The sequence below is a fragment of the Pinus tabuliformis genome, chromosome J (genome assembly GCF_031772625.1).
Source record: "Pinus tabuliformis cultivar Carrire ecotype Pingquan chromosome J, CPIR1, whole genome shotgun sequence".
NCBI lineage: Eukaryota > Viridiplantae > Streptophyta > Pinopsida > Pinales > Pinaceae > Pinus > Pinus tabuliformis.
In genome coordinates, this window is record NC_142295.1 from 726,553,538 (window position 1) to 726,625,626 (window position 72,089).

A 72,089-nucleotide genomic window follows, 5' to 3' on the forward strand; every position below is an offset into this window, starting at 1 on the left:
AAATTTTGAGAATCTAAGCATTTTATAAGAAGACTCTGCCAAAAGGAGACGATGCATACAGTTAGGGGGAGCCTATAATTCTTGATCATTATCGCTGAAGCTATTAGTGAATGGGTCCTTATGAAATCCTTGCTGAACTATATTAACAGTCATTCTTTGATGAAGATCATGTCTTAGGAGCACTCCGTTGAAGCATATGATCCTATAACCATTCTTTGGACAACAATATGGATTGGAGCACAAAAGCTTGGACTTGGACACTTGGTGTATGGCCATTTGCAATCTAAATGAAAGCATTAAAGTAGAGAATCCTTAAGGATTGTTGAAGCCATGATAAAGCAGTTCAGAGACATGAAGAGGGAATAATGTGCAAATTGATGATAAAACATCAATCCTTTTATCTTGAGTAAAAAGAAGAAGAGCACTATGACAGGGGGAGTCACAGACCTGTGAAGATCTACCATTCAGGAAGAACAGAAGAAGTTTGATAGGGGGAGTCCCAGAGCACTCCTTTGCCATTGATGTCAAAGGGGGAGAGAAAAAGAATATTTCCATCAATAACAAAGGGGGAGATTGTTGACCTAGGTTGTCATTGATGTCAATATGGTAATATTCTGGATACTAGAGGATGACATGAAGCCAAAGGGATGCAGAGCAGTTTCATGAAGAGAAAGGAGCAAGGCCATTAGGATAGCCAAGCCATAAGCAAAGAGGAGTTACCTAAGGAGGCAGATCAAAGCATATCATAGGATATTAGAGCAAGAGAGGCATTCATATGTGCAAGGAGGTCTTTGAAAGACACTGCCAAGCCAGAGGAGCCACATTGGAGCAAGAGGAGCTACAAGAGGAGCCACACATATATATATGATATATATGCCATATATATGCCAAAGAAGAGGAGCCATCGAGGAGCAATGGATGCATTTAACAGCAAACAGAGCATGAGAGGAAGCAAATTATGCAATCAGGAGCTATCGGAGGCAAAACCCATCTATATATGCATTAACAGCTACCAGAGCAACAATCCAAAGGAAGACCGATCAAAGGAGCATAGAGGAAGAGCGGAGGACACAACGATAGAGAAAACAGAGCCATGGGACGCAGCAAACACAGCTGTCGAAGCCACAGAGGAAGCAGACACAACTATCGAGAGCTATCGGGAGCCATATATCCATAGATAACACTATCGGGAGCTATTGGAGGAGAAAATGTGGCATTAACACTATCGGCAGCCAAAGCATATGTATATCTTCCAAATACACTATCTGAAGCGGTAAGCGGTAATGTTCGCACCGCCCTTGGGAGTCAAGTGGTATTCATACACGGGCTTGCGATTCCATTAGAACCGTGACACATGGCGGCAGGGAACAGTTGAAAACCACTTTATCATGAGTTAACGCACGGGCGGTTCGCGAGATCAGGAGGAGCGAACGTCGTCGAATCGCATGATGAATGATCGGACGGCAGGGTTAACTTCACGTGTTTTTTGACTGATTGCGATAATGTACGCGGACCCGATGTTGCATTATGTTATGGTTGAATGCAATATCGCATGCACCCTATCGGGACTCTCACATTGCAATACCCAAAGGGTTGTCCTCCTGCTATGCGCCAATAGCGATGACGCATACGGACCCGATGTGGAATTGTGTTATGGTTGAATGCATTATTGCATCTGCCCATCGCAATGCTACATAGAGGGTTGTCTGACCAGAAGCGTCGATTGCGATAAAGCATGTGGACCTGATTAAACATTATAACATGGCTTAATATAATATCGCGTCCAGTGGTGGATCGACCGTCGGCCATCAGCGATGTCATGAGCCCGATGTATAAAGGACCCCCAGAAGTCTTGAACGCTGATTGCGATTTCACTGCGGAGTCGACATAGGTATAGATACGGGTGAAATGATCCTTGAAGTCCGCACTTTAGCACTTTCACCTGTTTTTGCTCATATTTCCTGTGTAATTGATATTTGTCCTATGCAGGGTTTGGAGGCAGAAATGCAATACAATAACACTCCCGATAGTTCAAGAGGCTGAAATAATGTCGATGGCGATTGCGATCAGGACGTGGCTGTCTGTTAAATGAAGCGGTCCTTGTGTATGCCTGCTATCATGAGAAAACAGGAGCACTGTTACAATTTTCTGAATATGTGTCCTCTGCGTATGACTTGGACCTGGCCATTGATTCAACGTGTCCTGTGAGCATGAGTAGACAAAGGAAATCGAAAGATGGGAAGTTGAAGAAGCAAGCGAGCACAGAGGAAATAACAGTGAACGTTGAGGAAGCCTAAGAGGCGACGTAAGAGGAAACGAATGGACAAATGCATGGGAATGCATAAAACAGTAAAAACAGAGGATTGTGGAGGCGGTTGGTGTTGCGAAGAACCAGAATATGAGGTAGTCGAAGCAGCAGAGGTGGTTAAGCATTGTATGAAGTTGCTGGTGAACGCTGGTGAACGTTGCTGCAATTGTTAAACATTGTTGAAGCAGTTGGAGAAAACAACTGAACAGAAAGAGGGCCGCAGGGCTAACAGGACAACAGACAGTCGAAGGGGAGAAGTAGCTAGTAGAGAACATAAGCTTGAACAAGAAGTTGTTCTTTATGCAGAGCTTAGTGCAGCTAACAGTAGACTGACTAGAGCTGTGTGAAGACATTATCAGAGAGAATGAAGGCTATTGGAGACTATGCGTGGGCAGTGTGCAGAGTTGTAAAGACTCATTCATAAGAAGACTGATTGTCATTGATACTGTAGTTTGGAGAGTACAGTGAAGCTATAAATAGACAGAACTCAGCAGAGAAGAGTTTTGAGAGCAGAAAAGTACTATCAAATGAATCTTGACAAGTAAGAAGGATTAGAGTCCTTGGGGCTGGTGCCTCAGAAGCAAGAAGGATAGGAGTCCTTGGGGCTGGTGCCTCAAAAGCAAGAAGGATAGGAGTCCTTGAGGCTGGTGCCTCAGAAGTGAGTAGGATTGGAGTCCTTGGGGTTGATGCCTCAGAAGTAGGAAGGATTGAAGTCCTTGGGAGTTTATGCTCCTAAGTCCAAGATTGGTGTCTTGGCGAAATAGAGTTGGTGCTCTAGAGGTTGGAGCCTCACCAAAGTCCAAGTTGGAGCTTGGAAACTGATTGTAACCATATATATATTGTATCTATTTTACCGCACAATTTATATTAATAAAAGCATTTATTCTTGTTGTTCATCTTGTGATCTAAATATATATTTTTTAATTGGTAAAACAATAGTGGGAAAAAGAAATACTGATGCACCCCCCCCCCTCAGTATTTCCAACAAAGGATTGTCTCAATATGAAAATCAACCATGTTAAACCATGTTGGCATTGTCAACCTTAGTCAATTATGGTTATCAATCATATTCTACTAATAATCATATTATTAAATAATTAATATCATTAGTTATCAATCATATTGTTATCAACCATATTCAATTATAGTCAACCATTGTTGACCAAAGTTATTCATTTAATATTTGATTTATAATATTTGAGGTTCTAATATTAATGCACATTTACCAATGTAGTCTCTCATATTTTTCAGATTCTAATATATTTGGTAAATGTGGTTTCTTAATATGAAAATCAACCATGGTTAACCATATTTATTTTAGGGTTTATAATATTTATCGTAGGGTTTATATTGGTTGGGTTCATAATCTCTTGGGGTTTTAGTATTAATATTGTGGGTTTATTATTCCCAAGGGAATAATAATAAAAACCTCTTGGGTTTATTAATCTAAGGGTTCAACAATGGTTGAGCATGGTCTAATGTCGCATTGTGACAAAGATTGTCTCAATATGAAAATCAACCATGGTCAACCACGTTTATTTAAGGGTTTATACTATTTATCTTAGGGTTTATATACCTTGGTTTCATATTATTCCCTTGGGTTTATATTATTCCCTTGGGTTTAATATTATTTCTTTGGATTTATAATCCCTTGGGTTTTTAGTATTAATCCCTTGTGTTTATTATTCCCTTGGGCGTATAATATCAATCATGTTCAACCATGGTCAACCATGGCCAATCATGGTCAACGATGGTCAATGTTGGTCAACCATGGTCAACCATGTTTTATAAATTCAATCACGGTCAACCATATTCCAACATCACATTGTGACAAATATTTTCTCAATATAAAAATCAACCATTCAGTTAATATGGTTCAACGTTGCATTATGATAAAGATTGTCTCGATATGAAAATCAATCATGGTCAACCATCACCCTACGTTGCATTGTGAGAAGGATTGTATCAATATGAATATCTACCATGGTCAACCATGTTTATTTTAGGGTTTATAATATTTATCTTAAGGTTTCTATACATTGGGTTTATAATATTCATCCCTTGGGTCAACCATGGTTCAACGTCACTCTGTGACAAAGATTGTCTCAATATGAAAATTAATCATGGTCAACCATGGTCACCTATGATCCAACATTGCATTGTGACATGGATTGTCTCAATATGAAAAGAAAACATGGCCAACCATGTTTATTTTAGGGTTTATATACCTTGGGTTTAATATTATTCCCTTAGGGTTTCACTATTAATCCCTCATGGTCAATCATGGTCAACAATGGTCAATGTTGGTCAACCATGTTTTATAAATTTAATCATGGTCAACCATATTCCAACGTCACATTGTGACAAAGATCGTCTCAATATGAAAATCAACCATTGGGTTAATATGGTTTGATGTCGCATAATGATAAAGATTGTCTTGATATGAAAATCAATCATGGTCAAGCATGGTCAACTATCATCCTACGCCGCATTATGACAATGATTGTCTTAATATTAAAATCAACCATAGTCAACCATGTTCATTTAGGGTTTATAATATTTATCTTAGGTTTTATATACATTGGGTTTATAATATTCACCCATTTTGTAATATTCATCCATTGGGTCAACCATGGTCTAGCATCATTTTGTGACAAAGATTGTCTCAATATGAAAATCAATCATGGTCAACCATGGTCACGTATCCTAGATTGTATTATCACAAGGATTGTCTCAATATGAAAAGAAACCATAGTCAACCATGTTTATTTTAGGGTTTATAATATTTATATTAGGGTTATATACCTTGGGTTCATAATATTAATCCCTTGTGTTTAACATTATTCCCTTGGGTTAGTCCCTTTGGGTGTTAGCACTAATCCCTTGGGTTTATTCACCGATAGTCAATGATGGTCAGCTATCATCAACCATGGTCAACCATGGTCATTGACAGTCAACCATGGCCAATGATGATGGTTTACCATAGTCAAGGATGGTCAATCATGGTCTACCATAGTCAACAATGGTCAACCATAGTCAACAATGGTCAACATTTGTCAACGATGGTCAACCATGGAAACCATGTTTAAGCATGGTCAACGATGGTACAACATCACATTGTTACAAAGATTGTGTCAAAATGAAAATAAACCATGGTGAACCATGTTTATTTTAGGGTTTATAATATTTATCTTTGGGCTTATATAACTTGGGTTTATAATATGAATCCCTTGGATTTAATATTATTCCCTTGGGTTTATAATCCTTTGGGTTTTTAATATTAATCCCTTGGGTTTATTATTCCTTTTGGTTTATTGATCCCTTAGGCTTATTACTTTAAGGGTTCATATTCCTAAAATATAATATTATTAATAGGGTTTATATTATAATTATTGGTATAATATAATTTTTGTTATAATATAATAAATTTATTATTATATTAAGATATCATTATAATATAATATAATATAATTATTAATATAATATAGTATAATATAATATATATAATTATAATATATATAATTATTAATATAATATAGTATAATATAATATATATAATTATAATATAATATAATATATTAATCAGTGGGTTTATAATATTAATGGTAATGTTTGATATTAATCTCTTGGGTTTATAATACTGATCCCTTGGTCTTATATTATAGAAGCCAAATTTTTTTAATATTAATACCTTGGGTTTATAATATTATTCCCTTAGATTTATTAATCCCTTATATTTATAAAAATAATATTATATTTTAATTTAATTTAATATATAAAATTAATATTATAAATATGTTGCAATTATACATATAATAGACATAAAAGAAATTTAATAATTATTTACCATAACATAATGACGAGAGATAAATAAGTATTATTATTATTATTATTATTATATTATATAATAACATAATATTATATTAATATATAATATAATAATTGTAAATAAGTAAATATATAGTAATATGGTTTTTATTATTTATGTAGTTATTAATAATGAGAAATCATACACCTAATAATTATATATCAACCGCATTAGTAAATGTGGTTGTAGACGTGCTTTATATACGCCTATCAACGTATATCAACCACATTGGTAAATATAGTTGTGCTAGTATTATAATATTTGGTTATAACCCACTTGTTATATAACACTGGTTAGTTGGTAACTCACTTGTCATACATTAACGGCGAACGGTGTTGTCTAATGAAACAAGATATTTCTAGTTGGGAGTTTGAGAAATCTCGGCAAATTTTCAAGAAATTTGACTCCTTCCAATCCACATTGACTCTTCTAATGTGAGTGTTTGAATGGTTTATTGGTGAGAGTGTTAGAAGTGTTTTTTAATCATATTTCTTATCGGAGTGTTTGAATCAGTATTTTTTTTTTTGATGGTGGAAATTGATTTATCATCTCCAAAATTCAGTGTTGAAATTTAATCTAGATTTCCAAAATTTTCCATAAATTTTGTTGTGATACCCACTTCCATTTTTTACTTTTTCCAAATTTATTTATGCTTATACCCCTATAAATTTATTTATTGTTAGCCTCACTCTCTTAAAAATCAATAATAAATCCAATTATTAAATTAAATAAATAAAATCATGAGAATTCCTCAAACTAAGGAGCCTAGTTTGGATGAGAGATTCTCTCCAACTAGCCCTCCTAAATTAGTGTGTAAGTTGAGAAATTGTCTCAACGAAGTGAGTCTAAGATAGATGCACTATCTTAAGACCACTTACTCATGTATTTAAATGTATTATTAAATTTTTTGAATAATGTGAATTACATGAGCATGAGAGACACATGATGGCTCTTTGCCTTTTCCGCTGGTTTAATTTTTGTGTGTTAATTTGTTGTGCATATGGCTATATGGATTTGTGATTCTTCTTCATGTGGTATCATAGTTGTACCTTGTTGAGGAATTGATTGTGCATTCAAACATTATGTACTCTTTTTCTGTGGAGCAGTTTGACTGTCTTGTGCGTTGAGCCACAGAATTGTGGAAAGATCCGAGCCACTTGACGAATGTGTGATGCCAGATGCTAAGTCGGCCTTTTGAGGGAGATCGTGGATTATTTTGGAGCCGCGTGAGGGTAGCCAGGCATGCCTCTGGATCTGCGGAGTCACAACATCCTTTTGGAGTGTGGATACGTGAACTGGTGGACGCGGTTGCACAACAGTTTTGGCTGGCGTTCCAGGCCTGGTAAGTGAAATAGTCATATCATTTGATAATGGATGGAAGAAGACACACTTTTCTTTTTGAAACCATGGTCCAGAAGCAGTGCAACTGACCGTGCAGACTCGTTGAACAAGGCAAAGGGTGTTACACATCCCAAAGAGCTAGAATACGTTGTGCGGCATGTTTTCCTATTTCCATATTGCCATGGACTCGGCAAGCACCAAATAATGTCTGCCATATCACAACATTTGGTTTGAATGACATTCTTTCGATGAAATTCTCTGCGTCCTCAAGGTTCCCAGCACGACCATATCAGGCCTGCGTGGCTACATGCATAAAGCACACAAATGAAGCATGGTCAGTTGCCTCTGATCCACTAGATGACGTCTCAGATAACAATGTATAATGATTAAGGTAACCAGTTCGGGACAATCAGCTCTATAATCTTCCGCTCGCTCATCGTCATTTTTCTAAATCTCAAACCCTCGACCTCGCACCCTCCGCAGCATCCGAGCTCCTCTTTTGCCATGGCCACCTGTCTCTGTCATCGTTTACAAATGGGCACTGATCAAGGTTCAAGTACTCCAAGCTCTTGAAATTTGACAGTACTTTCATATCATTAACCCCCTCGCACTTCACCAAGCTTAAGTGTTGAAGGGCAGTCGCGCTGTTCCAAAGATCCAATGGCTGCTTTGCAGCAGTGCCTGGCACTGCCACGCACTCATCTGTTTGATTTTCTATAGCAAGTTCAGCATCTTCAAGATTCATGTCATATACTGATTAAAATAATTTATGCTCTTCAAAATCAGGGCTGGACAATAATTCTCATGAGTAACCTTCATCAAGTCTGGTTCATCAATGGCACAATCAGATGGTTGCTTCGACTGTTCTACTGGGTCTCGCAATTTTTCATCAATTAACCTTTGTTGTGTACTACATATTAAATTGAGTGTTCACCTTGTTCCTGTGGGGCTTTTGAGAATGGCGACGCCGCCCTTGTCCATAGCATCCTAGAGCGTGTTCATGAAATTTAATTGAATGGTATTGTATAAGCACAAAGAAGCCAGTGTAAGCCAGCTTGAGCCAGCCAGCATGGAGGAAACACTGATATGCATGGAGTATTTGGTGTGATACTGCCACTGTTTACTTGGAGTGAACACCATAAAACACTTTGTCAATAAATCTCATGAAGATAAATAAGAAAACTGGAGGACGTGTTTCAAAGAGAAGAAGGTACTATTCACGTGAAGAGAGTTTTAACGATGGTGGAGAACTCTTTGTCAATGCCAAATTCAAGGTTTGACTTCTCACGAGTGAATGGTGAGAATTTACTTTATTCATTAAACTTAAAAGTTTAGTTTGGAATTAAACATGAATTCACCTTTTATAAAGTGATATCATAAAAGGATGATAAATTCATTTTTAAGTGGGATGATAAAGTAGAGTTTTTATGTAGCTTTTGGAGAGATAAGGTTATGAAAGATTTTTTTTATGTAATGGAGTCATAAGTGCTTTTGTGAAGTGATAAGTGAATATTTTTATTTCTAGAAGGTTGAGTCAGTTTTTTTAAGACAATTTACCTTCAAGAAGTTCTCAAAGTTTGTGTTTGAGAAATTTCATTCACGATGTTGTGAAAGTGAAGACTGATGTACTCCCATACTTCAATTGGTGGTGATTGTGTCCTAGATCCGCCCGAAATTGAATAAGGGGATCTTAGGTACACCGTGTGTAATGTATGCATGTGCATGACTTGTGTTAAGATTATCAAAACACTCTCTTTGTATTATGCTTAAACAAAATGACTACATGCACATAAGAAAGTTTACATATACAAGTCATCAATCAAGCTCCTGAAATCAAAGCTCCCATAATCAATTAAGTTCATAAGCACAAAGCGTCACATCATCGACTTGATAAAAGTAATATTCTGCAACAACATTTCACAACAACTAATTCATGCCATCAAGTTAAGGACGCTACAAAATCAAGCATTTCAAGCCAAGACCACATCAACATCATCAACACTTTTTGTATCACTTGCAGATAAACATTTTTTAACTGAATTGTCCAGGTGCATTTTTAGTTGTAACCGATACCCTCATTTGATTTGTTACAATGCATACATTAAGTCAAGTCAGTTGTCATTTGAAGCATTTATCATTTGGGTGCATTTTCGACAGTGCTCGACACCCATCATTTTTTTTTAGCACATTCAGTGCATCACTAAGTGCAGTAATCACACAAGAGTTCAAGACAACAAGTATTTCAAGCAAGTACAATCAAGCAAGCGAGCGTGACAGCAAGCAAGTGTGAGTTCAAACAATCAATTGTTAAAACAAGTTCAAGCGAGCATGCAACAATCATTCAAACATCAAGCGAGCGAGTTCTAAAAATCCAACTAGTATTAAAAGAAAGCGAGCTTGAGTTCCAACAAGTTCACATGTCAACAAGAATTCAGTTGTTAAAGATCCTTAACAATTTGATCCTCTCTACTAATGAAGGTATGGTACAAATCAACAAAACAACTCTTGCCGATATTCAAGTGCACCTTCAACATGCACATGAAATGATCGAGTTTCTTCAACTGGAGCCGCAACTTCAAAGAGATGAGTTGCAATAGAAGATTGATGTTTCCAAGTCTTTCATCCGTACAGATGCAGATAAAGATGTTGATTCCAAGTCAATGATCTAACCTACTTCAAGTGTCGAAGTGGTCCGTGATCCAGTGCAAATTTCTTTCAAACCAATCATCAAGCCATGGGAAGAACTTCAAAATAACAAAAATCAACGAGGATTAGGATATGACAAAGATGAAAACAACTTGCATATCCCCGATTATTCTAAGTCGATCAAGTTCATTAGTGCAAGATTTCTTGATCAAATACAATCAACAAGCCATGAGAAAGTTGCGGACAAACAGACATGTACGCAAACTGAAGTTGCAGTCAAACCAAAATGCCTTCATTATCAAAGAACCGATCATCTGCAAGATTAGTGTTTTGATCTCCATCCTTGTCACCGTTGTGGCAAGAAGAATCATTCGTCAGAGAATTGCTGCAAACAAGACCACCCTGCCAGATTAAAGATCAATTATTCATGGATTGATCCTTGGGAATGGTCATCCACAGCCAGAAGATTGTCCAAGTTTTACAATCGGATTCACTCACACATATTGCAGCGAACAGTCAAATGAAGACGGTACTCTTGTGCAGTGGAAGGGGTAGTACACCAGTGAAATACTCCTCCACCTACAGGGGGGAGTTCAGATATATTTTGGAGAAGATTGCCTCTCCTTTTAGCTGACAAAGGGTGGAAAATGTCAGACTGAAAGTCTCGACAACATCAGCGAAGCAGCCAGTGGGCATCTCCATCAGCCAGTGGGCGATCATCAACAGCAAATACGCCAGTGGGCATTCATCAAATTGTGTCAGTGGACGCCAGATGTTGTTTTCAAGCAAAGGACAATTGGATCCTTTTGTGGCTTGGCACATGATAGAGTTGTCAAGCAACATTTAGAGATGAAGCAATTATGCAGCTGACTCATGGTCTCTTCATATTGTAGTTTCTTCAACATCTAGCTTTCACAGTTTTTCAGGCAAATGTTTTTTGAGGATCAACTTAAGAAATTGGAAGATGGTTCCTTTTTCGTTTTGGATTCATCATTGAGGGGGGGAATGTTAGCCTCACTCTCTTAAAAATCAATAATAAATCCAATTATTAAATTAAATAAATAAAATCATGAGAATTCCTCAAACTAAGGAGTCTAGTTTGGATGAGAGATTCTCTCCAACTAGCTCTCAAAATTAGTGTGTAAGTTGAGAAATTGTCTCAACCAAGTGAGTCTAAGATAGACGCACTATCTTAAGACCACTTACTCATGTATTTAAATGTATTATTAAATTTTTTGAATAACGTGAATTACATGAGCATGAGAGACCACATGATGGCTCTCTGCCTTTTCCACCAGTGTAATTTTTGTGTGTTAATTTGATGTGCATATGGTTATATGGCTTTGTGATTCTTCTTCATTTATGCTTATACCCCTATAATTGGATATTGGAAACTCTCTTTTAACTTTTTCCAATTTTATGTGTTTACCCCATAATTGGTTAGTTACCCAACAAAATCCACTTGGTACATAATTTGTTAATTATCCAATTCAATAACCCACTTAATCCCAACCCGATAATTGGATATTGGAAACTCTCTTTTAACTTTTTCCAATTTTATGTATTTACCCCATAACGGTTAGTTATCCAACAAAATCCACTTGGTACGTAATTTGTTAATTATCCAATTCAAGAACCCACTTAATCCAAACCCTATAATTAGTTATTGGAAACCCAATTTGTCCAATTTTATTTATTTACTCCATAATTGGTTAGTTATCCAATACAACTAGTTAGGCCGATAGGCCTTTCCTATGCATCAACTTTTCGTCAACACTTTTACTCTGATCCATTAGATCAGATGAAACACTTTCAACCGTTGATCTGAACCAGAAAACAAAACAATGGAAAATCAAGAAAGCACGGAAAGTCAAGAAAGCACAAAAGCTCAAAAAAGATTCTATGCAAAAAAAATCAAGAAAGCACGAAAAAATCATAAAAATCAAAGATCGAAAGAAAAAAGCTCAGAAAAGCAAAGATTTTTGAGGATTTTTATTTTTATTTTTATTTTTTAAATGCAATGTATTATTGATTTATTTTTATAATTTAATTGAAATATAAATTTTAAATTTTAAATTTAAAAATTAGTTTAGATTTATTTTTAGTTGTAAGTTTATTATGTGTTAAGAGGGACTTTTTTTTTGAGGTATTGATTTTTTAAGTGTGAAAAGAGATTTGATTTTTTTGGCATTTGGTAGATGTAGAGTTAAAATGAATTTAGATTAGTTTAAATATTAACCTTTAAATAACTCACATTAGAGAAAAATACCATGGGAAAAAACCATAGATTAAAAATATAATAAGGAAAAACCATGGGTTGGAAAATTTTATATTTTAATTTTAATTTGACTAAGTCAAAATGTTAAACATTGTAACATCTCTCTAAAATAACTAAATTCAATTTAAGTCCATGCTAGCTCCCATCATTTTCCTGCTCAAAAGATAGGCGTTCTCAACACCTTATCTACTTCGGCGGTCATTGCAAGTTTATGACGAAAATCACCTTGAAGATGAGAAAACTGACCTCCTGGAAGTTTTTAATAAGAATGGTTATAGTAGGTCTCAAGGTCTTAAGGCTTTTCAAAATGCTGAAAAGGGTCTTAAGAGTAAGATTGACCCCAAGGATTGGTCTTCCAGTGTTCATCTTCCCTTTATTCTAGGGACCACGGATAAAATCGCTAGGATCTTGAGGAAGCATAAGATTCATTCTTCTTTTAGACCTCTTAACACTATATGAAGTTCTCTTCATTTTGTTAAGGACCCGATTAACCCCCAGGATTAGAAGGGTGTTTATATCATTCCCTATTCTTGTCGAGCTCCTTATATTGGTGAGACCGGTCGATCCATTAACCAAAGGATTTGTGAACATGTTGCGACATCAGGCATGGAAGGTCTCGCTCCTCCGCTTTGGTAGAGCATGCAGAAAAAACCAATCATCACATCTCCATTGAAGAGGCTAAGGTCATTGCAAGGATTGACCATTTTCATTATCGTAAATTTAGAGAGGCCTTAGAAATTGAAAAAAAGACTTGTTAATTTAAATAGAGATGACGACTGGAGTATCAACAGATGCTAGATTCCTGCACTTTCTTCCTAAAAAATTATTTTTATTTATTTATAGATTAATTAATTAATTTTTTTTGTTAATCCCCATATTTATTAGTTTATGACTCTCTTAAATTATTCTTGGTAATATGAATAGGATTAAACCTTAATATTAATATAATATTATATATAATAATATTCATTAATAAGATTATATAGGGTTATGGATCCTTTCTCACCTGAGGGGGGATGTGAAAAAGAGAGCGAGGAGGGTTCCGTCGGCAGGAGGACTCGAACCAGGGCAACCTAGGTCATCGGCCTAGGGTGCTGCAGACTAGACCTCATTTTGGATGACGAAGACTAGGAGGTATGGGGTGGGTCAACAAGTTTTCTGTGGAGATGGTCCATACAATGGCCATGTAGGCTATGGGTTGGATCCAGGGTGCTCAATCTGCAAGGATCCCAAGAAATATGTTTACTGGGACAAATTTCATCCAATTGAGAGGGTACAGTGGATGATTGCAGAGGAGGTTTTGGCCAGGGATTCTTCCTTCGTTTCTCCCATGAATCTCAGAGGCTTGATCCAGTACACAAACCCCACCCCTTCCCCCTTTGATCCTTTGTTTACGTAATATATTATACCCTAAATTATTCATTAATCGAGCATGTCCAAAGGTATGAATCAACAATCCAACCGTATATATTTGTGATGCTTACTGGTGCAAATTTTCATTTTTCCACAAATGCATAATTGCGAATAGATTTACCTTAAATTATTCAACATCCAAAGATATCAATCAACAATCCAGCTGTATAGGTATATGTGTGACGTTTACTGGTGCAAATTTTACTTTTTCACAAAAGCAGAATCGTTGTCAGGGTTTACCGAGAAGAGTTGTGGCAGTGTAGGCGACTAGGCTGATTGAACCAATATCTCTTCTAAAAAAATTCAACAATTCCAATTTAATAATCCTATCGGCCTCTCTTTGTACCTTTTGGGACAATTGCTAGTATAACCACATTAAAAATATTAATGTGGTTGATATAGCCAAAGACTTTATTTGTATCTACCATTAATAAATATATAACAAAAAATATTATTACAACAAAAATATTATTATTAACTTTGATTTTACTTAGCCCTTAAACATCTTAAGCCTTGATAAAAACAAAAGTATTAAATAGTTTTTATATTCTAAAATATAAGGCAGTTTTTCTAAAATTAGGTATGCTTTGAAAATTCCTAAAAAATTATAAGCTTTATGACATCAACTTTTTAAAAAATTTCTATCCTTTACGACCAAACAAAATATAAGGTAGTTTTTCTAAAATTAAGTATGCTTTGAAAATCCCTAAAAAATTGTAGAAATTTCTGACATTAAATTTATTTAAATTTATTAAAAGTTAATGCAACCTAACTCTCTTATACACCAGAGAAAGCATTCAAACAAAGTATATGTTGAACATATTCCCTTGAGAATCAATCTAAACAGTGAATTAAAAATTTTAAAAAATCAACAAATCCTCATAAATCCCAATATATATTGTACAGATAAAATAGTAAGAAAGAAAGGATGTTGGTTAGAAAGAAAGGCTATTAGGTAAGCCCTAACCAACTCATTCCTACAATATTCAAGCCTATAGCATTAGACCTACTCAAAGTCCTTCCACTAAAAAACGACTTTGACTTCATCCAGCTTAAGGTTCAAATCCTCATTTATCATAAGTTAAAATAAAAAATCCTTCCACCACTTATCCAAAGTCAACAAATCCCCATCCACAAATAAAAACGAATCCTTCCACCACTTATCCAAAGTCAACAAATCCCCATCCACAAATAAAAACGACTTTGGCTTCATCCAGCTTAAGGTTTAAACCCTCAAGGTTCAAATCCTCATTTAGGATAAATTAAAATAAAAAATCCTTCCAGCCTCATTTAGGATAAATTAAAATAAAAAATCCTTCCAGCCTCATTTAGGATAAATTAAAATAAAAAATCCTTCCAGCTTAAGGTTAAGGTTCAAATCCTCAAGGTTCAAATCCTCATTTAGGATAAGTTAAAATAAAAAATCCTTCCACCACTTATCCAAGTCAACAAATCCCCATCCGCAAATAAATAAAATCCCCTCCACAAATAAATAAAATCAACAAATCCCCATCCACAAATAAATAAAATCCCCGGCCTAAAAGCAACATATCCAAATCAAATCCAATCCCTTTTAAGCCAAAAATCCCTAACCAAATAGCAATATCCAAATCCAATCCCTTTTAAGCCAAATACAAAAACTCACTTAGACCAATTCTCATAATTGATTAGCTATCCAATATGAACATTTTATCGATATTTGTTATCCAATACATTTTATCGATGTTTGTTTTCCGGTACGAGACCCACTTAGTCCATAATTGGTTAGCTATCCAATAAAAAAAACCCACTTAGTCCAATTTTATTATGCTTTCCCCATAATTGGTTTTATTTATGCTTACCCCATAATTGGTTAGTTAATTGATTAGTTATCCAATATAGAGACCCACTATGTCCAATTTTATTAGTTATCCGATATAGAAACCCACCAAGTCCAATTTTATATTTTCCCCATACCCACCAAGTCCAATTTTATATTTTCCCCATAATTGGTTTTATTTATGCTTACCCCATAATTGGTTAGTTAATTGATTGGTTAGTTATCCATTATAGAGGCCCACTAAGTCCAATTTTATTAGTTATGCGATATGGAAACCCACTAAGTCCAATTTCATTTAGTCCAATCTGGAAACCCACTTAGTCCAATTTTTAGTTCGATAAACCCATTTAGTTCAATTTCAGTTCACTTAGTCCACCCACGGAACCCACTTAATACAGAAACCCACTTAGTTCACTTACTCCTTTATCCAACAACGGAAAGAAACCCACTTAGTTTCATTTATGCTTACTTTTTTTTTAGTTTAATTTAATATTTTTGCTTACCATGATTTTATTTATGCTTACTTTGTTATAAGTTAAAGAATAAATTCCTTTTTTTATGCTTACTTTGTTTTACTTTTTTTAGTTCAATTTAGTATTTATGCTTACTTTGTTATAAATTAAAGAATAAATTCTTTTTTATTTATGCTTACTCTGTTTTAAGTTAAAAAATTTGTTGTATGCTTACTCTGTTTTAAGTTAAAAAGTTTGTTGTATATGCTTACTTTGTTATAAGTTAAAGAATAAATTATTTTAAGTTAAATTCTTTATTTATGCGTTACGGTTATAAGGAAAATTTCGCTTCATAATTCTTTATTTATGCTTTACCTTGTCATAATTCTAAGTGTCACAAGGAAAGAAAGAAAGAATTATGAAAAAATGATGAAGTTCTTCATTCTTTATTTAGGCTTTACCTTTGTAATAAGGTAACTTTCACTTCAAATACTTTTATATATCTATAGCTTAGATGAACACTAACACTCAACTTACAAATACCTTCTCTCTTTTAGTTTACAATACAAAATCACTTCCCAACGCCCGTATTTGACGTGAAAGCGCTGGTGGTGTTTGGCTGAGCTGGCACTTCGTTTGCCGACATGGAAGGATGAGAGTCGACAACCACGTCCGCAGTTGCTGCTACAACCGGCGAATCGGAGGACTGCGGAGGAAGAGGAAGAGGAGGATCATGGTAATCCGAATTTGTAGAGTTGCTCAACCCTCCCGCCGTGGGGACATGGATCGGTGGAGATTCGATAGGGTGGAGGACTTCAGTAGCAGTCGCACAAGTGGAATCCGCTCCGGCAGGCAGCGGCGGTGGAATCTGCGCCGCCGCAGGTAGCGGCGGTGGTGGAATCTGCGCCGCCGCAGGCAGCTGTGCGTAGCGATTTCCGCCCTGTCCTTGGTAGTAGATCTGCGCCACCTGTGAACGAGCGACGGAGCGTTCCTTCTCGGCCTCCTGGTGGGCCATTTGGCGGATGGCCGCTTGTTTGGCCGAGGCCTCCGCCTTGCGCAGGTCGGTCTTTTCATCGACCCGCTTGCGCGCGTCCGCATCCATTGGATGGGTGATCTTTTCCGCGAGGCCTTGGACGGAGGCGGCAGCGCGGTCTACTTTCTCCTTGGCACCGGAAGTTATGGTGACCGCGTCTTCCTGGGCGTTCGCCCTCGACTCTCTCGCGGCTGCCTCCATCGTTGCCTCTGACGCCATGCTCTGACGCTTCAAGATCTCTCTTCCAAGAATCCGTTCAAACCTTTGTTTTTCCGAGAATGCGTTCAGAACTTCGCAGCAGCAGTGAACGATGAAGCAGATCAATTGGCTGCATCATATTTCATGAATTTTATAGTACGGCACGGCGTATACGTGTCTGTCTAAGGAATACTTTTCTTCATATGTTTACACGTTGTGGGAAACGTGTCAAGAGCATAACCGTAGTAAGCATCATAGAAAGATAGAACCGACACGTCATCACAAAATGACAAGAAGGGTACCAAATGTGTATGTAACACTTACGAAGTCCAATTTTACATCAAACGTGTATCTTACACTTTCTATTAAAATATCACTATCCCTGTCAAAATGTAAAGTCGAATCTGACAACGAGATGGGTTTGGATTTCGGTGCGTTTACTTTTTAGTCCCTGTCCTAAGGCAGCAGGGATTATAGGAATCGATTTTGCTAATGAATATTCAGTCCCGGTTATATTTAAATGACTAAATCTAAAGCTTCAAATTATTAATCTAAAGTTTTGGTAATTACTAAATCTAAAGCTTCAAATTATTAATCTAAAGCTTTAAATGACTAAATCTAAAGCTTTAAATGACTAAATCTAAAGCTTCAAATTATAGGAATCGATTTTGCTAATGAATATTCTGTATTTTTTTTTTAATGCAGTTTATTAAATACTCTCAACGTTTTTGTGAGCAAATGAAAAGATTTGAGGTTTTATTTGGCGTCTTCCCAAGGGTAAGGATGAAAATTTAGTGTTAAAATGCATATTATGAAAGAAATTTTTGCTTAATGAAATAATGTTAGTATAATATCAAATGTTTGTATATAATATCAAATGTTTGTTGCGTATTTGTGGGAATGTGCATGTGGCTCTCAATCCAACAGATTACATGCAGCTGTTTAATGAATGCGATGTGTTGATCATGCTAGTTGCCTAGTGAATGTGATGCCTTGATCGGGAAGATGTGTAACTCACAAATAGTTCTGCAAGTGATTTTGTTGTCTAAACCAGGACCAGAGGCCCTCAGCCCATCGGTACTCGGTATTGGAAGAACAATTGCTATGTTTTGATTGGTTTTGGGTGGTTCGTTGATTTTCCTTAATTTTGCGTTGCAGGCTGATTTTGTTACTACAAGTGATTTTTTTATTTTTCTCCCAAAAACGGGACCAAATGCGCTTGGTCCTCTAGCCCTGGAAGAACAATACTAAACACTCCTTATCTCACTCTTCGCTTGGTTGCTTGCTCACATGTATGGCTCTATGTAACCATTTTTTCCCGAGCCCTCAAGCAGGAGCTTTTTAGTGGCTATGAGGAAATAATCAAAAGCTCATAGTAAATTCCACTTTAGATGGGAGCTAGCTTTGCTTTCCAAACCCAGGTGTAGGTTTCTAAGATATTTGAACTCTCCAATGGGGCATCTCTTAGTTGGGTGTTGGAAAGGCAAAGGAGACAAAGCATAAATTCACACACAAATCCACAAGTTGCTGCCCTTCTATTGATCACACAAAACATGATGCCTATAATGAACCCGATGAAGGGCATTTATCCTTTTCCAATTAGCAACTTGCCTAAACTATCCTGACATGCATCCACATGCAACCACACACTAAAAGTCGTCTATCACTTCACTTGACTTGACTCAACACTCAAACAGTCAATCACTCAATTAACTGACTCTCTATGTTTAACCAACTTCTCATGCAGAATTAATTATCTTATTTTAACATTGGGTCCTTCAACGTTTCTACAGTATTGATGAGCTCATGTATCAGGGTCTGTTGTTGGAGAGCAAGGGCTTAGGTATCAGGCATTGTTGCTAGAAATTCTTGAACTACAACATTATTGTGGTTCTAATGGATTTGCCTCTACAAGAATTATGATGGTGTGTGTCTCAGAACATTAATTATGTACAAAATTTCTGTTTTTTTAAAGTTTGCAAATTTTATTTGAATGGTTAATCTATGGGAAAAGCCTTCCCCTCAGGTCCCTGAATGGTCGCGGGCAGAAACAAGTATTTAGTGTGCACTCCTGATTGGTTTCTTCAAAACTTCATGGATTCTGAATCCAATTCTCTGCACTCCATGAGCATGCCTCATCTCGTTTTGCAGTTTCACAGTTCACAGTTTCAAGGGTGACCACTAACAATGGAGCCATTGCAGATTCATCGAACCCATAGCTAAAGAGTATTGAAATTCCCAACGAGATGAGCAAAAAACTGGCAGCGTCACCAAGTTTACAGAGAGTCGTTCTAAATTAAATTGTTTAGAACTGGGATGTTATTACTTTTACATTGATTTTGGCATTCATTTTTATTTTTATACATCTCTGTGTTGGAGATGTCTTAGGAACATTTCTCTCCTTACTTAACCCAGTGTCACCGGACAACATATTGTCACAAAAGAAATCGAATGAAAGAGTGCAACATGTCATTTCCTTCCTAGTTGGGGCACAAGATGAGAGACAAATCGATGGTGGCAATGGGAGATGTATGTGACTCACTATAACATCTATCTTTATTATTAAATTGTCTTCTAGGATTTTAGGCAGTGTGGGATGAGAGGCATATGTACATGCAATTACTATTCTATCTTATATATAAGATGGATATCTATACACACATCCATCCAAATCCCATGCCCCATACTTATGTGTTGTCATATTCATCTTCATACTTACGTTTCTTTCAAAGAATTCCATTTTCAACAACTAGAGTTTATGGGATTCAATCTCGTCCCTACACTATGGGGATGACTTCCCGAAAAAAGAGAAAAAAACAATGTTTTCCTCCCCAGATTTCTCAAGAAAGGCTGAAAATAGAGGTCTAGTTCACAAAATTTCAAGGAAAAATTAAATATTCCTTTACAACGACCCATGAACTCCTATTGAGCTATCTCATATGTGTCCTCATAATAATTGTTGCATTCTGATTAAATTGCATGTAGCTTATTGTATTTATTTTTATTATGTTTTAAGTCTCAACACAGTTCAGGTTGGACTTTTAGGAACCTTATAACCATAATTTTGCTAAGGTATCATCCGGCCAAAAATCAATGGAATGTTGTTTTCCAGGTTGTAAGTTGAATAAGTCTAATAATGCTCAACCCTATGGTTGAGGCCCTCTGTTGATTGTGTTAATGGTTTGTCTAGCTTCTTTGTTAGGTGGTTTAGGTTTTTCATTCGGTTCACATTCCTCTATCTGTTTTGCATCCATTGTTTATCCATCAACATGGTGGAAGATCCACGTGTAGAAGCGCAATGACCAAATCTTTGGCGCAACCTTCTGCTTGTCGTAGCTCTTCTACCATACCAGACAAGGGGTGATTAGAAGAAATGGTTATAAATAAGTAGAATTCTAACATGTTTGATCATGGAAATCATGAATCAAAACACAAGTATTCTTCATCATGAATTTGGATATGGTGCATCATATATAATATCGCTTATCAGTTACCTTTATGAAACAAAGAGGGGGTCAACTAATTATTATACGAAATATTCATGCAGGTTTTTAAAAGGGAGTGTAAACAGGTACGTAAACAAGATCCTTACAATGTGTTATATTAATTAGAACAACGAGGAGAAATATGAATAATAATCACTTACACGTAATGACATAAATGACATATAATATATCACCGAAAGGTTGGCCCTTGTTATTCAATGAATTCTGGAAACAACCTCATTTTGAACAAGTCCTTTTGGATGTTCTACTAATCTTCCCATCTCCCAGATCATAACAAGTGAAAGGATGTTCTGTTAAGCTTCCCATCTCTCAGGTCCTAACAACTGAAAGGAATCGCATCTATTAACAATCTAAGCCTAATTCCTTATGCAAATCCAAGAGGGTACAAGCCCAAATGCCAAATCCAAAAGGGAAAAAAGATAAATTCTAGCAAATTAAGCAAATGAAACCAAATAAAATTACACCAATCTTTGTGTCATGGAAAATCAAAACCAACTCATTCCTCTTGTGAGAACCTACAACCATACCAACACTTGTTCCCTAGACAACATCCCAATTTCAAATATTTTAGGAACTCACATCATCCTGTTGGAAAGGAAAAGAAGCTAAAACACAAATTCACCCAAAACACACGAGTTGCAGCTCTTCTATTGATCACACAAAACTTGATACTTACAATGAACCCGATGAAGGGTATTTAACCGTTTTGACAAGTGATTCGCCTAAAATATCTTGACATGCAACCACACACTAAAAGTCATCTACCACTTAACTCGACTTGAATCAACCCTCAACGCTCAGTTAACTGACTCTCTAATTTTAGCCAACTCCTCATGCGAGAGTAATTAGCTTATTTTAACGCTTCCCTTTAATTACGACCACTAAACTAAAACATGACTCATGACAACTGAAACATGCATGCTGGTCTATGTCTCAGCTAAGCTTACAACACCCAAGTTTCTTCTGTGAAACTCAAACACCTCTTGTGCTAATGACTTAGTAAATATATAAGCTAATTGATCACTAGATTTACAAGGCTTCAAGTGAACTTATCCATTGCTCACAATTTCTCTAATAAAGTGATATCTAGTATCAATATGCTTTCTCTTTTGATGAAACACACTATTCTTGGACAGTGCAATCGTTGAGGTGTTAACATAGTATATTGTTGTTGATCCTTGTTGTTTTTGCTTGAGTTCATCAAATACTCTTCTTAACCAGACTGCTTGACACGCTGTTGATGTTGCTGCTACATATTCTGCTTATGCTGACGAAAGTGTCACAATGGGTTGCTTCTTAGATGCCCATGAAATCGCACTTGAATTAAGGTGGAACACAAAACCAAAAGTGTTCTTCCTATCATCCAAACTTCCTGCAAAATCACTATCTATGTATCCAATCAAATCCTTTTTTATGTGCCCACAATATCTAGTTCCTGATATGTATCTCTGAATTTTTTTTCCTGCACTCCAATGCGTGTCCTTTGGAGTCTCCATAAATCTAGAAATCAAACTCACTCCTTGCATGATATCCGGTCTTGCAGCTATGAGATACATGAGGTTGCCAGCTAATCTTTTGAATAGAGTTGGATTGACATCTGATCCTACATCATCCTTGCTTAACTTTGTACCTGTTGCAACTGGTGTAGGGACAAGTTTGCAATTTTCCATCTTGAATAGTTTCAACAAATCTTTGGCATATTTATTTTAAAAAATAAAAATTCCTTTTTCAGATTGCTCAACTTCTATGTCAAGAAAATATTTCATGAGACCAATATCTGTCATCTCAAATTATTTCATCATGGCTGCTTTAAATTCATCTAACTCAAAATCACCTATAAAAATCAAGTCATCAACATATAAGCAAACAATCAAAATATGTCCATGCTCATTTACCTTTGTAGAAAAGGTAGGCTTAATGTTGCTTCTAAAAATTCCATTCTTAATCATATAGTCGTCGATTCTTCTATACCAAGCTCTAGGTGCTTGCTTCACTCCATAGAGAGCTTTCTTCAACCTATAAATTTTATCTTCGTTACCTTCAACTTCATAGCCTGGAGGTTGTTGCACATAACTTTCTTCTTCTAGAATTCCATTCAAGAAGGTTGATTTCACATCCATCTCATATACTTTTCACTTGTTCTGAGTTGTTGTCACTAGAACTACTCTTACAGTATCCAATCTGGCTACTGGAGCAAATGTTTCTCCAAATTCTATTCCTGGGAATCCTTTTGCTACAAGTCTTTCTTTAAATCTATCAATTTCACTGTTCTTGTTCAACTTTGTCCTGTACACCCACTTCACACCAATGTTTTTTTTGTCTTTTGGTAAATCAATCAAATCTCGTGTATCATTCTTTTAAATAGCTTCAATTTCTTCATCCATGGCTTGCACCCAATTTTCATCTTTGATTGCTTCTTCAGACTAAGAAGGTTGGAATGACAACGATGCAAAATTTGAAATAACATCCAAATCATCATAAATATCTTTTAGACTTCTCATGTTTTTTTTTTACCATTGCTTGATTCATCACCTGATTGATTGTTGGAAAAATCTCGATCTGTTGAGCTGCTTGAAAATCCATGCTGCTCATAAAGTCTTGGAGTCCTTACTGGTGTGTCTCTGTTTGGTGTCTTCACCTATGATTCTTGTTGCTCCTTTTTTGCTACATCATCTTCATTCATCAGTGGCACTTGTGCATCAATTGTTTTGTCTACAGTTCTATTCCATGACTCTTGTTCTTTGAACACAACATCTATGCTAATTATGGTTTTCTTAGTGACAGGGTTCTACAATTTGTAAGCTTTTGATTGCTCACTATAACCAGTAAATATGCATTTTTCACTTTTATCATCCAATTTGCCTCTTCGCTCTTTAGGCACATTTGCATAAGCTACACATCCAAATACTATGAGATGGGATACGCTACAAGACATACCTGACCATGCTTTTTTTGATACTCTGTTCATCACACTCTTTGTAGGAGATTTGTTGATCACATAAATAGCACATACAACTGCTTTTGCCCAATACTCATTAGACAAGTTTTTGCCTTTCAACATGCTTCTTACCATGTTCATAATTGTCATGTTCTTTCTCTCTGCTACACCATTCTATTGTGGTGTGTACCTGGTTGTAAACTATCTTTTGATTCCATGTTGTTTGCAGTAATCATGGAATGCCTTTGAGTCATATTCTCCACCATGATCTGACCTCAATACCTTGATATGTCAATTACTTCGGTTTTCTACTAAGGCTTTGAATTCCTTGAACTTTGCAAAAGTTTCAGACTTCTGCTTCAAGAAGTAAACCCAAGTCTTTCTACTATAATCATCAATGAAAGTGAGGAAGTAACAACTTCCACCAATCGACTGTGTCCTCATAGGTCCACACAAGTCTGTATGCACTAGCTCAAGAGGTTGCTTTGCTCTATATGCAATTCCCTTTGGAAAACTTTCACGGTGTTGCTTTCCCAAGATGCAACACTCACAAGTACTAGCAGGTTCTTTAATGGGAGGTAATCCTCTGACCATCTGTTTCTACTGCAACAATTTTAAACCAGAAAAGTGCAAATGTCCAAACTAAAAGTGCCATAACCAATAATCATCAGAACATGCAACTGTAAAAGAATTGACCTGATCATTTTAATTCATAATCAGAGGAAAGAGGTTTTTCCTTGTCATCTGCACCTTTGCTATCAGCTGCTTACTTGGGGGCTTGTCATATATAACACATTATTGACCTTGAAAGATAACTCTATATTCTTTCTGTGTCAATTGACCAACACTTATCAAATTATGTTTGAGACTAGGAACATAATATACCTCTAAGATTGTTTTCGACCCCCCCTGCTTGGTCATAATGTTAACCACTCCTTTGCCATCTACTTCCACAATCTTGTTAGTCCCCAACTTTACCTTTGTTTTCACAGATTGATCGAAATTTGCGACCAAATCCTTGTTTCCTATCATGTGGTTACTGCAACCACTATCTAACAACCACACACTAGCATAAGTTTTATGCATGGTATGGCAAGCTAGGAACATGGAGTTAGTATTCTCTGTAGTAACATTAGCTCTCTGGTTCCCTTGATTAGCTATCTTCTTCCTGCAATCATGGGTATAGTGACCAAATTCATTGCAATAATAACATCTCACCTTTGATTTTTCCACTCTTTGATTACTGTTGAAGCTCCTGTAGTTGCTTCCCATCAAATTTGGTAGGCAAAGATCTGAGGACCTTCTCAACCATTGTTAGATCTTTATTTTCTTCACCATAAATCATTATCTGATTTACGACAATTATGACCCGATTCATGAAAGAATCGATGTCCTATGTCTCCTTCATCTGCAAACTTTCAAAATATCTCCTAATATTCTGCAACTTAACAATATTGACTTTGGTCATACCTGTATAATTTGTCGCCAAAGTACCCCTTGCAACTTTTGTTGAAGACGTGATCATAATCTTCTGGAACACTGCTCGGTCCACTCTCTGCTCAATAAGTTGCAACGCTTGTGTATTCTTCTTTTTGTCTGTCTTCCATTGTTCTCTCTTTTCATTAGTGAGAGCTTGTACTTCTGCTTCATCCTTAGGTTCTGAAAACCCAAACTAGACATAATCCCAAGCATCATGAGCCTACAAAGTGGTCACCATCTTAATGACCCACACATCATAATCTTTCCCTATAAACGGTGGGCACTGGCACTAGAAATTTGAGAAAGTCATCTTTCTTTAAAAACAGTAATTTTTTTTATAAACTTATAAAACTCCTTATGAATAAAACACTTATTTTTCCCTTTTGTTTTTATTAAAAAAAAAAAACTTACAAAACAAATTATATATATATTTTTTAATTAAAAAAAATTATATTAACAAAACTTATAAAAAAAAATTATATATATATATATATAAATTATAAATCAATAAACTTTAGTATCACCCACGTAACTTGTCAAACTTTAACACAGTAAGTCACTTTAACAAAACCGTTAATAAAAAAATGCCCACGTGCTTGTGACTCACTTATAAAAGTCAACCTACGCATACGCCTTCAATAAAGAGCGGGACCCTCGTTTGAATTAATAACGCGGTTGTCACAAGTTTGAAACAGTCATACGGCATACCGCTTTAATAAACCGCGTGATATGCGCTGCGCGCCTGGGACCAACCTAAAACTGTGCATTGAACCCGAATTTTTGCACATTCGAAGGCACACGTAACTTGCGCGGTTTTTTTATATTCGACAAATTTGCAATGTAAAAAAAAAAAATCACCGATTTTTTTTTCTTGTTCCGAATCCCGATTTTCAGTGGTTTTGCAAGACCACAGATTTCCTGATCTTTCTTTAGTTCCGATATCAATTTGTTGAAAAGAGAGAAGCTAAAACACGAATTCACTCAAAATTCACTCAAAACACACGAGTCGCCGCTTCTATTGATCACACAAAACTTGATACTTATAATAAATCTGATGAAGAGTATTTAACCTTTTCGACTAGTGACTTGCCTAAAATATCTTGACATGTAACCACACACTAAAAATCGTCTACCACTTAACTCGACTTGACTCAACACTCAAACACTCAACCCTCAACACTCAGTTAACTGACTCTCTAAGTTTAGCCAACTCCTCATGTGGGAGTAATTAGCTTATTTTAACACATCCCATTGTTTGGGCCTATTGTTTGCAGCAAAAACTCTAAACCTAGCAGCATAATCTATTGTAAATCCATCCCACATAGTCATGAACATTGTCTTGATATTTCTATCAATATCCTGCGCATAAAAATGTCTTTGCTCTAGAAAGCCATCAAACTCATCAAGAAAAACATTGTCTTGATATTTCTATCAATATCCTGCGCATAAAAATGTCTTTGCTCTAGAAAGCCATCAAACTCATCAAGAAACAATGTTCCAATGACGCAGGAACAGAAGAAGATAGTGAATTTTTTTTGCCAGACTGCATGGTAGTCGTTACAGTATTCGGCTCCGTCTGAAATTGAAGTGTGTCAAACGTGCATTGTTTGTCTCATTCGAAGAGTCTTGCTTACAACCACGTTACCCATAAAGCTAAATTTGACATATCGAGGATCTCGAATACTATTTTATATTTAAAGTTAATGAAACAAGCTCAGGGTTTGAAGCCAAATCTGTGCATGAACCCATGCGAAGGGGCTAGTATCATTGGAATAAAAAGTTCAACCAATATTCTTCCCAATGTCTAAAACAATTCATAATATTTTAATGAAAAATTTATAATGTCTAAAAAAATTCATGATATTATAATCTCTGTGTTAAGATCCTATATCTGTGTATTATATCTAATATGCTTGTGACAGTGTCCAACAAATTTTCTTATCTCGAACATGTCAAATTTTGTGTTAGGCTCTTGTGTCATGATATGTAATATTCTTGTGACTGCGTCCAACAAATTTTCTTATCTCGGACATATCAAATTTTGTGATAGGTTCCTAGATCTATGTCATGATATTCGATATAATTTGTGGCTTGATATTTAATATTGTTGTGATTGTGTCAAGCAATACTTCAAACTTCTTATTTTTCATGGTGGTTTAGTGATTCGGAATCGAAACTCGGTTATGTCGTCCTGCACATTATAGATATCACTGCACTTCATTCCTTACATATTAATATCTAAGATTGTTCTTATTGTATAAATTAACTACCTAGATAGTTCTCTGTCTGGTTTTTCACAATAGAAAAAGTTGATTGAGCTCGATAACGAATTTGATTGGATATCTATCAACATAGATGTTAGCACTTATAGTTTCTTGGCGCGTAGCATTTTCAAGGCATTGGCAATTCCAATCTAAAATAATTCATAATATTATAATGTAAATTTACCACCTAAAATCAAATGATTATGAAAAAAATCGAATAACTAACATCTCAAAAAAAACACAACATGAAAACTTATAATATTTTCCCTCAAAGCTATCAGAGTTATGCAGCAAATAAAATTATACTTGCAGTCGTACGCTTCAAGCTCCGATACATGAAGAGATTCTAATCATGAGTGTCTATATGATTAGCTACTCCCGAACTTGGTATTTTGTAGGTTGTGTTCAATTCTATACATTGAGGGCACTAGTGTCAAAAAGTCAAATTTCTCGTGGACCTGACTTTTTGTAGGTTGTGTTCAATTTTATACGAGGGTAGTGAAGTGAAAAGATCAAATCAAATCAAATTTTATGTGTAGGGACTTGTTGCTTCACAGCTTTCCTTGTTTTATATTACCATGGGTGTAGAACTTTGACTAGTTAAATAAAAATTGAAAAACCTATGTGAAACCAATCACCTTAACTAGATTTTATTTCTTTGTATTTTCAATGTTAAACATAAATACATTTAAATTTCAAAGTTTAATAATATTTTTATTATAATTAAAATAAATGAAAATATTTTATTTTTCTCCAATATTATTAGACTTTGAAATTTAATAATTCTGTGACAGTGATATCTTTTTATAATGGTGTTGAAATGGAGAATTTTCGCTATACCAACAAGGGGAACTAACCCGATCACATATCCCAATTAGATCTACTCTCTTTTGGGATGGCTAGCTCCAACGGGTTTTAAAGGATCCCGTAAACTATTAAGTGTGTTGAAAGATTGCTTCTGGGAGGAAGACTTCAATCAAATCAACAAAATGAAAACAGTTGACCCCTATGTATCAATCCTATCTACACTACTTCTAGCTACTCTAGTCTAATCTTAACTATCCTAATCTATCCTGCAGGAGCATAACAAAAGAGAGGTTAAACATCATATATAAATTCCAAGCCTAAGTGAATCAATTATTGGTTCACATAAGAACAAGGCTATATCAATTCTTAATTGCAATCCAATCATTCATACAGGAATGCACATTCCTTTTTATGGAAGTAAAGCTTCCAACTGATGTCTAACATAGTTTCAAATCAGGTACTGTTTATGAATTAACTATGATGAAGAATTACATTCAAACAACCAAGCGTAATTATAAGTTGTATCGTTGTCAATATACACACAAGAAAAAACAAAACACATTTGTATTTATGAAAGCAACAACGCCCTGTCTCAAAACACAGAAAGCGAAGGATCTTAAATCTGAAACAAAAGGCTCCTCATTGAACCAAACAATCTCCTTTATTCATAAGAAATCAAAGCTGTTTTCGCCAAACCAAAAAATCCCTCATCTCCTATCAAGAAGTAATACTTATACACATGGAAATGACTCTCGGTCTTCCCTTCAGCCTTTCGCCTTCCCCTTGTTCTCTTGAATATACAGACTAGAACACACATGTGTAGAACCATCGATGTCATTGCTGACACGTAGAGGGCATTTCCTATCACTCCAGCACTTCGTTTCCTGAGGGATGAATAGATGTTGATTGAAAGAGAATAACTGTGTGTCATCTCTTCACACCTATATACAATGGACACTATCCCTTATTATTTCCTGAAGGAAGCTAAAAACACAAACTCCCAAGGATTTCAATCCTTCCTACTTCTGAGGCATCAACCCCAAGGACTCCAATCCTACTCACTTTTGAGGCACCAGCCCCAAGGACTCCTATCCTTCTTGCTTTTGAGGCACCAGCCCCAAGGACTCCTATCCTTCTTTCTTCTAAGGCACCAGCCCCAAGGACTCCAATCCTTCTTACTTGTCAAGATTCATTTGATAGTACTGTTCTGCTCTCAGAACTCTTCTCTGCTAAGTTCTGTCTATTTACAACTTCACTGTAGTCTCCAAACTACAATATCAATGAAAACCATTCTTCTCATGAATGAGTCTTTACAACTCTGCACACTGCCCATGCATAGTCTCCAATAGCCTTCATGCTCTCTAATAATGTCTTCACATAGCTCTAGTCAGTCTACTGTTTGCTGCACTAAGCTCTGCATAAAGAACAACTTCTTGTTCAAGCTTATGTTGTCTACTAGCTACTTCTCCCCTTCAACTGTCTGCTGTCCTGTTAGCCCTGCGACCCTCTTTCTGTTATTCTGGACCCTCTTTCTGTTCAGTTGTTTTCTCCAACTGCTTCAACAGTGTTCAACAGCTGCAGCAGCGTTCACCAATGTTCACCAGCAACTTCATACAATGCTTAACTACCTCTGCTGCTTCTGCTACCTCATATTCTGGTTCTTCGCAACACCAACAGCCTCCACAGTCCTCTGTTTTTACTATTTTATGCATTCCCATGCCTCTGTCCATTCGTTTCCTCTTACACCGCCTCTTAGGCTTCCTCAACGTTCGTTGCCATTTCCTCTGTGCTCGCTTACTTCTTCAGCTTCCCATCTTTCGGTTTCCTTTGTCTACTCATGCTCACAGGACACATTGAATCAATGGCCAGGTCCAAGTCATAAGCAAAGGACACATATTCAGAAAACTATAATAGCGCTCATGTTTTCTCATGATAGTAGGCATACACAGGGACCGCTTCATTTAACGGACAACCACGTCTTGATCGCAATCACCATCGACATTATTTCAGCCTCCTAAACTATCGAGAGCGTTATTGTATTGCATTTCTACCTCCAAACCCCGCGCAGGCCAAATATCAATTACACAGGAAATATGAGCAAAAACAGGTGAAAGTGCTAAAGGGCGTACTTCAAGGATCATTACACCCGTATCTATACTTATGTCGGGTTCGTAGTGAAATCGCAATCGACGTTCAAGACTTTTGGGGGTCCTTTATACATCGGGCTCATGACATCGCCGATGGCCAACGGTCGATCCACCACTGGACGCGATATTATATTAAGCCATGTTATAATGTTTAATCGGGTCCACATGATTTATGGCAATCAACGCTTCTAGTCGGACAACCCTCTGTGTAGCATTGCAATGGGCGGATGCGATAATGCATTCAACCATAACACAATTCTACATCGGGTCCGCATGCGTCATCGCAATCGGCGCATAGCAGGAGGACAACCCTTTGGGTATTGCGATGTGAGAGTCCCGATAGGGTGGATGCGATATTGCATTCAACCATAACACAATGTAGCATCGGGTCTGCGTACATTATCACAATCAGTCAAAAAACACGTGAAGTTAATCCTGCCGTCTGATCATTCATCAGGCGATCCGACGACGTTCGCTCCTCCTGATCCCGCGAACCGTCCACGCGTTAACTCGCGATAAAGCAGTTTTCAACTGTTCCCTTCTGCCACGCGTCACAGTTCTAATGGAATCGCGAGCCCGTGTATGAATACCACTTGACTCGGGAGGGCAGTGCCAGCATTACTGCTTACCGCTTCGGATAGTGTATTTGGAAGATATACATATGCTTTAGCTGCCGATAGTGTTAATGCCACCTTTTCTCCTCCGATAGCTCCCGATAGCTCTCGATAGCTATGTTTGCTTCCTCTGTGGCTCCGACAGCTGTGTTTGCTACGTCCCATGGCTCTGTTTTCTCTATCGTTGTGTCCTCCGCTCTTCCTCTATGCTCCTTTGATCGGTCTTCCTTTGGATTGTTGCTCTGATAGCTGTTAATGCATATATAGATGGGTTTTGCCTCCGATAGCTCTTGATTGCGTACTCTGCTTCCTCTGATGCTCTGTTTGCTGTTAAATGCATCCATTGCTCCTTTTATGGCTCCTCTTCTTTGGCATATATATATATATATATGTGTGTGTGTGTGTGTGTGTGTGTGTGTGTGTGTGGCTCCTCTGGCTTGGCAGTGTCCTTCAAAGACCTCCTTGCATATATGAATGCCTCTCTTGCTCTAATATCCTGTGATAACCTTTGATCTGTGTCCTTAGGTAACTCCTCTTTGCTTATGGCTTGGCTATCCTGATGGCCTTGCTCCTGTCTCTTCATGAATCTACTCTGCATCCCCTTGGCTTCATGTCATCCTCTAGTATCCAGAATATTGCCATATTGACATCAATGACAACCTAGGTCAACATCCTTGTCACAATGCAACATAGGACCATAGGTGACCATGGTTGACCATGATTGATTTTTATATCAAGACAATCTTAAGTGACGTTGGAGCATGATAGACCATGGTTGATTTTCATATTAAGACAATCTTTGTCACAATGTGTCGTTAGACCATGACTATGGTTAAACATGACTGATATTATAAACCCAAGGGAATAATAAACCCAATGGATTATAAACCCAAAGGAATAACATTAAACCCAAGGGAATAATATACACGCAAGGTATATAAACCCTAAGATAAATACTATAAACCCTTAAATAAACATGGTTGACCATGGTTGATTTTCATATTGAGACAATCTTCGTCACAATGCGACGTTGGACCATGCTCGACCATTATTGAACCCTTAGATTAATAAACCCAAGATATTTTTATTATTATTCCACTGTGAATAATAACCCACAAGATTAATACTAAAATCCCAAGGGATTATGAACCAAAGGGGATAATATTAAAACCAAGGAATTAATATTATAAACTCAAGGTATGTAAACTCTAAAATAAATATGGTTGACCATGAATGGTTTTCATATTGAGAAACCACATTTACCAAATATATTAGAAACACGAATATATGAGAAACTACATTGGTAAATGTGGATTAATATTAGAAACCCAAATATTTAATGAATAACTTTGGTCAACAATGGTTGACTATAATTGAATATGGTTCATAACCATATGATTGATAATTAATAATATTAATTATTTAGTAATATGATTATTAGTAGAATATGATTGACAACCATAGTTGACTAAGGTTGACAATGAATGTATTTGGTCAACAATGATTGACTTTAATTCAATATATAACCCAAGAGAATAATATTAAACCCAAGGGATGAACATTATAAACCCAATATATATAACCCTATGATAAATATTATAAACTTTGAAATAAACATGGTTGACCATGGTTTATTTTCTTATTGAGACAATCCTTTTCACAATGCGACCACGGTTGACCATGTTTGAAACACGGTTGACCATGGTAAACCATGATTGACCAGAGTTGACCATGGTTCACCATGATAAACCATGGTTGTAAACCCTAGGATTAATATTATAGACTCTAATATTAACATATGAAACCTATGACTCATGCTATAAACCATAATATTAAAAAACTCAATATTATAAACCCTAATATTATAATTATAATTGTAATTATTATAATTATAATTATAATTAATATATTATATTATAATTATATCTTAATATAATATTAAATATATTATATTATAACAAAAATATATTATAATCATAATTATAATATAAATCCTAATTATTATATTATAAACCTTATGAATATATTATAATTTAGGAATATGAACTCTTAGAGCAATAAGCCGAAGGGATCAATATTATAAACCAAAGGGAATAATAAACCCAAGGGATTAATACTAAAAACCCAAAGGACTATAAACCCAAGGGAATACTATTAAATCCAAGGAATTAATATTATAAACCCAGGGAATTAATATTATAAACCCAAGGTATATAAGCCCTAAGATAAATATGATAAACCTTAAAATAAACATGGTTCACCATGGTTTATTTTCATTCTGATGCAATCTTTGTAACAATGTGATGTTGTACCAACGTTGACCATGCTTAAACATGGTTGTAACCCATGGTTGACCATCATTGATAAATGTTGAACATCGTTGATTATGATTGATGATGTTTGACCATCGTTGACTATGGTAAACCATCATCGTTGACCATGGTCGACTGTCAATGACCATGGTTGACCATTGTTGACCATATATGACCATCGTTGACTATCGGTGAATCAAAACAAGGGATTAATACTAAAACCCCAAGGGGTTATTAACCGAAGGGAATAATATTAACCCAAGGGAATAATACTAAACCCAAGGGATTAATATTATAAACCCGAGGTATATAACCTTAATATAAATATTATAAATCCTAAAATAAACATGGTTGACCATGGTTGCTTTTCATATTGAGACAAGCATTTTCACAATGCAAGGTAGGGCCATAGGTGACCATGGTTGACCATTATTGATTTTCATATCGAGACAATATTTGTCACAAAGCGACACTGGACCATGGTTGACCCAATGGATGAATATTATAAACCTAATGTATATACAACCTAACATAAATATTATAAACCCTAAAATAAACATGGTTAACCATGGTTGATTTTCATATTGAGACAATCCTCTTCACAATAAGATGTAGGATGATGGTTGACCATGCTTAACTAAGATTGATTTTCATATCAAGAAAATATTTACCAAAATGCGACGTCAGACCATATTAACCCAAGGGTTGATTTTCATATTAAGACAGTCTTTGTCACAATGTGACATTGGAATATGGTTGACCATGATTGAATTTATAAAACATGGTTGACCAACATTGACGATCGTTGACCGTGATTGACCATGATTGACCATGAGGGATTAATACTAAAACCCTAAGGGATTATTAACCCAAGAGAATAATATTAAACCCAAGGGATTAATATTATAAACCCAAGGTATATAAACCCGAATATAAATATTATAAACCCTAAAATAAACATCGTTGACCATGGTTTCTTTTCATATTGAGACAATCTGTAGAATTTCCCATTGTAGATCACCCAATAATGCAATACACTAAAGCAAAATACTTGATCTACTTCTACAAACAAACTTGTGGAAGCTTAATCGATTTTGAGCAAGATCAAATAGAACACACATAACAGAGAATGAGAAATCAATCACACATGAACACAAAATATTACTCTGGGGAAAGCCTCAGCTAGAAACCTCGATCTCTATATTATCATACAAGTGGAAATATGTCCGGATTACACAAAGCTTTAGCTCACAAGCTATCTAGCTCTCAATACAATCCCTCAATGTTGCTCATAGAATGAATAGACATAACATATGCCTTCCCTCAATCCTCCAAGCCTCCTATTTCCTTGCGCAGTTTCTCCTGGGTCCTCTGGCTGCCACCTGTGTCAATTGACCTCTCACACAACTCACCAAACTCAGAAGTAACTGAGCAATCTCCAAGGAATGAATTCCTTTTGCATGCAAGAGATATCCTCAATGGAATATTCCTGCAACTGATAGTAGGTTGTCCCATCATCTAATCTCAACTGGGTCTCTGACTTAACTGACATGCATGAGTTATTTATGAGAGAATATTCAGTTATCTGAAGTGCAGCAGTTACAGGAATGCATGCATTAACTAACTGAACTCACAATCAATTCCAAAAACTATTGGAACTAATCTAAATGGACTTAAATCAGTTAAATGAGCTAACTAATTACAACTCAAAGTACAACTCATCCAGATCTCATTAATCAAGGGATAACTTCCTCAATCAAAGGGGAAACTATTGCATGTCTTCACATAGACTTCATGTTTGATTTTCTACAACTAATTAACTCAAGATGAATTAATTAATTATTTTACAAACAGCTGCTAAGATCAAATTCGAATTTTAATTCTCAATTTTAGTTCAGGGACTAACTAAAATTGGAATGTATCCCAAAATGCTATTTATAGCAGTGATATTTTTAGCACTTCTATTTTTAGCATTTCTTGTTGCTACTTTCAACGCTCCCCCTCAACAAGAAAGGGATTATCAGTCACCCCAATCCTGTCTCTGTGGAACTCGAACTTACATTTTGACAATGCCTTAGTCAAAATATCTGCATCCTGTTCCACAGTTGAAACATACAACAACAACATGATCCTCTTCACCACACTGTTTCGAAGATGATGATACCGGATATCGATGTGCTTGGACCTGTGATGAAATATTGGATTCTCAAATAATTTGATACAACTCTGATTATCGCAGTAAATCACAATTGGATCCATCCTTTGACCAAACAATCCAACTAGAATCTTCCACATCCAAATAGCCTCACATGCTGCCTGACTGGCAGCCATGTATTCAGACTTTGTTGAGCTAAGTTCAACTGACCTCTATTTCCTACTGTACCAAGAAACTGTAGCTGAACCAAGGTTGAAAATTCCCCCTGAAGTGCTCTTTCGGTCTGATGGACTCCCTGCCCAATCTGCATCTGTGAAGCTTCACTCCCTCTGTCCATTTGTACCACAATCCATACTGATATGTGCCTCTGAGGTATCTCAGCACATGCTTCGCTGCCTTCCAAAACAACTTGGTAGGCTGAACCATAGCTTGACTCAGTTGGTTCACCACAAAGCACAAATCTGGTTGTGTGTTCACTAGATACATCAATGAACCCACAAGCTGCCGATAAACAGTAGTAGCTACTACCTCACTTGAAGTAGCATCCTCCTTCCTCCAGTTACCAGCTAGAAGAGTCTGAATGGACTTGCACTTCTCCATGTGGAATTGCCTGAATATCTCATTGGCATACTTGCCTTGAGACACAAACACTTCCCCATCCTTCTGCCACACTTCCATGCCTAGAAAGTAGTGCATAAGCCCATGTATTTCATCTCGAACTCTCTTGCAAGGTCCTCCTTGCAAGACTTGATCAACTAATCATCACCTGTCAATATCAGATCATCAACATAAAGAACAATGATCAATGGCATACCTTCTACCATGATGTAATAAAGGTTCACATTTGCTTCACTCTTGGTGAAGCCCAACCCGGTGAAATCGCTGTCGATCCTGGTGTACCAAGCACGAGGTGCTTGCTTCAGCCCGTACAAAGCCCTCTTGAGTCGGCACACATGTGACTCACGATCAAAGGTCTCAAAACCTTCTGGCTGCTCAATGTACACCACTTCCTTAATCTTCCCATTAAGGAACACAGTCTTCACATCCATCAGATGGATCTTCTAACCCATCTGAGCTGATAGTGCCAACATCGATCTCATAGATGAGTACCTTACTACAGGAGAAAAAGTCTCATCGTAGTCAATCCCATCGACCTGTGAGAAACCACGGGCAACAAACCTTGCCTTATGTTTCTCAACACTGCCATCAGTTGCTTGCTCTACCTTGTAAAGCCACTGGGAACTCACCACTAACTTATCCTCCGGTCTTGGGACAACATCCCAAACATAGTTCCGAATGGTGGAGTCGTACTCCTCCACCATTGCATCAACCTAGACTGGTTGCTGCACTGCTTCCTTAAAAGAAGAAGGTTCGGTCTCTATACACTCCCCAACCAGGGCCATGTAACTAGTGTACCGCTCGGGTGACCTCCTCTGTTTGCGCTGGGATGATGGTTGTCCCACATTCTCTTGCATCCATCATCAACCTGTCAGCTTCCCTTGAGCGTTTCAGCCCATCTCTGGAAGACTCAACATGAGTAGATGTCTCCACTCCCGGATCTTCTGCATGCGGTTGCTCCACATAAGTCTGAGGCTCCTCCTCCTTAGGAACTAAAAGTTCCTCCTCTACATGCAACTTGAGCTCCCTCTCAAGTGATACTCGAATGGCTTTCTGCTCACTGAACTTTAGATCTTTGCATACCACTGTCCTCTAATTGGTAGGCAAGAACACCTGAGAGTTGTGGGGTGTATTAGTGTACCCCACAAGTATCCCAACTCAGCTGTTGGATCTAGCTTCTTCCGGGCATCTTTGGTCACGTGGAAATAAACCGATGATACAAAGATCCTGAAGTGACTCACATCTAGTCTCTTCCCGGAAAAGGCCTCCATTAGTGTCTTCATTCCCAGTATATGATGCGGGCTTCTGTTCTGTAAGTATACTGCTGTATTGCATGCCTCAGCCCACAAATGAAGTGGTAGGCTTTGGTCATGTAGCATCGCTTGAGTTTCTCCCACAATCAATATATTCTTCCTTTCGGCCACCCCATTATGCTGTGTGTTATGGGGCGCCATCAACTCCCGTTTAATTCCTTCTGCTGCGTAGAAGTCCTTAAACTGTTGGGAGACATACTCTCCACCATTGTCGCTACGCAAGGCCCTTATTTTCTTTCCAGATTATTTCTCTGCCAAGGCTTTAAACTCACAAAACCTTGAGAAGGTTTGATCCTTCTTCTGCATAAATTAGATCCAACATCTACGAGAAAAATCATCAATAAAAATAACATAGTACCTTTGTTTAGCAGTGGAGGTTGTAGAGAATGGTCCACACACATTTGTATGAACTCGCTCCAGGATTTCTCCAACTCTACTGTCTCGATCCTGAAAGGAAGATTTTTGACATATTTACCCAAGGTACAACCTTTGCATGTATCCATTTGCTCCAGTTTTTGCTTGGGAAGTCTGGTAGAAATCTGCTGCATGATCTTCAAGGCCCCATGGTGCAAGTGGCCCAATCTTCTATGCCATAGCTCGCCAACATCTTGGCTTTGCACCAACTCTGCTTTGGAACTCAATGCAGCACATTCATCTACCTCCAGCTTGTAGAGATTCTTAACTTGAATCCCAACCCTCTTGGTTTGTCCAGTGCTGATATGCCTCAGGAATGCCTTTCCTTTACTAAAGACTACATCATAGCCTTTGTCTTCCAACATAGTGACGGACACAAGATTCTTCTTTAGGCCCGGTACATACTTTACATCAGTCAAGGTGAGAGGAACTCCATGCTCCCTTTGAAACACAACCGTACCTTCACCTGAAACATGGTACTTTCCATTATCGCCCATCTCGATCCGCATCTGAAGATCCTTCTCCTCCAAGGTACTAAAAATATTCTTGTTGGTTGTCATGTGGAATGAATCTCCACTATCCAGGTACCAAACACACACCCATCATCGATGAAACCATACATGTGATGAGGGTGAAATCCAATTCGAACTATGAGGCTAGTGCCTCACCATCTGATCCCTTCGAGGATCCGTTCTTGGATTTCTTCTGTGGACAATTTGTAGCATAATGACCCACCTCATGACAATGAAAGCATCTCACTTTCGATTTTTCAAACTTCTTCCCACCATGGCAGGAACTGGATTTTGAATGGGACGCCTTCCCTTTCCCTTTCCTCGCCTTACTCTCTAAGGCTAGATTTTCTTCATCATCTTGCTTTGATGAAGATCCATCTCTGGTGCTTCTCCTTATCTCCTCCTGCATCAGATCCGACCAAAGTCGTTCCCAATCTGGTAGTTTCTCTCTTCCATTTACCTAGTCTTGGTAGCTATGCTAACTCTTAGGAAGACCAAGGAGAGCAAGACTCACCATGTCATCATCGACTGTCGTGATCCCTAAACTTCCAAGCTCATCCCTGCAGGTTGTGAGCTTGTTCAGATATGTAGAGATCGTGTTACCCTTTTCGCACTTGATTTTCTGAAGCTTGTCTTTCTGCGCCAGCTTCCTTTGATCGTTGCTGTTATGATATAGATCCTTCAATGTTTTCCACATTGAAAACGATGTCTCCTTCCCATGGAGACTCGAGTATGTGGTCTCGAACTCCCTCTAGAAGGATTCTCCTCGCTCTAGCCACACATTTCTTCCATTTTGCCAATTCTTAGGCATTAGCAACTGCTGGCTTGGGGACTTCTTGATCAATGAAGTCTTTCAAACCATTGTCCTCTAATACCGCTTCCATGTGATCCTTCCAAGCTATATAATTTGAGTTGCCATCAAGGGCATACTTGAGTCTCAAATTGTTGAACGCCATTGGTGAAATTTGAGATGTGATAAGAATTCGAATTCTATAATCAGGAACTTCAAACTTTGAACTTCTCCCTTCTTTGTATACTGTTCTTCGCTTTGATCACCTTTGCTCTGATACCATGTAGAATTTCCCACTGTAGATCACCTGATAATGAAATATACTAAAGCAAAATACTTGATCTACTTCTACAAACAAACTTGTGGAAGCTTAATCAATTTTGAGCAAGATCAAATAGAACACACATAACAGAGAATGAGAAATCAATCACACATGAACACAGAAGAATACTCTGGGGAAAGCCTCAGCTAAAAACCTCGATCTCTGTATTATCATACAAGTGGAAACATGTCTGGATTACACAAATCTTTAGCTCACAAGCTATCCAACTCTCAGTACAATCCCTCAATGCTACTCATAGACAGAATACTCACAACATATGCCTTCCCTCAGTCCTCCAATCCTCCTATTTCCTTGCGCAGTTTCTCCTGGGTCCTCTGGCTGCCACCTGTGTGAATTGACCTCTCACACAACTCACCAAACTCAGAAGTTACTGCGCAATCTCCAAGGAATGAATTCCTTCTGCATGCAAGCGATATCCTCAATGGAATATTCCTGCAACTGATAGTACACTGTTCCATCATCTGGTCTCAACTGGGTCCCTGACTGAACTGACATGCATGAGTTATTTATGAGATAATATTCAGTTATTTGAAGTGCAACAGTTACATGCATGCATGCATTAACTAACTGAACTTACAATCAGTTCCACAAACTGTTGGAACTAATCTAACTGGACTTAACTCAGTCAACTGAGCTAACTAATTACAACTCAAAGTACAACTTCCTCAATCAAAGGGGAAATTATTGCATGTCTTCACATAGACTTCATATTTGATTTTCTACAACTAATTAACTCAAGATGAATGAATTAATTATTTTACAAACAACTGCTAAGATCAATTTGAATTTTAATTCTCAATTTTAGTTCAGGGACTAACTAAAATTGGAATGTATCCGGAAATGTTATTTATAACAGTGCTATTTTTAGCATTTCTTGTTGCTACTTTCAACACAATCCTTGTCGTAATGTAATGTCATAATATTCATGTAGGATGAATATTATAAACCTAATGTATATAAACCCTAAGATAAATATTATAAACCCTAAAATAAACATGGTTGACCATGGTTGATTTTCATATTGAGACAATCCTTCTCACAATACGACGTAGGATGATGGTTGACCATGCTGGACTATGATTTATTTTCATATTGAGATAATCCTTATCACAATGTGATGTCAGACCATATTAACGGAAGGGTTGATTTTCATATTGTGAAAATATTTGTCACAATGTGACGTTGGAATATGGTTGACCACGATTGAATTTATAAAACATGGTTGACCATGGTTGACCAACATTGACCATCATTGACCATAATTAACCATGATTGACCATGATTGAACATGTTTGATATTATAAACCCAAGGGATTAATACTAAAAACCCAAGGGATTATAAACCCAAATAAATAATATTAAACCCAAGGGAATAATATAAACCCTAGGTATATAAACCCTAAGATAAATATTATAAACCCTCAAATAAACATGGTTGACCATGGTTGATTTTCATATTGAGACAATCTTTTTTCACAATGCAAAGTTATATCTTTGCTCGACCATTTATGAACCCTTAGTTTAATAAACCCAAGAGATTTTTATTATTATTACTTTGGGAATAATAAACCCACAAGGTTAGTATTAAAACCCTAAGAGATTATGAACCCAAGGGAATAATATTAAAACCAAGACATTAATATTATAAACCCAAGCTATATAAACCCTAAGATAAATATTATAAACCCTAAAATAACGCTGGTTGACCATGGCTGATTTTCATATTGAGAAACCACATTTACCAAATATATTAGAATCCAAAATATATGAGAGACTGCATTGGTAAATGTGCATTAATATTAGAACCTCAAATATTATAAACCAAATATTCAATGAATAACTTTGGTCAACAATGGTTGACTATAATCGAATATGGTTGATAACCATATGTTGAAAACTAATAATATTAATTATTTAATAATATGATTGTTAGTAGAATATGATTGATAACCATAGTTGACTAAGGTTGACAATGTAAACATGTTTACCATGGTTGATTTTCATATTGAGACAATCCTTGTCACAATGCAGCAAAGTACCATAGGTGACCATAGTTGACCATGATTGATTTTCATATCGAGACAATATTAAGTGATGTTGTGCATGATTGACCATGGTTGATTTTCATATTGAGACAATCTTTGTCACAATGAGTCGTTTGACTATGACTATGGTTGAACAAGACTCATATTATAAACCCAAGGGAATAATAACCCAATAGATTAATACTAAAAATCCAAGGGATTATAAACCCAAAGGAATAACATTAAACCCAAGGGAATAATATAAACACAAGGTATATAAACCCTAAGATAAATATTGTAAACCCTTAAATAAACATGGTTGAGTATGGTTGATTTTCATATTGAGACAATATTTGTCACAATGCGATGTTGTACCATGCTCGACCATTGTTGAACCCTTAGATTAATAAACCCATGAGATTTTTATTATTATTCCATTGTGAAGAATAAACCCACAATGTTAATACTAAAACCCCAAGGGATTATGAACCTAAGGGAATAATATTAAAACCAAGGAATTAATATTATAAACCCAAGGTATATAAACCCTAAAATAAATATGGTTGACCATGGTTGCTTTTCATATTGAGAAACCACATTTACCAAATATTTTAGAAACCTGAATATATGACAATGAATGACTTTGGTCAACAATGGTTGACTTTAATTCAATATATAACCCAAGAGAATAATATTAAACCCAAGGGATCAATATTATAAACCCAATGGATATAACCCTAAGATAAATATTATAAACCCTAAAATAAACATGGTTGACCATGGTTTATTTTCATATTAAGAGATTCCTTTTCACAATGCGACGTAGGATGATGGTTGACTATGCTTGGCCATGATTGATTTTCATATCGAAACAACCTTTGTCATAATGCGATGCCAAACCATATTAACCCAAGGATTGATTTTCATATTGAGATAATCTTTGTCACAATGCAATTTTGGAATATGGTTGACGTTGATTTTATAAAACATGGTTGACCATCGTTGACCAACATTGACCATGTTTAACCATGATTGACCATGGTTGATAATGATTGATATTATAAACCCAAGGGAAAAATAAACCCAAGGGATTATAAACTTGAAGGAATAATATTAAACCTAAGGGAATATAAATGCAAGGTATATAAACCCTCAAATAAATATTTTAAACCCATAAATAAACGTGGTTGACCATGTTTGATTTTGATATTGAGTCAATCTTTGTCACAATGCAATGTTGGATCATGCTTGACCATTGTTGAACCCCTAGATTAATAAACCCATGAGATTTTTATTATTATTCCCTTGTAATAATAAACCCACAAGATTAATACTAAAACCCCAAGGGATTATGAACCGAAGGGAATAATATTAAAACCAAGGCATTGATATTATAAACCCCAAGGTATATAAGCCCTAAGATAAATATTATAAACCCTAAAATAAAGATGGTTGACCATGATTGATTTTGAAATTGAGAAACCACATTTACCAAATATATCAGAAACCTGAATATATGAGAAACCACATTGGTAAATGTGGATATTAATTAGAAACCTGAATATTATAAACTAAATATTAAATGAATGACTTTGGTCAACAATGGTTGACTATAATAGAATATGGTTGATAACCATATGATTGATAGTTAATAATATTAATTTTTTAATAATATGATTGTTAGTAGAAAATGATTGATAACCATAGTTGACTAAGGTTGGAAATGAATGACATTTGTCAACAATGGTTGACTTTAATTAAATATAGTTGAGTCATGTTGACTAAGGATCTTTGACTAAATAATGTTGACTATTAACAAATATGGTAAAATAGGTTGACAAACTTTCATCACGATCAACTATTTAAATATTGACTACAAATAGTGACTCTTAACGTAATATTGGTTAACCATAGAGTATATCAACCACAATAAGAAATATGGCTATGCTAATAATAACATTATTATATTATATTATATTACAATTTATATTAAATTTCTAATATCATAAAATATTAAATTTTAATAACAATATTATTTATTATTAATATAAAATATTAATGTAATATTGTAATTGTAATAAAGTATTAATGTTAACATTAATATTCATGTTATTATTAATATTATAGAATTAGTATTATCAAATTGTTATTATATAATTAATATACTTAATATTAACTATATCATAAAATAACAAATATATAATACTAATTATAAAATATTAATATTAACATTAAATATAATAATATTAACATTAATATAATTATAATTATATTATTATATTATAAATATAATATTTATATAATAATATTAATTAGGTAAGTAATATAATTATAATTATATTAATGTTATTATTAATAACATATAATTAACATTATACAAATTTTATTATATAATTAATAAAATTGTTATTAAATTATAATATTATATTAGTAAATGCTTATGACCATAGTTGAATTTGGTTGATTACTATGGTTAACCATGGTTGACCATGGTTGGCCATGATTGACCATTCTAACCAAGTTGGACCATTCAACCATATTGATGATGGTTGACTTTGATTGACCATACTCAATCATGAGCTTCACTAAATGAGCTTCACTAATGACCATAGTTGTTTATGGATGACCATTATTTGTTTTTAATATTATTTACATAGATATTACTATTAATGATATGTATATCGATAATAATAATATTATTATTGCTTATGGTGGGCTTGGCATTCGATAACCTTGTGGCATAATAAGCATTATTATGCCACAAGGTTATCGAATGCCAAGCCCACCATAAGCAAACAGAGATAACAATTTGCATGCCCCAAACCAAGACATAAATATTATTATTGTTAATGATATGTATATTAATAATAGGTGGTTTTGGCTTTTGTCGAACACGAGGAATAGAATGCTGACTCTTAGTCTTTTTTTTATTTGTTTTCATGTATATAACTTTTTATTTACTGTTTGCAGTCATATACATGTATAGATAGCTAGAATATGGTTGTGGACATGACAATCAAGTTTATATAGATTGGTTAGATAGACTAAGTATTTTTTGCTACTGGACAATTTATAATGTGGTTAGGTGGTCGACAAAATTGGTTTTCGAGTGGACAAGTTGAGACCACCTAACCAAGATCTATATGTGTAACTTGCTTACTTATTTTATAATGAAAAAGACCAAGCTTAACAAAATATATATATATATATATATATATAATAATATGGTTCATAATATAAATTAATAATAATCGTTAATAATAATATTATTAATGATATATATATATATATATATATATTCATAATAATAAAAAAATATAATTAATGTAATAAAATAATAATGAAACATTTTTATTATTAGTAATAATACTAATAATATTACTATTATTATTGAGATCATCTTTGTTACATTATTATTATTAGTATTATAAAAAATATTAATAATAATATTATATAATTATTAGTAATAATATTTAAGTATTGAGGGTCTTTCGCAATGTATTATATTAGATATCATTTTGGTATTCAACTGTGTTAAGAAAGTCATTCCTATGACCATTTCCATGAGAGGTAGTCGTAACTGACTAATTTCTCATGATTTTTGAATAGTCTACTTAGCACTCATTGCATCAGGTGATGCTCACAGGGGTGAAGAAGTGGGATTGAAACTAGTGAAATGAATCACATAGCGTCAATCATCACTTCCGGGGCTTGCACCCAGTAGCCAGGACTTCCAGGGAGGTCACCCATCCCAGATCGGATCTGGCTCAAGCGCGCTTAACTATGGAGTTTTCCCCACAATCAAGCCCACTTAGCTTGCTACCCCCTTTGCAAAACCTTAACAAGTATTGTGCCTCATGAACCATTCAAGTAGAGCTTCCTTCACTCTTATGTATTTAAGTATTAAGGGTATTTCGCAATGCATTATATTAGGTATCATTTTGGGATTCAACTGCATTAAGAAAGTCATTCCTATGACCATTTCCATGAGAGGTAGTCGTAACTGGCTAATTTCTCGTGATTTTTGAATAGTCCACTTCGCACTCATTGCATCCGGTGATGCTCACAGGGGTGAAGAAATGGGATTGAAACTAGTGAAATGAATCACATAGCGTCAATCATCACTTCCGGGGCTTACACCCGGTAACCAGGACTTCCCGGGAGGTCACCCATCCCAGATCGCCTCTGGCTCAAGCACACTTAACTGTGGAGTTTTCCCACAATCAAGCCCACTTAACTTGCTACCCCATTTGCAAAACCTTAGCAAGTATTGTGCCTCATGAAACATTCAAGTAGAGCTCCCTTCACTATTATGTATTTAAGTATTGAGGGTCTTTCGTAGTGCATTATATTAGATATCATTTTGGGATTCAACTATGTTAAGAAAGTCATTCCTATGACCATTTCCATGAGAGGTAGTCATAACTGACTAATTTCTCACGATTTTTGAATAGTCCACTTAGCACTCATTGCATCGGGTGATGCTCACAACGGTGAAGAAGTGGGATTGAAACTAGTGAAATGAATCACATGGCATCAATCATCACTTCCGAGGCTTGCACCCGATAATCAAGGTTTCTCGGAAGGTCACCTGTAACGTCCTGCAGTCATCGGGCAGCTGGGCGCGCGTCCTTACCTCCGTGCGATGCGGTTAACACATGCGATGGTGCGTGGAGCGACAAGGGCAGGCACATGTGCGGATGTAATGGCGTTTCCATGAGTTTATATGGCGTGTGGTGTTGCGATGGGCGAGCCAACCTTGTGGAGGGGCTTCGTTCCATTGTGAACACATTGCTGGAGAGGTCGGCCATGGGGAAACCTCCACATGAAGTTGCATATAAGTGTTGCGATGTGGGAAGGCATTTGCAATGGACAAGAGTCGCTCATCTACGAACTAAAGGTGCGAAGAAGGGTGAAGGGAGCCGCGGCAAGGCGCAGTTCTATGCGCCAGCCCACACAAAGTTAGCACGAAGTCAGTTGTGGTTGAGGCGCAGGTGGAGGGTGCTCTAGGGCGCCCGCTTGCCGGTGTTGTTGATGCGAGTTGGATTGTGCCGGGCATGGGTCGTGCACGGCGTGCCTGCCTGTTGGCAAATGAACTTGTGTTGTTGTATGTTGTAAAATTTGGTTAAGTCTTGGGTGAGACCACTGTGCGCTCTTGCATGGGTGGGCGCCCGACTTGGGTAAAACACCAGTCGAGCCCAAGCTCTCGGTCATTGTACTATTTCCTCATATACATAATAAAATAAGTTCTCTTGCATACGCTTGTGTTCTTATTGTTGTTCTATCTTGTTATTAATGGATTCCGCACATTAATAATATAATTCATGTTTATAATGAACGTTGAAGGCGTAGTTCGTAAAGTAAACTAACAATGGAGAAAGTTGGTTACTTAGGCAGTGCCGTACCCAACCAATTTAAGGAAAAAATAATTGGGGGCGTGACGGTTGGTATCAAAGCAGGTTCACAGGGAGTGAAGCCGTTGCTTGATGATGAACGCAGAGAACAGACATGTATGCAGGGAAAAGTTATGGAGAAATCGTGGATGAACAGTCTGGACTTGATGGTTCATGGCAAGACCATTCAAGCTCTAGTGGACATGGGGGCCACTCATAACTTCATGATGACACGGTTGGAAAAAGAGGTTGGATTGATGATCTTCCCATCAAATGTGGAAGTCAAGGCAGTGAAATCTAGAGCTAAAGTGGCGGGTTTGGTACACGAAGTACTTGTGCAGATAAAAGACTGGAAGGGTCAGTTGGACTTCACAGTGATGGAGATGAATGACTTTGATATGATACTCGGACAAGATTTCTTGAAGGGCAACAAGGCTATTGTTGTCCCCTTCTGTGATGAGGTGGTGCTGGTTGGACAGTCACAAACTTGGACTTTTCCCAATCACAGGCAAAGGGGGGAAGTCAGGGTGCAACATGTTTCGGCACTGAGTTTGGAGAAGGCTATGAAGGAGTCAGATATGGAGACATATGCGGTGATGTTCAAGGGAGTCGAAGGTGATGGAGTGGGGATGCCTGTTCCAGCCGATATTTCCGAGGTGCTGGCCAAATATGCAGGTTTTATGCCTGATGAGCTACCAAAGAAACTTCCACCAAGGCATGTAGTGGACCATAGCATTGAGCTTGAGCCAGGAAAGCAACCCCCAGCTAAAGCACCTTATCGGTTGTCAGGACCTGATTTGGAGGAGTTGAAACGACAGTTAAAGGAGTTAGCTGATGCAGGTTTCATTAGACCTTCAAGGTCCCCTTATGGAGCTCTGGTATTGTTCCAGCAGAAGAAGGATTCGAATGAGCTATGGATGTGCTGTGATTACCATGCATTGAACAAGCAGACGGTAAGGAACATGTATCCTTTGCCATTGGCTGCTGATTGCTTTGAAAAGCTTGCGAAAGCCCGGTGTTTTCCAAGCTGGACTTAAGGCATGGGTATTATCAGGTGTGGATAGCTGAAGAAAACTGCGATAGTAAAAAGGTGTGGTAGCTTTGAGTTCCTTGTTATGCCATTCGGGTTGTGCAACGCTCCTGCTACGTTTTGCACTTTGATGAATGATGTCCTACGACCATACTTGCACTCGTTCGTAGTAGTGTACTTGGACGATATAGTGGTGTTCAATGACAACATGGAGGATCATAAGAAGCACTTGGGATGGTGTTCGAGGCACTGAGGGCAAATCAGTTGTTCTTGAAGAAGTCTAAGTATGTGTTCGCTCAGACCGAGATTCCGTTCCTTGGGCATATTGTTGGTCAAGGGTACATACGGATGGAGCCGAGCAGAGTGAAGGCAATTGAGGACTGGGTTGAACCGAAGAATGTCCATGAGATGAGGGTGTTCTTGGGCATGACCAACTACCAACAGAAGTTTGTAGAGGAGTAATCCAAGGTGACATCGGCATTGACAAACCTATTGAAGAAAGATAAGAGGTGGAGTTGGACGGATAAATGTTAAGAGGCATTTGATGACTTGAAGAAGAGGATGGTTACAGCACCGATACTGAAGTTGCCTAACTTGGAGAGACCGTTTGAGGTACACACTAATGCTTCGGATTTTGCCATAGGAGGGGTTCTTATGCAGGATGGGCACCCAGTGGCGTATGAGAGTCGGAAGTTGCAGGATAGAGAACGGAGGTATCCGTTCCATGAGAAGGAGATGACTGCCATCATCCATTGTCTTCATGTGTGGAGGCATTACTTGATTGGGAAGTCGTTCGTTGTCAAGTCTGACAACATTGCAGCGAGTTATTTTGCATCACAACCGAATCTTTCTGCGAAGCAAGCTCGTTGGCAGGACTTCTTGGTAGAATTTGACATGAATATCGAGTATAGACCGGGAAGACACAATGCGGTAGCAGATGCCCTTAGCAGGAAGGGACAACTTGCGGCATTGGAGGGAGAAGACCGGGCAGCTAGGAGTAGGAGTCGGGTTCAACTGTCAGAAGAGATGCATAATAAGATCAAGGAAAGTGTTGAAACCGATACTTTGGCGCAGAATATAGTGAAGCAGATAAAGGAGGGGAAGACACGAAAGTTCTTTCTACGAGACGGGTTCTTGTTCTTTGGAAATCAACTCTATGTTCCAAAGTCATCTGGGCTCAGGAGGCACCTTTTGAAGGAGTGCCATGACTCGCCATGGGTTGGCCACCCAAGGTTGCGTCGTTCTTTGGCATTGTTGGAGAGAGGATTCTTTTGGGAGAAGATGCGAGAGGATGTAGAGGAGTATGTACATACATGCATCATTTTTCAGCAGGACAAATCGGATACTTAGAGGCAAGGATGACTGTTGCAGCCTTTACCGATTCCAAAGAGACCGTGGATGAGTGTCTCGATGGACTTCATCACTCAGTTGCCACAGGTTCAGGGGTATAATGGGATAATGGTCATGGTTGATCGTTTTTCCAAGTATGTTGTCTTTGTTACTACAAATATGCCTTGTGGAGCCGAACGGACTGCGGAGTTGTTCTTTAAGAACATAGTGAAGTATTGGGGGATGCCATTGAGCATTGTGTCGGATAGAGATCCGCGTTTTACAGGCAGATTTTGGATCACATTGTTCAAGCTAGTCGAGACAGAGTTGTTGATGAGTTCGAGTTACCATCCGTAGACAGATGGGTAGACCGAGAGGATCAACGCATTGCTGGAGGACTACTTGAGACATTATGTGACGACTGATCAGAAGAATTGGCCTGAACTCTTGGATATTGCTCAGTTTAGCTACAATATTCAAAAGAGTTCTACAACGGGGTATAGTCCATTTGAGTTGGTGAATGGATAGATGCCGGTTGCACCGCATGCCGTAGTGATAGGAGGTTTTTTGAGAAGTCCTCATGCGAAGAAGTTCATGAAGGCTTGGGATGAGACCTTGGAGTTGCCACGATTGCGCTTGCACGAAGCTGCAAGGAGGATGAAGAAATATGCTGATCGAGGAAGACGAGATGCGCACTTCAGTGTGGGAGATATCGTGTTTCTCAGGATTACCGGGGAGCAGTTTCAGCCAGCCAAGGGGACGGCAAGCAAACTGACATGGAAGTATGAGGGACCATTCCGAGTGAAGAAGAGACTGGGGGAAGTTGCTTATGAGCTGGAGCTTCTGCACCATATGCACATGAAGCATCTAGTTTTTCACATGAGTCAGTTGAAGAGATGCAGGCTTGATGTTGATCATCCAGAGAGAGTTGAACCGCCGAGAGGACCAGCCGGGATTGTGGACAAGCCAGGGCTGGAGTTGGAGAAGATTTTGAGCTTCAGAACTACAGGGATTGGTTGCCACATGAAGCGGGAATTTCTTGTCAAATGGAAGAATGCACCTGAGGAAGAAAGCTGGGAATCGGAGGACTCGCTTTGGAGATGGAAGAAGAAGATTGCGAAGTATGACAGGAAGCTACTGAGGCAGTCGAGATTGTCGAGGGCGACAATGATTTCAAGTGGGGGAGGATGTAACATCCTGCAGTCAACGGGCAGCTGGGCGCGCGTCCTTACCTCCGTGCGATGCGGTTAACACATGCGATGGTGCGTGGAGCGACAAGGGCAGGCACATGTACGGATGTAATGGCGTTTCCATGAGTTTATATGGCATGTGGGAGTGTGGTGTTGCGATGGGCGAGCCGACCTTGTGGAGGGGCTTCGTTCCATTGTGAACGCGTTGGTGGAGAGGTCGGCCATGGGGCGACCTCCACACGGAGTTTCATATAAGTGTTGCGATGTGGGAAGGAATTTGCAACGGACAAGAGTCGCTCATCTACGAACTAAAGGTGCGAAGAAGGGTGAAGGGAGCCGCGACAAGGCGTAGTTCTATGCGCCCGCCCGCCGGGCAGCCCACACAAAGTTAGCACGAAGTCAGTTGTGGTTGAGGCACGGGTGGAGGGTGCACTAGGGCGCCTGCCCGCCGGTATTTTTGGTGTGAGTTGGATTGTGCCGGGTGTGGGTCGTGCACGGCGCGCCCGCCCGTTGGCAAATGAACTTGTGTTGTTGTATGTTGTAAAATTTGGTTAAGTCTTGGGTGAGACCACTTTGCGCTCTTGCACGGGTGGGCGCCCGACTTGTGTAAAACGCCGTCAAGCCCAAGCTCCTGGTCATTGTACTATTTCCTCATATACATAATAAAATAAGTTCTCTTGCATACGCTTGTGTTCTTATTGCTGTTCTATCTTGTTATTAATGGATTCCACACATTAATAATATAATTCATGTTTATAATGAATGTTGAAGGCGTAGTTCGTAAAGTAAACTAACAATGGAGAAAGTTGGTTACTTAGGCGGTGCCGCACCCAACCAATTTAAAGAAAAAAGAATTTGGGGCGTGACACCCATCCCAGATCGCCTCTAGCTCAAGCACGCTTAACTGTGAAATTGAATATGATATCTAAAATAATAATAATTATTAATTATTAATATTATTATTTATTTATAGAAAATATTATCAATAATTAATTATAATATTATATAATTATTAGTAATAATACTGTTATTAATTATTAATATTAATATTTATTTATAGAAAATATTAATAATAATTAATAATAGTATTATATAATTGTTTTTAATGTTATGTGAAATGAGTGAATGATATTTAATTTAAAAGTATTAATAATAATAATCAATAATAATATTATTGAATATTTTATTATAATATATAATTATTTTCATATTTATTATTATTATTTATATTAATAATATATAGTATTGAAATTTATTATATTATTGTTAATATCAATAATAATATTATGAAACATTATTTTAATATAAAAATAAAAAATTAACTTATTTGGAATAATAAAAATATCAGTATTATTATAAACCTAATAAAACTTAATATTATTTTTACATTATTACTTTAATTAAAAATTAATAATAATTTAAAAACCTAAATCTAAAAATCTTAAAAGCTTAACTTAATAACAAACCTAAATTTGAATTCCATAATAATAAACCATATTCTATTATATCAAAACCTAAAAATAAAAAACTCCAAATTTTTTAATAAACCTACACATCTACACGTTAAAACATTAAAAACCTAAGAAATAATATGTAATATATTAAAACATTAAGACTTATTATTTTATATTTAAAACATTCAAATTTAACTGTTAAACATTTTATTATATATATATATATATAATGTCTTATTATATGACATTAAAACGAATTTATATTATATTTATAATGAAATTAAAACCTAAAACAACTATGGTCGCAAAAGTTAACTTCAACCACCAATGCTCATGTGCATGGTGCTAATTGTAACGCACACAATTTAATGATGGTCCGAATTGTAATGAGATCACTACCCTATTTAGATTGTAACGCATTCAGTTAAGATGTAGGTCCACGTTTTAATTGTATTTATCATTTTTAATATGATTATTCAATCATTTCTATAAGTGCTTTCATTTTCCTTTAATGTGGATAAGTGGGGATAAAGAAAAGGTAAAATAATTTTTTAATCATGACGGGATAGAAATTAATTTTAAAGAGGGTTTAAATACTTTATTTAGATATGTAAGTAAGTTATCATTTTCATTTATGGATAGAGTGGCATTTTTCAATTTACCATTGAATTAAAAAAATTAATTAACAAAATGATTAAAGTGGTCAATTCCAGTAGGGACACACATATCGGTATAATAAGTGGGTAAGTGTAAAATAATATAAAATACTTATGTAGTGGGTCAATGTAAAATGCTATACTACAATGTAAAAACTATAAAAATGCTTAGGAGACATAGACTATATAATTGAAATAAATGTAAACGCTGATGGTATAAAAACGTTTATTTTATAGATGGAGTGGTTAGTAAGTGTTCATACACATCAAATCTATTGTTAGCTGAAGCTTTCGCCCTTTTAAGTTATGTTATATTGGAAATTTAGTATATAATTACTAGCATAGATTCATCTTAAATACATTTCTAAAGGTACTCAAGAAAGAGGTTTACACTTTAAAATATTTGATCCTCTCAATTCGAATTTAAGATGAATCTACCATGGTATAATAATTTAAACATAAACAAAAACAAAAAAATTATATAAAAGTAGTGAGAAAGTTCATATATATATATATATAATTAATAATAATAATAATTTAAAAGTAAAGAAAAACAAAGCTTAATGAAAAATTGTTGTTTTAATATGAAAATGTACAAAAGAGAAAGTACAGATAAACTCAATTTCATATATGATACTACAAAATTATATACCATTATTTTTTCCATATTTCAATGACAATCTTTTGAAAAAAGTAAAAATTAAACACTTATGTCCAAATATTTGAAAGTCAGAATTTAAAACCTGAAAAAAAATACTTTCCTGCACTTCAAGTATGCAACTATGAATATATAACTTCCTTACCTACTTATCGAGATGTGCATGTTAATGTTAATATCATTAAAACTTGAATGCATTTGTCGACGCGTTTCAAACCAACGAGTGTGGTTCATCGTCAGGACAAGTTGAAGAATCAGATCCAGGCTGCATGTTAAATAGTCAAAGAAGAACACCCAACGACTATATTTGACCAGGCAACGACTATATTGAACTGGTAAGCTAGACTGGCTAATGGCTATATTTGACTGGGAAACGGCTAGTCGGACTGGACCAAGGGACAGGGACAAGAGAACATAACTATATTTAAATAAAAATTAATCAATAGGAATTAATTATTTACTGAAATGACCTATATTTAAGTAATATAAATAAATATTTAGTTAGTTAATTGAAAGTTAGTTTAATACCAAATATAAACTAGGTAATATATGAACCAAAAGTATTAATATTAAATATATAAATAAGTTATATAATTAAAGTTACATAATTAAATAATTAGTAAATTAATAGTAAGTTAGTTTTACTATTATTAAATTAAAAGGGGTTAATATTAAATTTACATATAATTAAATAGTTAATGGAAAGTTAGTTTAAAACCTATATAAATAAGGTGACATATTCAATTAATATGAATCAAAAGGGTTTACATTAAATATACGTAAGAGTTATATAATTAAATATTTCATTATTGAATTGAGACTTCTGTGATCCATAAATTTATTGAGGAATCTTCGGCGAAAATCACATAGAAAAACTTTTGTCGACGCGTTTCAAACCAACCAGTGTGGTTCATCGTCAAGACAAATTGAATGAGCAGATCTCACTTAGCACATTAAATAGCTTGGTTGTTAGCCGTTTAGTCATGGGATTCTCTGCCCTATCTATTTAATATGCTAAGTGGGATCTGCTCATTCAACTTGTCCTGACGATGAACCACACTGGCTGGTTCGAAACTCGTCGACGAAAGTTTTTCTATGTGATTTTCGCCGAAGATTCCTCAATAAATAAATATTTCATATTATATTAAAATTATATAATTAAATATTTAGTTAATTAATTGTAAGTTAGTTTTTAATTTATATTTAATCAAAGGGGTTAATAAAAATTAAAAATCTAATTGTAAGTTAGTATTGTTATATTTATTACCATAACCACTAATTGTTGTTAAATCTATTAATCGATCTTATTAATAAAGCTATTAAAATAAAATAAACTTAAGCCTTATCTAAAATATAATAAGAATAATTCCTTAAAGGATAACTTATTAAGGTAGTTGAATAAGGGATCAAGGATAAAATTTAACTAAACCAATGGGGAGAAAGATGTTTGTTTTAAAGAAGGTTAGTTCATCATAAAAAATCCTTCATCACTAATTAGGAAAAGAAAGTTTTTATAAAAGGATTTTTATTTCTTAAGCAAACAATAAAGTTTTCAATATTAATCGAGAGGAAGGGAAAGAGAACAGGCGAACAAAAATAAAAATCAAAGGGACGATAAAAAGGAAATACCGACAATCCAGAAAACGAGGGGGAAGAACAACAAAAGGAGCGGGGGCAAGGGGAAATGGCTAGGAAGAGAGGGCAGGGATCCAACAACTGCTAATTTTCCAGTCGTCATCTCTATTGAGATTGTTTGGCCTTTTTTCAATCTCAATGGCTTCCCTAAATTTCCGGTGATGAAATTGAGCAACCCTAGCAATAACATGAGCCTCCTCAATACATACATGATGCTTTGTCTTTTCAGCATGCTTTGCTAAGGCAGAAGACCAGGTCCTCCCATGTTTTAAGTTGGCTGAGTGCTCATTAATCCTTTTATTAATAGAACGACCAGTCTCACCAATGTAGGGGGTCCCACAGGAACAAGGAATAACATAAACACCTTTCATGTCCTTAGGGTTGACCAGTGTCTTTTACCGACCGGAGGGAGCTACAGATTGTGTTAAGGGGTCTAAAGGTAGGGGGAACATTATGCTTCCTAAGAATGCTTGCAATCTTATCAGTAGTCCCTTGGATTAAAGGGAGATGAACCCTTGAGACTCGATCTTTGGGGTTTTTCTTGACCAATGAATTCTTGCTGACTTTAAGGAAAGCTTTCTAATTGAGGTGCCTATTGTAACCGTTCTTAACAAAGACATTAAGGAGGTGGGCCTTCTCTTTATCGAGGCTCTTTTCATCAGAGATTCTCAGCGCACGAGTGGCAAGCGTGTTGAGAACGCCCAACTTTTGAGCTAGGAAATGATGGGAATTGGCATGAAGATACTGCTTAGTATGTGTTTTCTTCCGAAACACTTGGTGGGAGAAGGAACCATCATTATTCTTTGAAATAAGAACATCGAGGAAAGGAAGGCATCCATTGACTTCTTGTTCCATCGTGAACTTAATGGCGGGGGATTGATTGTTGAGATGCTTGAAGAAAAGATCCAATTCTTCTTGGCCATGAGACCAGATGACATCAATGTCATCCACAAATCTCTTCCAGAGCTTGGGCAAGAGATGGCTGAGGCCAAAGCCTTGGATTCAAAATCTTCCATAAAAATATTAGCAACAACAGGAGATAGGGGGAACCCATGGCAACACCACATGTCTGCTCATAGAACTCGCCTTCGAAGCTGAAAAAAGTGGAAGTGAGACAAATCTCCACTAACTGAGTGGTATCAAGGTCCGTGAGCTGGTTAATAACATTAATGGCCTCATTTATAGGAATGCACGTGTAAAGGGAGACCACATCAAAACTCACAAGAATGTCCCCTAGGTCAAGCTTTATGCCTTTAATTTATTCAACAAAGGATGAAGAGTCTTTGACGAAAGACCCTGTGAGGCCAACTACGGGCCTCAGTTTCAAGGCAAGGTATTTAGCAAGAAGGATCTGATTCTTCAACTTGTCCTGATGATGAACCACACTTATCGGTTCGAAACGCGTCGACAAATGCATTCGAATGTGATTTACGCTGAAAATTCTTCTCAAAAAACCTGATATGGATCACAGAAGCTTAAATTCAACAATCATTAACATTGTTAATCAAGATGTGTGCATGGTAAAGAACTCAAATTTTGCAACTCATATTAATATTTTCATATGACAAAGGATATATGGTCAAATAATAAAAGTTTTCTAAATGTAAAAATACATTATTCCGTAAATGTATACTTCAATCACTAATAACCTAAGAATCACTTTATTCACCAGCCACAAAAAGAATCACTAACTCACACAAAGATGGAAATAGTTAGGAGAAATGGAAGAACCAAATCTCAACCTAAAAATCAATATCAGTTAAATGAAATTATTTACAACTTATCAATAGAACAATCAATTGATAAATTAGGGTTCATTTAGATCAAATTACCTACTCATTACTGTCATGAACTTTGTTGTGCTTTCTATTTATGGTTTCACAGGTGATCCAAATGTAGAATATGAAATAGCTTCTTTAAGGCAGCTGATAATCCAATATAATTATGAAGAAAAAAACATATAAAAAAATGAACAAATAAAACACACTCACTGTGTGAGCTCAAATCTGTTGTAAATCTCATATTGAATTAAACCATTAACTACATTGTTATATAGTAAAATTATTACTAATATGATTATCAATCAACTCTGAAACAAATCTATTGACACTACCAATCTTTTGAAAGCTAATTTTGAGCACTGACCACCCTAATAATTTGTTGCCCTAATTTTGCACAGAGAACACAAAATCTGCTGACTAATTTGTCAGCAATTTACATAACAAGATTAAGCATTATTCCCAACACTCCCCCTTAATGATTAATGAGGATTTACTATCTTATCTCGTAGTGCCAAAAACTAATCTTTTGCAACTTCTTTGGTGAAGATATCTGCTAGTTGATCCTGAGTATTTATATGCTTCAATTCAATATCCTTCTTCTACACCAAATCTCGAATGAAGTGATATTTCATGTCAAAATGCTTTGTCCTATTGTGATGAACTAGATTCTTTTCTAACTTGATGGCACTTACATTATCACAATAAATCACTATAGGATGAATTTGTTTTTCTCCAATTTCTTCCAAATTTTTTCTGAGCCAAAGAGCTTGTGTACCTGCTGAGGTAATTACAACATACTCCGCCTCTGTGGATGAGAGGGCAACAATGCTTTGTTTTTTTGAGATCTATGTAATCAAACCAGAACCAAAAGATAAACAATTTCCATATGTGGACTTACGGTCATCAATACTACCTACCTAATCTGAATCACTAAATCCAACAAGATTGAAATTTTCAGAAGAGTAGTAATGAATACCAAAATTTAGAGTGCCTTTCACATACCTTAAAATTCTCTTGGTTGCCATCATATGTATTTCATACGTATTTTTCATATACCTTGAAACAAGTGAAACTGAATATGTAATATCAGGCCTTGTGTGGGTTAGCAATATCAAGCACCCCACAATACTTCTATAAGTTTTCTCATAAACTAAATCAACACCATCATCTCTACATAACACATCTCCAAGAGCACTTGGATTAGGGGATGGATTACAATCAAGCATATCAAATTTATTTAGCATATCCCGTGCATACTTTGTCTGAAAAATGGAAATCTCATCCTTACTTTGATAAACCTCCATTCCTAGAAAATATTTCATGATGCATAGACTTTCATCTCAAATTTATTCATCATAGCAACTTTGAATTTATCATTCATCTTAGAAATACTACCCATATACAATAGATCATTAACATACAAACTTATGATTAGAATATCAATACCTTATTATTTGTAGTAAAGGGAAGGATCACTCTTACTTCTCTGGAAGCCATTTTCTAGAAAGTATCCATCAATCCTAGCATACCATGCTCTTGGTGCTTGCTTTAGACCATACAAAGCCTTCTTCAACTTGTAGACATTATTCTCCTTTCCTTCCACTTCAAAACCTTGTGGTTGCTCCACATATACTTCCTCTTCTAAGTACCCATTCAAGAAGGAACTTTTCACGTCCATATGATGTATGCTCCACCTTTTTCTGAGCTGCTAACGAAATCAACATTCTAATGGCCTCCTATCTTGCTACTGGTGCAAATGTCTCTTCATAATCAATTCCATACTTCTGTGTGAATCCTTTAGCAACTGATCTTGCTTTGTGTCTTTCAACACTCTCATACTGTTAAATTTAGTCTTATAGACCCATTTGGTGCCAATATTTTTCTTGTCATGTGGAGGCTCTGTCAACTTCCAAGTGTCATTCCTGTGAATGGAATAAATCTCTTCATGCATGGCTTGCATCCAAACCTCATTAGTACATGCATCTTCAAAACATGATGGTTCAAAATCAGCCTTGGCTAATAAAGCGAAATTAACTATCTCACATATTGGGCTTTCTTCATGTGCTTGATTTGCACTTCTTTGATAAATATCACTCAATCTTATTACCTTCCTTGTAGAACTTGGGGAAGAAGTTGGACTTGAACTTGATATTGAAGAAATTTATGAAGGGTTGCTTGATGGAGTTAACCCACTAGGTACAGAAACATTAGTTGGCTGACCATGATTAATATCAACAATTACATCATCATTCAAAATAGATTTTGTCCTCTCAACATGGCCTTTTTGATGACCACAAACTCCCCCTTCATAAAAAATTACATCTCTTGAGAAAATAAGCTTGTTAGTTAGAGGATTATACAATTTATAAGCCTTGCTTGTCTCACTACACCCAATAAAAATACATAACTCACTCTTTTCATCTAACTTTTTTCTACTCTAATCAGGTACATGCACATAAGCCAAACAACCAAAAACTTTGAAATGATTAACATTAGGCCTTTTTCCATACCAAGCTTCATAAGGAGTCATCTTTTCGAGTGCACTGGTGGGGCTATGGTTGAGGATGTACACTGTTGTAGAAACTGCATCTCCCCAATAAGAATTGCTCAATCACTTAGTTTGTAACATGCATCTTGCCATTTCAACCATAGTACGATTATTCCTTTCAGCTATGCCATTCTCTTGGGGTGTGTATGTTGTAGTATGCTACCTCCTGATACCATTCATATCACAATAACTATGGAAAGCTTTTGAGCAGAATTCTCCTCCATGGTCAGTCCGCAAATATTTGATCTTGTACCCTTTCTCATTTTCTACAAGGGCTTTGAAATTCTTGAATGTATCCAGGGCTTCACTTTTGGCCTTCAAAAAATATACCCAACAATTTCGTGAGTAATCATAAATAAAAGTGATGAAATATGATGACTTACACAAAATATTAGTTTGCATAGGACCACATATGTCTGAATGAACAAGCTAAAGTGGGTGATGATCCCTCCATGAAGTACCCTTTGGAAACCTTTCCCTTGCATGCTTTCCTTTAGCACATCCTTCACAAACCTCCTTATGTTTTTCTACCTTGGGAAAACCAAAAGCTAATGCATGTGAGGTTAGAAACTTCAAACTGTGAAAATTTAAATGCCCATACCTGAGATGCCATAACTAACTTGAATCCTCATAAGCCATATGTGCAAGGTTTTTGTTATTTTCATCAAACCTCAAGGGAAACATCCAATTTCTTGTCATAGGCACAACAATGATCACCCTATTTCCCTTATTCTTATCATATATAGTACATGTCTTATTTTCAAAGACTACTTTATAATTTTTCTCACATAGCTACCCAATGCTCAACAAATTATGCTTCAATTGTGGAGTATAATAAATGTCACGAATATTCTTTATACCTTATTTTCTTTGGACCTCCATAGCTCCTTTGGAAATAACCTCCAATGGTTTATCATCACCAAGCTGGATCTTGGATTTGAAACTTCCATCCTTTACTGAAAGCAACTTCTCATTCCCTGTCATATGGTTAGAGCATCCAGAATCTAGGTACCAAACATCTTTACTAGTATTTTCACCTTTGGCATAAGATAAAAATAAGTGATCTGGAGGATACTCACCACTTTCTTGAGCATAGTTAACATTTTTACCTTCTTTCAATCTGAATTCTCTTTCAAAGTGGCCATACTTGTTACAATAGTAACATTGAACATTTCTCTTATCAAATCTACCTCTACCTCTTCATCTGAAACTACCTCTTTCTCTTGAGCTAATTCTTCTTCTACCTCTTGAAGAATTTCATCTTTTCCATTTACCTTGACCTTGATTTCTTTTGGCACTACTGCTGCTTGCATCTTCATTCTTTGTAATTTGTAATTTAGAGGAAAAATCTTTCTCTACACCTTCAAAAGTGTCCTTCAATCTTTCTTCATGAGACATCAAGGATCCAACTAATTGATCAAACTGTAGTTTTTTCAAATCCTTACTTTCTTCCATGATTATGGCAACATGATTCCATCTATGTGTTAAAGATATCAATACTTTTTTAATTAAAACTTCATTACTTACAGTTTCTTCAAGTGTAGCCATTTTATTGACCACATCTTTGACTCTCACACAATAGTCACTAACATTTTAAGCTTCTTGCATCTTCAAATTCTCGAACTCTCGCTTCAATGTATGAAGCTTGGCCACCTTAAATTGATCACTACCTTGGTAAGCTTCTTGTAGAGTCTCCTAGGCATCTTTGGCACTTTTTGTTCCTGATATTCTTGGAAGTAAGCTGTTATCAAGAGCTATCTGAATGTGAAGCAAAGCTTGAGCATTCTTCTTCCTTGCTTCCTTTCTCGCTGTTCTTTCATTGGCTGTAAGGGCATTCCAATCAGCTGGCTCCTCATAACCTGATTAAAAAATCTCCCACAAATCTTTTCCAATAAAAAATGTCAGCATCTTAATGCACCAATAATCATAATAGTTCCCATCAAATTCTGGAATGGGCATTTGGTTAGAATTTGACATGATTAACTTTGGTGAAATTCCAACAATAAAACTTTAACCCAAAACAATTTTACTTGCTCTGATACCACTTGTAGAATATGAAATGGATTCTTTAAGCCAGCTGATAAGCCAACATAATTATGAAGAAAAAAACATATAAAAAAATGAACAAATAAAACACACTCATTATGTGAGCTCAAACCTGTTGTAAATCTCATATTTAATTAAACCATTAACTACATTGTTATATAGTAAAATTATTACTAATATGATTATCAATCAACTTTGAAACAAATCTACTGACACTACCAATCTTCTAAAAGCTAATTTTAAGCACTGACCACCCTAATAATTTGCTGCCCTAATTTTGCACAAAGAACACAAAATATGCTAACTAATTTGTCAGCAATTTACATAACAAGATTAAGCATTATTCCCAACACCAAATTCCTTCTGAATAACATAGTGTGTGGTTTAGGTCGGTGAATAGGATAATGCACCCACCCGCGAGACTGTTGTGTAGAATTTCCCACTATAGATCACCAGATAATGCAATATATAAAGCAAAATACTTGATCTACTTCTACAAACAAACTTGCGTAAGCTTAATCGATATTGAGCAAAATCAAATTAGAACACATATAACAGAGAATGAAAAATCAATCAGAACACAAAAGAATACTCTAGGGAAATCCTCATCTAAAAACCCCGCTATTTGTATTATCATACAAGTGGAAATATAACCAGATTACACAAAGCTTTAGCTCACAAGCTATCCAACTCTCAATACAATCCCTCAATGCTGCTCATAGACTGAATAGACACAACATATGCCTTCCTCCAGTCCTCCAAGCCTCCTATTTCCTTGGGCAGTTTTTCCTGGGTCCTCTGGTTGCCACCTGTGTGAATTCACCTCTCACACAACTCACCAAACTCAAAAGTAACTGCGCAATCTCCAAGGAATGAATTCCTTCTGTATAAAATAGATATCCTCAATGGAATATTCTTGCAACTGATAGTACATTGTCCCATCATCCGATCTCAACTGGGTCTCTGACTGAACTAACATGCATGAGTTATTTATGAGAGAATATTCAGTTATCTGAAGTGCAGTAGTTACATGCATGCATGCATTAACTAACTGAACTCACAATCGGTTCCACAAACTGTTGGAACTAATCTAACTAGACTTAACTTAGTTAACTGAGCTAACTAATTACAACTCAAAGTACAACTCATCTTGATCACTTTAATTAAGGGATAACTTCCTCAATCAAAGGGAAAACTGTTGCATGTCTTCACATAGACTTCATGTTTGATTTTCTCCAACTAATTAACTCAAGATGAATTAATTAATTGTTTTTCAAACAACTGTTAATATAAAATTCGAATTTTAATTCTCAATTTTAGTTCAAGGACTAACTAAAATTGGAATGTATCTTGAAATGCTATTTATAGAAATTCTATTTTTAGCACTTCTATATTTAGCATTTCTTGTTGCTATTTTCAAAACTCCCTCTCAACAAGAAAGGGATTATCTGTTACCCCAATCCTGTCTCTGTGGAACTCAAATTTGCATTTTGACAATGCCTTAGTCAAAATATCTGGATCATGTTCCTTAGTCGAAACATACAACAACAACATGATCCTCTTCACCACACAGTCTCGAAGATGATGATACCGGATATCGATGTGCTTGGACCTGTCATGAAATACTGGATTCTCAGAGAGTTTGATACAACTCTTATTATCGCAATAGATCATAGTTGGATCCATCCTCTGACCAAAAAATCCAACTAGAATTTTCCACATCCAAATGGCCTCACATGCTGCCTAACTGGCAACCATGTATTCAGCATCTGCTGAGCTAAGTGTAACTGAACTCTGTTTCTTGCTATACAGAAACTGTAGCTGAACCAAGGTTGAAAATTCCTCCTGAAGTGCTCTTCCGGTTTGATGGACTCCCTACCCAATCTACATCTGTGAAGCCCTGAAGCTTCACTCCCTCTGTCCGTCTGTACCACAATCCATACTGAGATGTGCCTCTGAGGTATCTCAACACATGCTTCACTGCCTTCCAAAACAACTTGGTAGGCTGAACCATAGCTTGACTTAGCTGGTTCACCGCAAAGCACAAATCTGGTCATGTGTTCATTAAATACATCAAGGGACCCACAAGCTACCGATAAAAAATAGCAGCTACTACCTCACCTAAAGTAGCATCCTCCTTCCTCTAGTTACCAGCTAGAGGAGTCTGCATGGGCTTGCACTTCTCCTTGTGGAATCGCCTGAGTATCTCATTGGCATACTTTCCTTGAGACACAAGCACTTCCCCATCCTTCTGCCACACTTTCATGCCTAGAAAGTAGTGCATAAGACCCATGTCTTTCATCTCGAACTCTCTTGCAAGGTCCTCCTTGGAAGACTTGATCAACTGATCATCACCTGTCAATATCAGATCATCAACATAAATAGCAATGATCAATGGCTTACCTTCTACCATGATGTGGTAAAGGTTCACATCTGCTTCACTCTTTGTGAAGCCCAACCCGATGAAATAGCTGTTGGTCCCAGTGTACCAAGCACGAGGTGCTTGCTTCAGCCTGTACAAAGCTCTCTTGAGTCGGCACACATGCGACTCATGATCGAAGGTCTCAAATCCTTCTAGCTGCTCTATGTACACCTCTTCCTCAATCTTTCCATTGAGGAACGCAGTCTTCACATCCATCTGATGGATCTTCCAACCCATCTGAGCTGATAGTGCCAACATCAATTTGATAGATGAGTATCTTGCTATAGGAGCAAAAGTCTCATCATAGTTAATCCCCTCGACCTGTGAGAAACCATGGTAACAAACCTTGCCTTATGTTTCTCAACACTGCCATCAGCTACTTGCTTTACCTTGTAAAGCCATCAGGAACTCACTACTGACTTGTCCTCTGGTCTTGGAACAACATCCCAAACATTGTTCCGAACAATGGAGTCATACTCCTCCACCATAGCATCAACCCAGATTGGCTACTGCACTGCTTCCTCGAAGGAAGAAGGTTCGGTCTCTACACACTCCCCAACTAGTGCCATGTAACCAGTGTACCGCTCGGGTGACCTCCTCTTTCTGCGCTGAGAAGATGGTTGTCCCACATTGTCTCACACGTCCATCATCAATTTGTCAGCTTCCCTTGAGATTTTCTGCCCATCTCTGGAAGACAATGCATGAGTGGATGTCTCCACTCCCGGATCCTTTGCATGCGGCTGCTCTGCATCAGTCTGAGGCTCCTCCTTAGGAACCAAAAGTTCCTCCTCCGCATGCAACTTGAGCTCCCTCTCAAGGGACACTCGCATGGCTTTCTGCTCATTGAACTTTAGATCTCTGTGTACCACTGTCCTTTGACTGGTAGGCAAGAACACCCGATAGTTGTGGGTGTATCAGTGTACCCCACAAGTATCCCCAACTCAGCTGTTGGCTCTAGCTTCTTTCTTGTATCTTTGGTCACATGGCAATAAACCGATGATTCAAAGATCCTGAAGTGACTCACATCTGGTCTCTTCCCAAAAAAGGCCTCCACTGGTGTCTTCATCCCCAGTATACGATGCGGGCTTCTATTATGAAAATATACTGTTGTATTGCATGCCTTAGCCCACAAATGAAGTGGTAGGCTTTGGTCATACAACATCGCTCGAGATGCTCCCACAATCGATCTGTTCTTCCTTTCAACCACCCCATTCTACTGTGGGTTATGGGGTGCTGTCAACTCCCGTTTAATTCCTTCTGCTGCGCAGAAGTCCTTAAACTGTTGGGAGACATACTCTCCACCATTGTCGCTTCGCAAGGCCCTTATTTTCTTTCCAGATTTTTTCTCTGCCAAGGCTTTTAACTCACAAAACCTTGAGAAGGTTTGATCCTTCTTCTGCATGAAGTAGATCCAACATCTACGAGAAAAATCATCAATAAAAATAACATAGTACAATTGTTTAGTGGTGGAGGCTGTAGAGAATGGTCCACACACATCTGTATGAACTCGCTCCAGGATTGCTCCAGCTCTACTGTCTCGATCCTGAAAGGAAGATTTTGCATACTTACCCAAGGTACAACCTTTGCATGTATCCATTTGCTCCAGTTTTCCCTTGGGAAGTCCAGTAGAAATCTGTTGCATGATATTCAAGGCCCCATGGTGCAAGTGGCCTAATCTTCTATGCCATAGCTCGCCAACATCTTGGATCTACACCAACTTTGCTTTGGAACTCAATGAAGCACAGTCGTCTACCTCCAGCTTGTAGAGATTATTTACTCTAATTCCAATCCTCTTGGTTTGTCCAGTGCTGATATGCCTCAAGAATGCCTTTCCTTTACTAATGACTACATCATAGCCTTTGTCTTCTAGCATAGCGACAGATACAAGGTTCTTCTTCAGACTAGGCACATACTTTACATCAATCAGGGTGAGAGGAGCTCCATGCTCCCTTTGAAACACAACCGTACCTTCACCTGAAACACGATACTTTCCATCATCGCCCATCTCGATGCACATCTGGAGGTCCTTCTCCTCCAAGGTACTGAATAGACTCTTGTCACCAGTCATGTGGAATGAGGCTCCATTGTCCAGGTATCAAACACATCCCACCATCGATGAAACCATGCATGCGATGAGGGTGAAATATAATTCGAACTGTGAGGCCAGTGCCTCACCATCTGATCCCTTCGAGGATCCCTTCTTGGATTTCTTCTGTGGACAATTTGTAGCATAATGGCCCACCTCATGACAATGAAAGCATCTCACTTTTGATTTGTCAATCTTTTTCCCAACATGGGAAGAACTTGATTTGGAATGGGATGCCTTCCATTTCCCTTTCCTCGCCTTACTCGCTAAGGCTAGATTTTCTTCATCATCTTGCTTTGATGAAGATCCATCTCTGGTGCTTCTTCTTATCTCCTCTTGCATCAGATCCGACCAAAGTCGTTCCCAATCTGGCAGTTTCTCTTTTCCATTTACCGAGTCTTGGTAGCTATACCAGCTCTTAGGAAGACCAAGGAGAGAAAGACTCACCATGTCATCATTGGCTGTCGTGATCCCTACACTTCCAAGCTCATCCTTGCAGGTGGTGAGATTGTTCAGATATGTAGAGATCGTGTCGCCCTTTTCACACTTGATTTTCCGAAGCTTGTCTTTCAGCGCCAGCTTCCTCTGATTGCTGCAATTCTGATATAGATCCTTCAATTTTTCCACATTGAAAACAATGTCTCCTTCCCATGGAGACTCGAGACTATGTGGTCTCGAACTCCCTCCAGAAGAATCCTCCTCGCTCTAGCCACACATTTCTTCCACTCTGCCAATTCTTGGGCATTAACAATTGCTGGCTTGGGGACTTCTTGATCAATGAAGTCCTTCAAACCGTTGTCCTCTAATACCGCTTTCATGCGATCCTTCCAGGCTATATAATTCGAGCTACCATTAAGGGCATACTCGAGTCTCAAACCGTTAAATGCCACTGGTGAAATTTGAGATGTCATAAGAATTCGATTTCTATAATCAGGAACTTCAAACTTTGAACTTCTCCCTTCTTTGTATATTGTTCTTCGCTTTGATCACCTTTGCCCTGATACCATGTAGAATTTCCCACTGTAGATCACCAGATAATGCAGTATACTAAAGAAAAATACTTGATCTACTTCTACAAACAAACTTGCAGAAGCTTAATCGATTTTGAGCAAGATAAAATAAAACACATATAACAGAGAATGAGAAATCAATCACACATGAACACAAAAGAATACTCTGGGGAAAGCCTCAGCTAAAAACCCCGCTATTTGTATTATCATACAAGTGGAAATATGACCGGATTACACAAAGCTTTAGCTCACAAGCTATCCAGCTCTCAGTACAATCCTTCAATGCTGCTCATAGACTGAATAGACACAACATATGCCTTCCTCCATTCCTCCAAGCCTCCTATTTCCTTGCGCAGTTTTTCCTGGGTCCTCTGAATGCCACCTATGTGAATTCACCTCTCACACAACTCACCGAACTCAAAAGTAACTGCGCAATCTCCAAGGAATGAATTCCTTCTGCATGCAAGAGATATCCTCAATGGAATATTCCTGCAACTGATAGTACACTGGTCCCATCATATGATCTCAACTGGATATCTGACTGAATTGACATGCATGAGCTATCTATGAGAGAATATTCAGTTATCTGAAGTGCAGTAGTTACATGCATGCATGCATTAACTAACTGAACTCACAATCAGTTCCACAAACTGTTGGAACTAATCTAACTGGACTTAACTCAGTTAACTGAGCTAACTAATTACAACTCAAAGTACAACTCATCTTGATCACTTTAATTAAGGGATAACTTCCTCAATCAAGGGGAAAACTATTGCATGTCTTCACATAGACTTCACGTTTGATTTTCTCCAACTAATTAACTCAAGATGAATTAATTAATTATTTTCAAATAGCTGCTAAGATCAACTTCGAATTTTAATTCTCAATTTTAGTTCAGGGACTAACTACTAACTAAAATTGGAATATATCCCGAAATGCTATTTATAACAATGCTATTTTTAACACTTCTATATTTAAAAATGTAAACTTTGAAATGAGAACTGATACTGTTACCCGTTTTGTAGAGATATCAAAAAAATGGCCCGATTTTGAAAAGGGGTGATGCAGAACACACATGTCTTTTTTAAAGCATAGTTTTTGGCACTTTAATTTTTTTTTATGTACATTATATTTTAGAATGGTAGTGATTTTCATGCTGATTTAAAAAAGTGGTAATTCTGCATTAGGCCATTTTTTTAAAAGACCTATTTTTTTACTTTAAATTTTCTAATGTATGAAATGTAAATAATTATTTTCTAAATTTAATAATTTTTGAAGTGGTCTTCTTCTTCATATTTTCTTGTTTTTGTTTATTTGTAGTGAGATTTTTATTGTTTTGCATATTTAAAGAAGAAGGTCGATTTTTTGAATTTTCGATATTCTACATATTTATATGTCGTTAATTAATATTTCAATCCAAATGAAATAATTGTCTCTAAAAAACAATAATTTTTAACAATTGACAAAAAAACCATTTTTAACATAAATATAGCTAAAAAACTACAAGTTTTGATAAATTTTTTGTAATTTTTTGCTAGAGATGACATGTCAAAATCACAATTTTTATAGGAAAATTTTAAATAATAGTTTTGTTTTGTTTTTTTTTTTTTTAATGAATTTCATGTCAAAAAATAATAATAATCACTGTTTTTTTCAAAAAATAATGAGGTAACATAAAAATGAACATGAAAATCACATAATACAAATATTGAACACATAACAACCTTAATTGAGTGTTTATTCTTCTCATAAAATGTCAAAGTCAAAACATTACAAGTATAACTAATCAATAGTTTCCAAAAATGAGCTTGATTTCCAAGCATAACTTAAATTTAATCAACAATGTCACGTAATCCAAACTCTTCGTCCTCTGGAGTTTCATCATTATCTTCTTCCACAATATCTTCTTCTTCATTTTACTCATTTTCCTCCTCTAATGGATCTTTGATGTCTGCGAATCTCCCAATGTATGTCTTTCCAATCATTCCGTGTAATGGTGGTTGGGGTTCGTTTGACTTTTTCGCCACACGTGATTCACTAAAGTCCCATTTCTTCAACCCAATTTCTTTCATTGCATATGGAAGAAATTGAAGAGCATTAATTATTTGCTAAATAAAATTGCACTGTATTGGATCTTTTTCAATGGCAATGCAATTTTCATTTTACTCATTTTCCTCCTCTAATGGATCTTTGATGTCTGCGAATCTCCCAATGTATGTCTTTCCAATCATTCCGTGTAATGGTGGTTGGGGTTCGTTTGCCTTTTTCGCCACACGTGATTCACTAAAGTCCCATTTCTTCAACCCAATTTCTTTCATTGCATCTAGAAGAAATTGAAAAACATTAATTATTTGCTAAATAAAATTGCACTGTATTGGATCTTTTTCAATGGCAATGCAATTTCTTCATTTTTAAAGGTAACACACTCGTGTTGTACCTAATTATCAGGCACAAAATAAATAATGAAGTAAATTAGTACAATGACATATAAATTATTAAATAATATATTGAAATTCAATTCCATATAATAAAACTTACATGAGCCAGAAAATAAATCCAAAACATAATCTCCTTCATTTTACTGCCGCAAAGACATGGCTAAATCAAGCTCCTAAATAACATTGGGTTGCATTGTTTAAGTGCTCAAATGTCTCATTCGCGCGCTTAAAAAGGGCTCAATCGAGCAATTATTTTTTCCACCCAAACATGCCATCTCTTGCCAAAAAGTGTAACTTAGCTCCATGCTTTCACCCTTATAGATTATGAATTTCTAATAATCTATATCTTAATTATTATTATTATCCAATTTTAAGGTTAGAGCCAAGCCAAACACCAAATTGGTGTGTGAGACCCCCTTGTTTGTGGGACAAGAGACCCACCTCCACGCGACGATTTGATTATTATGTCTACGAAGGCATACCTACTCTAACCCCTTCTGGTTTTTGAACCTTTGACCTCTTAGGAGGAAACACATGCTCTTAACCATTAGGCATGACTAGGCCTATTCATGCTCTAAGAAAGTGGATTTGATTTCCTAAAGATAGTAATCTATAAACTCATAATTATAACTCACGATCACAATATATAACACATGTAACACACTTGTAAGATTACAAATTATGATAATATGTTTGAGAATACAAGCATAACTATTTCCTTTTATGCATCTCCAATGGGAATGTAATTATGAACTAGAACATTCATGCATGTTTTTTTTCCATTAAAATGTTCACGCAAGTTAGTAAATTGGTGGTAACAAAAAAGTTGGATAAAGAACTTTGGTTAACTATTATGTAGTCAAAAAAATAATTTTTGGTTAAATCATGGTCATTCATTATTTAAAATATAATATTTAACTATATATAGATTCAACACTTAAAAAAATCCTTAAATCTTTTTAACTAAAAATTTAAAACCTTTTAACTAAAAATTCACAATTGAAATTTGTGATTTTAACAAATTCCTACCAACTTATAAATAAATTCAACCAACAAAATATACTTAAAAAACTTTAAACCATATAACACTAACACAACACATGAGATAACATGGATACAAGTCGCCACAGTGATGTGACCAGCGGTGTGTACTATGTAACTGTCACTTGGAAGTTACAAACTTATAAACCATAAAGCCAAATAGTTTGGCTATATAGCTAGGATTTTTGTTCGTAGGTTTTGTTTTTGTGTGTTATTTTTTAATTAACCCCAAGAAAATAAAGATAAAGATTAAAAAGGTAAAGAAGACCAGGAAAAAAAAGTGTAGCTTTTAAAGGGTAAGATTTTTTTTACTTTAAGTACGTTAGATCACTTCGAGAAGCCAATTTTGTCAAAAAAAAATGAATACAATTACATTTTGGAAACACAAAAAAAAGAATATGGTAGATTAGAACAGTTACAATTACATCTTTGAAACGTAAAGAAAGAATAGAAATTGATTACCTCAATTTGACTTGGATTAGGATGAAGGAGTTGGCTACATATTTATAATATTTTTTTGGGAAAGGCTAGTTGGGCATTAGGATGTGTTTTCATGTAAATGTAAAACCAAAAACTAAATTGTTTTTTAGTCATTTAATTATTTATAAGTGGAGTTGGTTAAACATAAATGTTGTTATCCATAAATGGAGTTAGTGATTAGTAAGTGAGAAATTTTCTGCGGGGAATGTAAGAATTGGGCACATGGGACGATTCGCCCTAGCCGCGCCACCCCGCAAAAGCATGCAAGTTATGTGATTTGATGTTGTGAGATTAATCACTGTAATGACATAACTTGCATGCTTTTACAATCACTGTAATGACATAACTTGCATGCTTTTACGGGGTGGCGGGGCAAGGGCGATCCTCAGAATCGCCCCATGTGCTGACTTCTTACACTCTCCAGAATATTTTAATGCAAACTTCTTACACACAGAGAATTTCTCACTTACTAATAACTGACTCCATTTATGGATAACAACATTTATGTTTAACCAACTCCACTTATAAATAATTAAATGACTAAAAAACAATTTATTTTTTGGTTTTACATTTACATGAAAACACATCCTAATGCCCAATAGTTTTATTTATTAAAACATAATATATATATATATATATATATATATATATATATATATATATATATATATTAGATGTACTTTTTCACTTTACAATCTTTGGAAAAACATATGAAGAGATGAGATGCAATGCGTAAATATATAAAAGGACAAAGAAAACAACATGGGACATTTGTTTCATATTATTATTATGCAAATTCCCCAAAAAAATGAAAACCAATTAAATTAGTGAAATTAAAATAAATAACAATTTACTTGATTTCAAATTTTCCAACATTTACTTTTAATATGAAAGATAATATATATATATATATATTATTTTTAAAAAGTAAAAATATATACATTTACCCTATTCTACTTTTTTAAAATAATATATACATCTTTCCTATTAAAGTAAATGTGGGGAAATTTGAAATCAAGTAAATTGTTATTTATTTTAATTTCACTAATTTAATTGGTTTTCAATTTTTTTGGGAATTTGCATAATAATAATATGAAACAAATGTCTCATGTTGTTTGCTTTGTCCTTTTATATATTTACGCATTGCATCTTTTCATATGTTTTTCATGTAAACGTAAAACTAAAAAATAAATTGTTTTTTAGTCATTTAATTATTTATAAGTGGATTCGGTTAAACGTAAATCTTGTTATCCATAAATAGAGTCAGTTATTAGTAAGTGAAATTTTTTGCGTGTAAGAA